The sequence below is a fragment of the Talpa europaea genome (genome assembly GCF_964194135.1).
Source record: "Talpa europaea genome assembly, chromosome: 10".
Lineage (NCBI taxonomy): Eukaryota > Metazoa > Chordata > Mammalia > Eulipotyphla > Talpidae > Talpa > Talpa europaea.
In genome coordinates this window covers 63174201-63229902 of record NC_140077.1, presented here as the reverse complement: position 1 = coordinate 63229902, position 55702 = coordinate 63174201, and the positions used below count along the sequence as shown (strand labels likewise).

General features: G+C 43.9%; 1 protein-coding gene across 1 annotated transcript; it reads right to left on the bottom strand.

The window, feature by feature from the left end:
* Positions 1–47660: 47660 nt before the first annotated feature.
* ADORA2A (adenosine A2a receptor) lies at positions 47661–55271 on the bottom strand (the record flags this gene model as incomplete). Its single annotated transcript, XM_084245808.1, has 2 exons — positions 47661–48742; positions 54940–55271. The coding sequence occupies 2 exons, from the start codon at positions 55269–55271 to the stop codon at positions 47842–47844; spliced, it is 1233 nt and encodes a 410-aa protein (XP_084101934.1). The 3' UTR covers positions 47661–47841.
* Positions 55272–55702: the final 431 nt, after the last annotated feature.

Genomic DNA, 55702 nt, shown 5'->3' with positions numbered 1-55702 from the left:
TGTTACCCAAACCTTAAAGTTTAATTCAAGTGTCTCCACTTTAACAAAGCCTTTCCTGGCAAAGATAAACAGCTGGGACTACATCAAATTAAAGAGCTTCTGCACAGCAAAAGAGACAATAACCAAAACAAAGAGAAACCCCACCAACTGGGAGAACATTTTTGCACCCAACACTAATGATAAAGGACTGATCACAAAAATCTGCAAAGAGCTGATGAGACTCAACAACAACAAAGAAAATAATCCAGTCAAAAAATGGGCAGAAGAGCTAAAAAGGAACTTCTCCAAAGAGGAAATGCAAATGGCCAACAGGCATATGAAAAAATGTTCAGCATCACTTGTAATCAGGGAAATGCAAATCAAAACTACCATGAGATACCATCTTACACCAGTGAGAATGGCACATATTAAAAAAACTAGCAACAACAAATGTTGGCGAAGGTGTGGAGAAAAAGGAACTCTCCTGCACTGCTGGTGGGAATGCAAAATGGTCCAGTCACTATGGAGAGCTGTGTGGAGATTCCTCAACCTACTAAAGATAGAGCTTCCATATGATCCAGCAATTCCACTCCTAGGTATTTACCCAAAGGACACAGAAGCATTAATTCCAAAGGGCACCTGCACCCCTATGTTTATAGCAGCACTATTCACAATAGCTAAGCAATGGAAACGACCCAAATGCCCAAAAATAGATGACTGGATCAAGAAGATGTGGGACATATACACCATGGAATATTACTCAGCAATCCAAAAAAGATAAACTCATGCCATTTGCAGCAACATGAATGGAGCTGGAAGGGATCATGCTCAGCGAAGTTAGCCAGAAAGAAATAGAAAAATACTGGATGGTCTCACTCATAGCAGGAATCTAGAAAACCTAAATAAGGGACCAGGAAAAAGACTAATTATAATAAAGTAAAAATCAAAATCAACAGGCAATTATAAATCAGAGACACACTACGGGGGAGGGGGAGAAAGGGAAGAGGGAGTAGGGTCAAAACAAGGGGGGTGAGAATTGTATGGGGAATATAACCAAGATGAAAATGCATACATGTGCAAAAAAGAAAAATGATGTAAAAAAGGTATAAAATGAAACAAAAAAGTAATAAAGCCTTTCCTGGCACCTTCAGGCTTGCATTGCCTTGTGTTGAATCTGTTAAGTTTTTCAGCATACAAGTATGACCTGTTTTTGAATCTACAATGCTTTGCATATGAATGGTGCAATAAGTTATTTATAAAACAAATTGAACACCATATCAGTATTTACAAATGTTTATATAGTCACTTACCAAGTCCTCTTTACATGTATTAACTCAGTAACTGCTTATTTGGCCTATTTTTTTAAAAAAAAACCACCCTAGTTGAGGCGGATTTAGAATCCTCTACTTTCAATAAGACTCTCAGCTATCTTTGCGCCCTGATTATAAGGGACCCTAGTCCTTGAATGACGCCAACAACAGTATTTATGAGGTGGGGAATCCACCCTCAGGGAGAGCTTCGTATGACACACACAATACATTTACTGAGAAGTTACAGGTTCAATATCTCATGGCTGATCCCTCTCTGATTAGTGTCTTGACCCATATTTCCTTGGATTAGAAGTAGGAGACTTTGACTTAAATTTCTTGAGTTATAGATAATATATCAGACCCTATTTTCAGAAATGTCCTAATTATAAGTAACAGCTGCCTACTTCAAGAAAGAGTGCAATAGAACAGAAAGTCATTGGATCATATTGGAAAGTACATAAATAGATTTTAATCCTGGTTTTAAATTAGGTATCTGCAGCTTTAAGTAAATTACTTGATAACTCTTCTTAGGTTTTTCTTTTGTTTTTTCGTTTAACCACAAGCCAATCTTATTTAATGAATCTTATTTGAAACATTCTATGGGGCCTCCCTGGTGATGCAAGGGGTTAAGATACAATAGATGATGCTGTCCGAGGCCTCTGCAGCATGAATTCGATCCCCCGGCCAGCCAGGGAGCTACCCACATGGCGCAGCAGACCTCTCCTAACTCGCCTGCTGCTCCCCTCAGCAGTGTACTTCAGTCAATCTGCCTGTTCTGTTCCCCCACTCTGTCCCTGGTGAATCTTCTCACCCCCCACACCTCTGGCCTGTACCCCAGTTCTTGTATGCATAAATAAATAAATCTTAAAAAAAAAGCACTCTATCTGCCATTCATGATCTGAATTTTTAAAAAGATTTATTTATTTATACATACAAGAACTGGGGTACAGGTCAAAGATGTGGGGGTGTAAGAGGATCCACCAGAGACAGAGTGGGGAACAGAAGAGGCAAATCAACTGAAATACACTGCTGAGGGGAGCAGCGGGTGAGACAGGAGAGGTCTGCTGCACCATGTGGGTAGCTCCCTGGCCAGGGATCGAACTTGTGCTGCAGTGGCTGTGGACAGCTTCATAGGTTGCGTCTTAACCCCATGTGCCACCACGGAGGCCCTAAGATACTATTTTTAATCAAAGAAAGGGTTTTTGGATATCACATAACATTCTTAATGTACCGGATATTTTCTTGAATTATTTTGCCAGTGATGCTAATGCCTTTATGCATTGAATCATTTGCACTCATTCCACCAGTTTTTCTATCAATAATTTTGAATGAATTTGAAGGCTACAATCTGAGGCTGTCAAATAAAGCACAGCTGACTAGCTTAAGCAGAAACCTAGCCCATGACTTACAACTAATTTGTCTAATCATTTGGGCTAGGAAAGTAAGCATAGACTTGGTATCATCAGGAATACAAAATTCCAGATTGAATTTTTGGGCCCCAAATTTCATGAAATATCAATATGTTAAATAAACCTTCATCTCTGCCTCCTTCCCCTAAAACAATTACATAAATCTGCAATGGACTTAGCAGTAATATATATGGCAGTGAGGGGTATTTAGTCGTTTGTAAGCTCAATGTGAGTCAACAGTGTGTTGTGGCTGCCACAAAAGCTGTTTTAGTCTTAGGTTGTATTATGAGATGTGTAGTATCCAGAACACAAGGGCGGTGACTGTCCCCATCTGCTCTATGCTGACAAACACATACCTGAAATTTATCTGGCTCTGGGGTAGATATAAGGCATATTGATCATCTTGAATATATCCAACAAAGCAAAGCAAACGAACTTAGGAAGGATACTATCACCTTATTTAGATATCAGAAGGGGGCTGCATATAAGAGGTTTATGTTTGTGTCACATGATCCTAAGGAGAGGAGCTGGAGTCACTGGATGGAAACTCATGGAGGCATATTTCAGCCCCAAACATTTCTTTTCAACAGGTGATTCAAAGGTGAATCCTCAGGAAGTGAGTCCTCAGTCATTCATGGTGTTCAAGGACAGTCTAGATGACCACTTGGTGGGAGTATTGCAGAAGAAACCAATCATTAGATAGGTAGTTGAACCAGGTAGTCCATTATCTGTGTATATTGATTTAACATGGACCAAGAAACCTTAGGAATATCAAATCCAAAGAACCATAAAGAGACCAAAGGTTAATACAGAAGAGGCAGTTTGTTATCTGAAGTGAAAGTCAAAAAGTGGGATTTTACTGGAGAACCAGGTAATGGGAAGATCATATTATTTTCAGTAGTAGTAGCAGCAGCAGCATTGTATGGGCTTTATTTGGATTGATTTGGTTGGTTTTAAAGTAATAGGACCCATTTTATTGCTAGTGTATATGGACCTAAATAATGGTGACTGTAATAGTCCCAGAACAGAGACTGAAACAACTGTCTTGTGGTTGTAAAGAGCAATTTCAATTTGGAAGTGGTTGTATTTGGTGCTCAATTAGGGGGAAAAATAAATCACTGTGTGGGGGGATGGAGAGACCCAGTTAGGACACAGATATATACAACCTGGGGGTGAAAGAAGTACAGAGAAATCATTAGATATTTGTTAAAAGGCCAAATAGATTTGTGTACTGTACTTACTGTCTTTAGATAATTAGCACCTCAAAATCCTTAACGCTGAAACAAAGTAGCTTTTGTACTCCAGGGTGCTCTCTGTGTGCTAATGATCCACCCTGGAGGGCTTGCAGTACTATAATAACCTAACAGATTTTCTGCCCCATTGCCAACAACCTTACCACTAGCAAGTCCTGTCCTTAGTCCCAGAATCAGGGTCCTGCTTCAGATATCAATCTTGCCGCAAACCCTCTCTAAAGCGGTGCCCTAAACTAATAATTTGCCTGCCATGTTTGAGGCATTAGCCTTCTTACACTCCAGTTTAGAAACTGGATATATATTTAATTTCCTTAAATACAAGCCTCTATCTGACACCCTAGTGTTCCATCCAATGCCATCAAATACTTTTCAACCCAATGCCATCAAATACTTGAATGTGAATTTTGAGTCTCACTTTGGTCTCTGGGCTCTGCTAGCTCTTGCCCAGATGCTAGCACAGACTACCTCCCAGACTGCCACTGCCAAATCCCAGGGCTCCAAAAACTCACCCTTGGGTCTCTGTGGGTGCTTCAGCTCTCTAAGAATCAGGCACCCCCTTCATCATTAAGAGCATTTTTTTTTAAGATTTATTTATTTTATACAAGCACTGGGTACAGTCAGAAGTGCAGGAGGGTAGAGAATCCACCAGAGCCAGAGCGGGGAGCAGAACAAGCAGACTGATGAAATACACTGCTGAGGGGAGCAGTGGGAGTGGCAGGAGAGGTCTGCGTGCCATGTGGGGCCCTTGACAGCCGGGGATTGAACAGGCGCTGCAGAAGCTGCGGACAGCTTCGCAGCCCAGCGCTCAACCGCTGCGCCACCGGCGAGGCCCAAGAGGCTTCTTTTAAGTACTAAATTTCTCTCTGACCCAAGGACGTTAGTCTGACCATGCTGTCTACATCTGGGGTGCTAAAGTGACATTGGCTTGTATCCAGAGCAATCTACAGAAAGCCTTCTTCTGCCTCAGACCCTATGGTCACTAGCCAACACTAGCTTCCTGGACTTGGTACTGCGCATTCTGCTGGACTTCCAGGCTGTGTTTCTGAGATCCTCAGCCCCATCTTTACTAACTTGACTGGGTGCTTTTGCTGTCCAGAAAACTCCTGCTGAAGAGTTAGTGTTAGGAGTCAGCACGCTGCACCACTTGTTTCAGAAGGTCTTCTAGCCATATAACATTTGTTCTCCACTGGTTAGTTGTATAAACATTTGTTGAATGAGCCTGACATTGTGTCAGGCACTGGGATTGAACATGAATAAGTCATATGGTCATATGGTGCTTGTTCTCATAATGATGATAATAATGGCTCCTTTTTTTTTTTTTTTTTTTGAGCACTTGCTATGTGCAAGGCCTTAAAGTGACCGACTTTACAGGGAATGGGAGGAGCATGGTGCAGGGGTAAAAAGACAAGCTAGGTAGTTTGTGTTATGTACATAAGGTTTCAGACATAGCACATGGCTAGTGCTTAATAAACAGTAGCTGTGTTTACAATGTTAGATGATAACATTACCAAAAGTGCCACACAGGTCCAGAGGTAGGAGAACAAACATCAGAGACAGAAGGATGTGTGGAGGACACAGGAAGGTCAGTCTAAGGAGAAGGAAAAGCAGGACTGCAAGCAGAAAAAGATGGTTGTTGCAGTGTAGCCAGTCTGTTTGGAACATCAGTGAAGGCTTACACTGCTCCAGTGTTAGGAAAGCATGTTTAAAGAGTTCTAGAGACACGTGTGCTAAAGAAAAACTCCAACCATGAAACCTTTCACCATATTCACAGGAGAAAATGATTGCATGAAATTGTAAAACCAAACAAAACCCGGAAGGATAAAGCAAGCTTGAAAATTATCCCATTAAAGGAAGGAAGATTGCACACTGCTTAGTCACCTAAAAAGAGAGAGTAGACCTTACAAAATGAGGGATGATTACATCACTTAAGTGAGCATTGATCAATGTGTTTGGCAGGACAAGTAGAAATGTTTTTCTCTTAAATAATTCAAGCCAACACACTCCCAACCCAGTTTCGGGTAGTATAAGTGTCTGCTATATATAAATGTATATGGTGGGCCGGTGGTGAATGAGTAGAATTTAAAAAAAAAAATGAGTAAAACTTGCTGTCTGTGTTAAACTGAGTGTGCAGGAATAAAGCCCTGATGGCAAATACATAATAGCCCTCAGTTAACGTGTTATGTAAGGAAAGGAAGTGTTATTTGCTTGTTGACCTGGATTATAACATTCTTAAATCATATAATACTATAATCAGAGAAAATCAGATCTGATGATTTAAAGACATTTCTAGTTCTAATATTCTGTACTTCTGTAAGGTAGACTTAAGTCCAAACCTATGACAAATTTCCATCACTGGTTGTTCTTATGTGCCTCAATATTTTGATGAATTAATTGGTTACAGAAAGTGGTGGGAAACAAAAATTAAAAAGTATTTAAGTTATGGTTATATGAGATAGGATTATTTAGTAGTCACACCATTTAATTAATAACTTCATCCATTGTGGAGCAGTGTTATTTTAGCAAAGGTACTGTGGCACAAACCCAAGGGACAGGAGCTGCCAAAAGTTAGTGACATAGGCATCTAAAGCACCTCCTGACACACAATGCTGACCTCACCTGTGCCCCTGCCTCACAGCCAGCAATGGAAGTGTGTCTTAAAAGGCCAGCACATGATGGGATGGAAAAACCATGCTAGGCAAAGAACTTGCAACAAGATCAGGACTGAGATACCTTCGTGGGTGATTAAGCTTGAGAAGGACAGTTTTGCGATGGCTGTGATGAACAGTATTGTCCCATTTTAGATGAAGATAGTTGATGAGTCAGAAAACCAGATGAAAGAAGCTGGAGTTATTGTTGATTACCATAGTTGTGCTTTTTTCTTTGAATACTGGTTTCATATGGTTTTTGTGCTAAAAAGAGGTAACAGTGGGTTGTAAAAAAGCCTTGAAATGAGTTATAACGAGAAGAAACTAAAAGACAATATTTAGTGAGAAATTTATTTCAAGTTCTTTATGAAGAACATAGCATCCTATAAGGAAGAAATACTGCATCAGCTGTCCAACAATGAACCAGACCTAGAGGATACTGTTAATCAGATCTGAAAATGGATTGAGCAATGGGTCAGAGACCGTAGTTCTTGACTTACAAGATGAATCACTTTATAATCACTCTTGATATTGTTCTACCATATCATAGGAATTATTAGTAAAATTTTTCTTTTTAAAATTGTGCTGTAGGACTAGTATGTAGATAATACAAACAAAGGTTTATGTCTGAGTTTTTACTTTCCACAAGAAATCTAAGCAACCTGAAATATTACATATTGAGAGTAAAAACTGTCATTTAATGCTTTAATTGCTAAAGAATAAATAAATCTGTCCTCCCTCAAAAGACAATATGGTGCAATCACAAAATCACAATTTTAAAGTCCCAACTCCACTATGTTTTAGTTTTATAACCCTGAGCAGGTTTCTTCACTTTTCTGAATCTTCTTTTACTTTTTGGTAGCTTAAGATGGTTATACTTGGGGCCTCCCCGGTGGCGCAGCGGTTGAGCGCTGGGTTGCGAAGCTGCCCGTGGCCTCTGCGGCGCCGGTTCGATCCCCGGCTGCTCCCCGGCCACTGGAGGAGGGTCCCACATGGCGCGCAGACCTCTCCTGCCGCCCGCTGCTCCCCTCAGCAGTGTACTTCGGTCCTTCTGCCTGCTCTGCTCCCCGCTCTGGCTCTGGTGAATTCTCTCACCCTCCCACGCTTCTGACTATATCCAGTGCATGTATAAATAAAAAACAAACAAATAAATAAATAAATAAACAAAACATGCCTCTATAAAAAAAAAAAAAAAAAAAAAAAAAAGATGGTTATACTTGATGGCTGATTTGAGGGGTAAATAAAAGCAGGCCTGTGAAATAATTGCGGTATAATGCCCAGCTCTTAGGAGGGGCACCCCTTCCTCACAGAATTGTGGCCATTTCTCAGAATATTTTGGAAAGCCTCTTTTGAAGCTGCTTACTGCATCTGTGGCATAACCTCTGGAATAACCTTAGTGTTGATTCTGAAAACAATGTTTTCTTCTTTTTGAGGGTAGCTTTTATTTTTGAAGAAATAAGAAAATCTAATTCAGAATTAAGTTAGCGGGTGATCATGTTGGCGATGTTAACAAATAAAGTGTGACTGTAAAGTTTGGATTATATTTTTAAATTTTATTTAAAATATTTTTAATTTATTTTTGCATAGAAGAACTGGGATGATGGCCAGAGATGCAGGGGTGAGAGGACTCACCACAGATAGGGTGGGGAGCAGAACAGGTGGAGCTACTGAAATACACTGCCGAGGGGAGCAGCAGGTAAGACAGGAGAGGTCTGCTGCGCCATATGTGGGTTAGCACCTGGGGGAGGATTGAAGTCAGGGACTAATGATAATAGCAGGCACAAAGACCCCTAGGCCACCAGAGAGGCCCCCAAGTTTGGATTATAGATGGACCCTGAATGTAACTCTGACAGAGAAGTTCCAGAAAAATGTTGAGCAAAACCCTAATTTTTGAGATCCATTTTGGGTAGTTCTTATATTTCAGACTTCAATATTGATACATAATAATCACATCTTATTTCTGTGGAAAGGATGATGCAAAATGGTATTGATAATAGTGATAAGCAGAATATGAAGAGAGAATAAAACTTGAAAATACATAGAAGCCATCCTACTGGCAGAGTTCATTCAACGCTGAAAATTTTTTTTATATACAGCTCAAACCTGGTGCTAACAATTTTAAGTTTCATTTTTGAATCTTATTATATTAAGGCTTTTTATTGATATATTCTCCAAGGTCTACTTTGTCTTCAACTCTGTATGCCTTCAAGTGAATTTATTTTTCTCTTATAAACATCCTTCTTTTAGTTTCCCAAACTTAAAAAACTAAATGTGATATTTTTCTTACATTAAACCTATTATAATCATTTCTGCTTTAGAAATATCTTACATTCTGTTCTTTTTTCCAGTCTTACTGTGTTCACCATTATCACTAGATCTTGACCGGATCATTGTAATATTAATAGGGAGATTGTATTATCTAGGAAATTAATTCTCCAATTCTAGTGTTTTTAGATTATTACTTTAAAATTAATTTTCCTAATATAACACTACCATATTGTATATGTATTTGTTACAATACCTAAAAAATTGATTTATAAATAATTGCCTACGAGATAATAATTTGTGTACTTGTCTTTTTTGTTAAATTTTGAGAACTGTAGAGGCAGAAATTATTTATCTGTACCATTAATGTTTAGTATAGGGTTTTGCACAAAGCTGTGTGGTCTCCAGACAGTTATTTAACAAACCTGTGCCTCAATATCCTTATTTGTAAAATTAGGATAATAGCATCTAAAAGGATTGTTGCAGTAAAAGAATTTATATAGGGGCCTCCTTGGTGGTGCAAGGGGTTAAGGCACAGCACTATGAAGCTAGCTGCAGCACTTCAGCACGAGTTCGATCCCTGGCCCGGGAGCCACCGATATGGTGCAACAGACCTTTCCAGACTCGCCCACTGCTCCCCTCAGCAGTGCATTTCAGTCAGTTTGCCTGTTCTTTTCCCCACTCTGTCTCTGGTGAATCCCTTTACCACTCACACCTCTGGCCTATACCACTGGCCTGTACCTCTGGCCTTATGCAAAATAAATAAATCTTAATAAATAAATAAATAAATAAATAAAAGAATTTATATGTATTGCCCCCTGCCCAGCTCTGGAAGCCACAATGCCCAGATCCCAGCCCTGCCCAGCCTTAGGATGAGCTACAGGGCTACTTCTGGCCAGGCCCCACATGCTGCCCAGCCAGGGACACTGTGACACCTGGCTGAACTCCCAGCACCACACCAAACCCCATAAGGCCATGACTGCTGTGCCCACCAACCAGTAAATGCCCAGAGTGGAAGAGGAGGATCCTCACACAACAAAACCCTTAACTGCAGCAGAACAAATTGAAAGCAAACCATGGAGAAAAAAATATACAAATAAATGGCCAAGCAAGTCCCCTGGGGAAGAATACACTACAAAGAGAAAACAAATCTTGAGAACCAAGTCACGAAGACATGGAAGAACTTTTCTTCCTATCAGATACAGAATTAATAACTACCATAATTAAGAAAATCAAAGAATTGGAACAATACCAAGAAAACGCAAACAGTTTAGCGATATGCAAGAAAACTCAGGAAAGCAAATGAATGTTATGAGAAACACAATCAATAACCAAAATATTGAAATTGAAATAAAAATTTCAAAAGAAAATAATAGAAATGCAAAGAGTAGAAAGATCAATGGAAGAGATGAAAAGTTCTGGCGAAAGCCAAAGAAGTAGAATAAACCAAATGGAAGAATGAATCAGTGAACTCAAAGATGCAAATGGGAAAAGATTCAAAATAGAAAAAGAAAAAGAGTCACAAAGAAAAATATGGAAGAAACACTTTGAGAGTTGTCTGACACCACGAGGAAAGGGAATATAAGAATCCTAGTTTCCCCAGGAGAAGAGGGAGAGAAGGGAACTGAAAAACTATTTAAAGAACGAATGGAAGGAAACTTTCCAAACTTTAAGAGGAAAGTGAACATGCAAATGCAGGAAGCCAAAAAACAACAATACCCAAACAATCCAAACAACCTAAACAAAAAGAATACTACAGCATGGCATGTAATAGTAAAACTTCCAAAAGTCCAAGGCAAAGGAAAAATAATGAAGCTGACAAGGGGGAGGAAACAACCTATAAAAGAACCCCATTTAGACTAATATCAGACTTCTCTGAAGAAACACTATGGGCAAAAAGAATGGAGGGACATACTAAAACTGAAGCAGGGCCCTTGAAGCAGGGCCCCAAATTATTAAACCAACTCTGCTGGGGCGGGCGGCATCAAGTGCCGTTTGCTTTCAGACAGGGCCCTTGGAACCCCCACCCTAGTTCTTGCCTCAATAAAATTGGTCCATTCTTGAGCCCATTCCCAGTATCCTGATATAAAAAGGAAAAGCCCAGCCCTTGCCTAGACAGGATCCTGTATTGAGGTCCAGGCAAACTCCTGGGCTGCAGGGCTCTGAGGAACCATAGCTGGGACTGTCATCAGTGGAGCTGGAGGCAAACTGCATCTGACACCCTTCATCAGGTCTGGGCTTAAAATTTAGGGGGGCCCTGCTTCAAGGGCCCTGCTTTAATTATACTCCAAAATAAAAAATTACAACCAAGAATACTCTATCCTGAAAAACTCTCCCTCAGATATGAGGGAGAAAAAAAGACCTCAGACAAACAGAATTTTAGGAAGTTTGTAACCATTAACCCCCCTCTAAGAAATATTAAAAGGATCTTTAGTATTTAAACCAAAGAGAAGAATAAACTGAACAAGCAATTAAATAGAATCATAAATCTAAGTACAAAATGTCAGTAGTGAGTTTTCATATATCAATAATTACTGAATGTAAATGGACTGAATTCACCAATAAAAAGATATAGAGTATCGAGTTGGGTCAGGAAATAGAACCCACCCTTCTGTGGTCTCCAGGGAACACACCTAAATTCCAAGAATAAATAGCCTGAAAGTAAAGGGGTGGAAAACAATTCTACAAGAAAACGGCACTCAAAGGAAATAGGGATAGCCATACTTATAGCAGATAAAATAGACTTTCAACTTAAAAAGGTAAAAAGAAACAGGAATAGACATTATATAATGATTAAGGGAACAATAAAACAGGAAGACATAGCACTCATCAATATATACTCATCAAATAAAGAAGCACCAAAATACATTAGGCAATTACTATTAAATCTGAAAACATTGGAGAAAATACATATATGGTTGGAGATATCACCTTAGTTTCACCAATGGACAGATCAATGAGACAGAAAATAATATATAGTTCCTTATCAAAGAATTAGATTGCATTTATTTAATAGACGTATATAGGGCACTCTACACATCAAAAGCTGAGTACATGCTTTTCTCAAGTGCACATGGGTCATTCTCCATGATTCACCACATATTGGGTAGCAAGATAAATATTAACAAATTTATGAATATTGATATCATACCAACTATCTTCTCTGATCATAAAAGTATTACCCTAGAAATCAACTACAAAAAGAAAATAAGGAAATTCTCTGATACATGGAGACTGAACAACACACTACTGAAAGATCATTGGCTTAATGAGGAAGTCAAAGAAGAAATTAAAAAAAAAACCGAAATGCCCAAAAATAGATGACTGGATCAAAAAGATATGGTACACATACACAATGGAATATTACTCATCAATCAAAAAAGAAACTCATGCAATTTGCATCAACATGGATGGAGCTGGAAGGAATCATGCTCAGCAAAGTAAGCAAGAAAGAAAAAGAAAATACTGGATGGTCTCACTCATAGCAGGAATTTAGAAAACCTAAATAAGGGACCAGGAAAAAAACCTAATTATAATAAAGTAAAAATCAAAATCAACAAGCAACTATAAACCAGAGACATACTACAGGGGCAGAGGAGGGAGTAGGATTAAAACAAGGGGGGAAGGTGGGAATTGTATGGGGACTATAACCAAGATGAAAATGCATACATTGTGCAAAAATGAAAAATGATGTAAAAAATATAGAAAATTACAAAAATAAAATTACAGCTGTATTTAAATTTTTTTTTAAATTTAAAAAAATCTTGAGACAAATGATTAACAAGGACATACTTTCCAAAACATATGGGACACAGCAGAAACAGTGCTAAGAGGGAAATACAGGCCCACATTAAGAAATAAGAAAGAGCTCAATTTAACAAACTTGTCTCTTGTTTCAAGGGAATTGAAAAGAGGAACAAAAAAGAATGCAAAAGTCAGTAGAAGGAAGGAAATAGTAAAAATCAATGCAGAAATAAATAAAATAGAAATTAAAAAGAATTAAAAGGATCATAAAAACAAAAGCTGGTTCTCTGAAAAAAATAAAATAGACAAACCTCTAGTTAGGCTCACTAAGAAAGGGAGAAAACTCAAATTAATAGGCTAAAAAATGAAAGAGGAGAAATTAAAACAGATTTCAGAAATGCAGATAATAATCAGAGATTACCACAAATATTTATATGAAAACAAGTTTGACAAGTGAGATGAGATAGGCAGATTCTTAGAATTATGCAGTCATCTATGACTGAATAGGGGAAAAACAGAAACCCTAAACAAACCAATTGCAAGCAAGGAAATTGAAATAGTAATCAAAACTCTACCCAAAACCAAAAATCCAGGACCTGATGGCTTCACAAGCAATTTCTAACAAATTTCAAAGATGAACTAATTCCTACCATGCACAGACTCTTTCAAAAAAAATTGAGAAAAAAGGGAATACTTCCAAGTACATTTTATGAGGCCAACATTACATTAATATTTAAATCAAACAAAACACAACAAAAGAAAACTACAGACCAATCTCCCTAATGAACATAGATGCAAAAACCCTCAATAAAATCTTAGCAAAACAAATCCAACAATGCATTAAAATGTTTATACATCCTGTGCCTCCCTGGTGGTGCAAGGGGTTAAGCACTGCACTATGAAGCAATCCACAGCCTCTGCAGCACGAGTTTGATCCTCGGCTAGGGAGCAACCCACATGGCACAGCAGACCTCTCCTGACTTGCCCGCAGCTCCCCTCAGCCGTGTACTTCAGTCAATCTGATTGTTCTGTTCCCCACTCTGTCTCCAGTGAATCCTCTCACCCCCCTCACCTCTGACCTGTACCCCAGCTCTTGTATGCCTAAATAAATAAATCCTTAAAAGAAAAAAAAGTGTATACATCCTGACCAAGTGCGATTTATACCAGGAACACAGGGATGGTTCAACATCTAAAACTCAATCAATGTAACTCATCACATCAACAAAAAGGAAAGTAAAAACCATATGATCATATCAATAGATGCTGAGAAAACATTTGATGAGATTCAGCATCCATTTATGAGGAAAACCATTGTAAAACTGGGGATAAATAGATTACATCTTAACATCATAAAAGCCATATATGATAAGCCCATAACTAGTATGATCCTCAGTGGTGAAAAACTGAAAGCCTTAGTAAGATCTAATACAAGACAAGGATGTCCACTCTCAGCATTTTATTTAACATAGTATTAGAAGTCCTAGTGAGAGCAATTAGAAAAGAGAAAGCCACAAAAGGAATCCAAATTGGGAAAGAAGATGTATTGCTATCATTATTTGCAGATGATATGATAATATACATAGAGAACCCAAAAGACTCCATAGAAAAACTAGTCAAAACGATAAACCAGTTCATCAAAGGGGCAGGATTCAAAATCAACACACAAAAGTCAGTTGCCTTCTAATATTTAAACAGTGAACTAGAAGAAGAGGAAATTAAGAAAACCATCCCACTTACAATCTCATGCACAAAAATTTGATAACTGGGAATAAATCTAACAAAGGAGGTGAAGAAACTATTTAAAGAAAACTATGAAACACTGTTAACAGGAATAGAAGAAGGCAAAGATGAAAAGATATTCCCTGCTCATGGATTGGAAAAGTCAACATTTTCAAAATGGCCATCCTACCCAAAGGAAATTACAGATTCAATGCAATCCCAATAAAAATCCTAATGCATTCGTCAATGAGGTGGAATGGAATTAATATTAACAAAATTCATATGGAGCCAAAAAATACCCTGAATAGCCAAAGCTCTCTTATCAAAAAAGGGGAAGGATGGTGGTATCACACTTCCAAACTTCAAACTGTACTATAAAACTATAATAAGGGCCTCCCCGGTGGTGCAGCAGTTGAGCGCTGGGTTGCGAAGCTCCCCCGCAGCCTCTGCAGCGCCAGTTCGATCCCCGGCTGCTCCCCGGCCACCAGAGGAGGGTCCCACATGGCGCGCAGACCTCTCCTGCCGCCCGCTGCTCCCCTCAGCAGTGTACTTCGGTCCTTCTGCCTGCTCTGCTCCCCGCTCTGGCTCTGGTGAATTCTCTCACCCTCCCGCGCTTCTGACTGTACCCAGTGCTTGTATAAATAAATAAATAAATCTTTAAAAAAAAAAACTATAATAATTAACATAGCATGGTACTGGGGAAAAAAAAAAAAAACAGACACATAGACCAATGGAAAAGATTTGAGAGCCCAGAAATAAAACTACATATTTATGGACAACTAACCTATGATAAAGGAGTGAAGCATCTATGCCAGAACAAGAAAAGTCTCTTCAATAAAGAGTGCTGGGAAAACTGGACTGTCACATGCAAAAGAATGAAACTAGACCACAACCTCATACCATACACTACAATCAACTCAAAATAGATAAAAAACTTGGATGTAAGACCTGAGACCATATCGTGTACAGAAGAAAACATAGGAAAAACACCCCATGACATAAACTTCAGAAACATCTTTGAGGACTCACCTTAGGCAGCAAGGGAAACAAGAGAACGTAAAAAAATGGGACTACATCAAACTAAAAAATTTCTGTACAGAAAAAGATAGTAACTAAAATGAAGAGACTCCCTACTAAATAGGAAAATATATCATACATGTGATAAGGGACTAATATAAAAAATCTATAAGGTGCTTATACAATTCAACAAAGACAAACTGAATAACCCCATAAAAAAATTGGCAGAACTAAGTAGGTTATTATCAAAGAACACATGCACATGACCAATGGGCATCTGAAAAAATGTTCATCATCACTCATGATCAGGGAAATGCAAATCAAACCCACAATGATAAACCATCTCATACCTATGAAAATGTCCCATATTAAAAACAAACAAACAAAAAAAAACCAAACAAGTGCTGGTGAGTGTGTGGAGAAAAAGGAACCCTCTTACACTGTTGGTGGGAATGTAGACTAGCCCAGCCCCTGTAGAAAGCTGTATGGAGATTCCTCAAAACACTAAAAATGGATCTGTCATATGACACAGCAATCTCACTCCTAGATACCTACTCTAAGAACCCCCAAATACTAATTCGAACAGTAACCTACATGCCTATGTTTATTGCAGCACTATCTACAACAGCCAAGATAAGGAAACAAATTAAATGATCCCAAGCAAATGAATGAATCAAGATGTGGTATAAATGCACAATGGAACACTACTCAGTGATCAAAAAAGATAAGCTCATGCCATTTGCAGCATCATAGATGGAGCTGATGCTAAGCAAAATAAGTCAAGGAGAAAGATTAATACTGGATGGTTTCACTTATATGTGAAATATAGAGAAACCAAACAAAAGGTTGGTCACCTTAAAAGCAGACCTTAGGTATGAAGCATCCGGAAGGGGAGGGAGAAGGGATGGGGGAGGGGAGAACAGGAGGGGAAAGAGCACAATGAACTTGACTGAAGCTACTAGAAGGGGAGGGTGGTGGGAGCAAAGGGAAGAAGGGGGTCCAGTGAGGCTTTGGTGGTGGGTGTGTTGAAATATACATTAGTAGAGGTGTAAAGCTGCACCCCTAAGACATATATTGTGATGTAAATCAACAGTACCGCAATAAACATTACTACAAAGAAAAAAAAAGAATGTGTATGTCTGTGTGCCAGAGTCGCTTTTCTATTATTCTAGTTTTGTTATGTGATTGCTTTTATATTTTTAGAACACTCAAAAAAGTTACGGCCTTCTTATTCTAGGGAAACTCCTTTTTTCCTGGCTTTTGAGGACCTCTGTTTCCTGGCCCACCTTACCTCTTCAGGTTAGTCTCATCATACCCCTATATAATCTCCCATTACACTTGGCCAGGCTTCCTTCTGCCTGGCAAAAATTTTGTATTTTCCGTGTGCCGTTTCTGTCCTGGAACATCCTGCTTCTTCCACCGAGCTGACAAAAACTCCACCCATCCTTCAAGATCCTGAGGCAGTCTCTGTGAGACTTCCACCTGCGTTCTAGCTTACACTGACCTGTCTTTTCTGAACACTGCTGGCATTTAGACTTTGTACCTCAGTTTAGGTACTAGTTTTTTGGGTTTATTTGTCTCTCCAAAAATAGTGTATTCTCCTAAAAGACAGGAACTGTGTTGTTTCTTTTCTATTCCCTGCTATCCATGGCACTGCTATGGAAGATTTTAGAGTAGATGATTAATATGCTTAGATTTATTAATTAGATAAATTATGGCTCTGGAGTAGGGGATGCATGAAGTGAATGACAAGAAGTAAGGACTTCCATTCTGAAGCATTAACCGAGACATGACAAAAGCCTGAATTAAGAAACTGGAAATCAATTCGGGAAATATTGTGAAAATAAAAATCAAAGGGATTTATGATCACTCAAGTACAGAGTATAGAAGACAGGCACATTCCAGAGGACTCTGGCATTTTGCTAGAACATTGGCTTTATGGTGAAACCATTTAGAAAATTGAAGCTATCAGAAAAAGAGTGGATTTGGAGATTTAGATGTTCATAGAAACGCCAAAGAGATTCCAATGAACAGTTGGAAATTCAGGTCTGGGACCTGTGTTGGAATTTAGATTAGAGATACTGAGAACTAGAAATCTAAGCAAATTGTGATTGTTGGATCAATGGGGACGGAAGTGGTCACACAGACACAGAATGTGAAAATGTGAGAGGGAGGAAGTGACCAAGACAGAAATATTCAGAGAAGTTAGAGGAGATGCAGAAATGAGCAGACCACCGAGGTCAGAGGGCTGGGCAGTAGTTAGGCGGCAGCATTCAGAGTTCAGCAGAGTATTGAAACGGACTAAGTGGGTTGCTAGCAAGAGTTTAATATATAGCCACTGAAGTGAATTGAATGGGGGGAAGGAAGGGCCAATAATGAGAGCACTTCGAATATACTTGAAAGAACAGGAAGGAGAAAGAACAGTTCACTGTTTGAGGATAAGAAAGAACTTTTTAACAAATGAATCTCTTTGGAACGCTTTTTCGTGAAGAAAAGGGAAGGAGCCAGGAGAGAAAGGAAGGCACTACATATCATGCCCCTTCACACATTCTCTCATTTCATTTTTTTTTTTTAATGGAAGAGGCACGTATATTTATTTATTTGTTTGTTTGTTTGTTTTGTTTATACAAGCACTGGGTACAGTCAGAAGCGCGGGAGGGTGAGAGAATTCACCAGAGCCAGAGCGGGGAGCAGAGCAGGCAGAAGGACCGAAGTACACTGCTGAGGGGAGCAGCGGGCGGCAGGAGGGGTCTCCGCGCCATGTGGGACCCTCCTCTGGTGGCCGGGGAGCAGCCGGGATCGAACCGGTGCCGGTGCCGCAGAAGCTGCGGGGAGCTTCGCAACCCAGCGCTCAACTGCTGCGCCACCGGGGAGGCCCACATTCTCTCATTTCGTTTTCATAATCCCCTTGAATAGAGTCTCTTCTCCATTTGACTTGAGACTTTGTGTGGTTAACTAATCTGTCCAGAGGGGCGAAGATTTGTTTGACTACAAGACTAAACTCTGCCATACGACTATATCAGATCATTTCTCATCTCTTTGTAATTTGTTGGTCCAGATAGAGAAAGGGGTGGGAAGGAATGAGTCCAGTGTCAGTGGGGAGCTTATGGGACACTCTCTCCAGGACGGGAGGCAGGATGTGAAGAGGAACCTGTGTGAGTAAGCCCTGGAGATGGACACGCTGGAGCTGAAGGAATACACTGAGCCTTTGTCCGTCATCTCCTGTGAGGAAGGGCAGAGGAGGGTAGCATGAGGAGATCAAAATAATTGCATGACTGACAAGTAGAAATCTTTACTGAATGATGGTGTTCAAAATCTTTGGTAAAAGGAGGGAATGTTAAAATGTTAAAATATTTCAAAGGTTTTTTTTTTTTTTTTTAAATATCCTATCTGAAACTGCTTTCGCTTTCTTGAGTTTTTTTTTTTTAAAAAAGAAGGCTTAAGGGCCTCCCTGGTGGCGCAAGGGATTAAGACACAACCTGTGAAGCTAGCTGCAGCCACTGCAGCATGAGTTTGATCCCCAGCCAGGGAGCAACCCACATGGTGCAGCAGACCTCTCCTGTCTCGCCCCCTGCTCCCCTCAGCAGTGTATTTCAGTTGATCTGCCTGTTTTGTTCCCTACTCTGTCTCTGATGAACCCTCTCACCGCCCCCCCCCCCCACAACTCTGGCCTGTACCCTGGTTCTTGTATGCATAAATAAATAAAAATATTTTAAAAAAACAAAAAACGAAGGCTTAAAAGGAAGCCAAAATTTTTTTAAGGCCCTGAAAAAGGAGAAGAGCAAATTGGGGGATCAGTATATTATAGAAAAACTATATGATGGTATTTTTACATTTATATAAATGTAGGTTCTAAGAACAAAGGAGAAGGTATCAACTCTGGATTCTTAAGATGATGCAGAGAACCTGAGGTCTGACACAGCAGAGAGCATTGAACCCTGGAGTGAAGAGACATGCCTTGAATTCTGGCTCTGTCACCAGGCAGTTCCCGTCTGCTCACTAGGTCTGTTTTCTCAGCTGCAAAACCTAGTGGCTGAAGTGCAATATCTGAAGTGCCTTTGAGTTCAGAATATCTGTCCTGGGTTTGGATACGGTATAACTTTATTTTCCATTCCCATTGATCCAACAAAGTTATAAAGACTCCATACCGTAGACTCCACAACGCTTATATTAAATCTCAGCTTCTCATGCCCTTGGTAGCTGTGTGCCCATGGGCAAGTTATTAGCCTCTCTGGACCTCTGTTTCCTCATTTGTAAACTTGGCGTTTGAATAGTAAACTCCTCTCTGGGTGGTTCTGAAGAGTCAATGATAAAAATCTATAAAAATTCCTAATAACAGAAAATATAAGATAAATATAAGCTCCTATAATTATAAGTTGTAGCTGCTATTATCCTGATACCCTTTTGCCACCACTGAGAGCATGCAACTCGCACCTTTATCCAGTTGCAAGGAACGGAAGGTAAATGGAATTACCAATCGCAGATTACCAGGTTATCCTTTTGGGAAAGGAATGAAAGGAATCTTCACAGATCTGAGTGGTCAGGACCTCTGGGTTATGATTCAGCTACAGTCAACTGTCAAATTTTCCCACAGCACAGTGGAAAGTCACTGAAGACTCAGTGAAAACAGCGCCACCCCAACTTGGCGTCTCTCTGCTAGAATGCACTGCAGGCGCGGGAGGTCTGCCTGTTGGCCGCCCAGCAGGGAGAGGATGTCTGTCTGAACGGGCTTGGTAGCTCTGTCGTCCAAAGTACTGAGTGTCTGCAAGGCTTCTGCTATACCAGTGACGCTGCAAGACACAAACTGGTGAGAGTTTGTTGTCAACCCAGCTGTGGGGCATCAAAGAAGAAAAGTTGGGGAACCGGATTGTTTTTCCAGGCAGGGGCGATGATGTAACGACTGTCGCCAGTTATGTCCGAATTCATAATCTCAAGACTCCATCCTTTATGCTGTTCTTTACCTTTCTATGTGGGTAAAGATTATGGATACACCTTGAAAGATAATATATGCTAATGATAGTCATGAAGATTTTTGTTTTCTCAAATTACCTCTGCAGAAGCTTCGTCTGTTCATGTGACTGGCTAAAGTATAAACAGAAGCGGAAACATCCTCACATTTGCTTGTAGTTCTAGCTTCTTTCAAATCTTCTTAGGTCACTTTCCTAAATTTGAGTTCAAGATCCCTTAGACTGATTGAATGTTTCTCACTCTTCCTCGTTTTATCCTTGCAGAGAACACTTGCAGTCAGCCCTGCTCCACGATGTTTCAGTACCAGTTGATGGTCTGAATCAAAGCTGTGTTTCCCCTTTAACAGCAGGCATGTATGACCCCAAGGTGGTCTGAATCCTGCCTCTTCCCCCTCACTGAGTTCTGCTGGATCTAAAAATAGACTTTGAAACCTAAGCCTGCTGTTTAGCTGTGAACACCCTTTTAGCTGACCCCACACCAGAATATTGGCTGGTGTTCACCAGACACTGGCCATCATGCCACACCTCCGAACAGTAGTCCCGGCACCTTCACTCTAACAAGGTTTGTTTGGACCTTACTCCTCTGTGTACTTTTTTTTTTTAAAGATTCATTTAATCATGCATACAAGAACCGGGGGTACAGGCCAGATATGCGGGAGGGTGAGAGGATTCACCAGAGACAGAGCAGGGAACAGAATAGGCAGACTGAAATACACTGCTGAGGGGAGCAGCGGGCGAGACAGGAGAGGTCTCTTGCGCCATGTGGGGATCTCCCTGGCCGGCCGGGATCGAACCCACGCTGCAGAGGCTGCGGACAGCTTCACAGCACTGCGCTCAACCGCCTGCACCAACAGGTGTACTTTTTTGTCTTTAGGTACATCATTGGGGTCTGTTACCTTTGCAGAATAACTTACTCCATGGTATTTGAATGCCATATAGTATACAACATTTTTTTTAGATAAAGAAATTGAAGCTCAGAAAAGCAAACTGGCTCACCCAAGTTCACACAAGCACTCATTAACAGAAATCAAGCCCAGAATGCTACCTTCCTCAAATTCTGCTAAATGTCAGCTGTTAAGCTTAACAAACTTCTTCTTTTCAAATACATATTCGGGCCTTCCTGGTGGCACAGGTGGTTGAGTGCAGCGCTGTGAAGCTGTCTGCAGTCTCTGTAGTGCCGGTTCAATCCCCGCCAGCCTCAGAGCAACCCACACAGCGAGCAGACCTCTTCTGTCTCACCCACTGCTCCCCTCAGCAGTGTATTTCCTCAATCTGCCTGTTCTGTTCCTTGCTCTGTCTCTGGTGAATCCTCTCGCCCTCCCACTCATCTGGCCTGTACCCTGGTTCTTGTATAAATAAAAATAAATCTTAAAAAAAAAAGTCACCTCTTAAAAAATAAAATAAAATAAAATACATATTCCCACAGGAGGGGTTAGGACAATTAGGAACAAAATGAAACTCTCGATGAAGAAAGGGCTGAAGGAAGGGTTAGAACCCAAGCAGGGAGGGGCTCTGTGTAGGCAGAAGGGCCAGGGCAGCAGTGGGTATGTGACTATGGCAGGGACGGAGGTGCCACAGGGTGAGAAAAGAGTGCAGTTGAGAGACCACCACCACACAGTTGACCTACTTTAACATCTCACCCAGCTAAACAGACACAAGTACTCCTCTAGAAATTATTTCTACAGCTGTCATTTAACTGCTGCTTATCTTTCCTCCAGGAGATTCCTTGGAATGAAACCAATGGGAGATCAGGGCTTGGGAGAGTCTCATCAGAGCAGATGGGCCAGCAGCAGCCAGAAAGCTTGTTGCCTTTGGCTGAGAGCAGCATCCTGGATCTGAATGTCTGTGAGCAAATCCCAGCCTTAGTCCCGAGTGATGTTGACCTGCTTCTCCTTAAAGAAGGACCTCATGTACTCCCATGTCATCCTTCCCCACTTGCTGATGTTAAAAATCACATTCTCAGAGAGCTCTTCGACTTAAATCATGTTACACACTAGCAACCAAAGAAGGACATCTTCTTCATACTTTTGGTACATTTGGAATTGAACTGCACGGATAGTCAAGAGTTGTAGGGAGAAAAAAAAGAGTTGTGTGTTCTGGTTCTTACCCAACTACTAATTTTCCTTGGGACTTTAGGCAAATTGTTCCTCCCAGGCCACAGTTTCCTCAGTTGTAAGGCTGTTTATAATAACGACAGCTGCCATTTATGAAATGTTTGCTACTATGTAAGGGACATAATCTCATTGACTTCTTTCAGTGGTCCTGTGAAATAGTTGTTATTATTGTCCCAATTTACAGGTAAGGAAACTGAGGCTTAGAATTCTCATGCCCTAACCATCCTATTTAAATGGCTAACACCCACCTCTGGCCAACACTCCTTTCCCCACTTTATTTCAGCCATGATATTTATTATTACCTGAAATACTCTATATTTTACATTTTGGTTTGCTCTCTTCTCCTATAAGACTAAACTCCATAAAGGTCTGGCTTTTGTCTTATATTTCATGTGCTGCATTCCCATGGTCTAGAATAGTACTTGGTATGTAAATATTGGTTGAATGAAAAAAATTAATGAACTGATCCTTGTTAGCAGTATAAATTGGGATAGATTCTAGAAAAGTCAATTTAACAATATTAGTATTTAACATGCATTAACCTTTTAAACCTGCAACACCAGAACTCAGGAATTTATCCAACAGACCACACATTCACCCACGGTCCTAAAGCTGTAAGTGCAAGGGTGTTTCCTGCAACACTGCCATAGAAAAAGACTAGAAACAAAATAGTTATCAATAAGGGAACTCATTAAATCAATTGTGAAGGATCCCCACAGTGGAATTCTATACAGGAGTGGAAGAGAATGAGGCCAAAAAACCTGCCTGTGCTGACATGCAACAATCCAAGATATATTATAAAGTAAAATAAATCCAGAACAAATATCACATCCTCCTTTATATATACATATAAAAAGATAGATTTTAAAATGTACTTGTTTATGATGGACTGTTTCTAAAAGCAGAGACAAAAAACCAATAGTTGCTTTTGGAGAGAGGACTTGAGGTTATGGGTTAAGATGGAGAATATATTTGTATAGTATACTGTTTTTCAAAGTTCTTTTTTTTTTTTGCAGTTTTATGAAGACGTTATTTACATCCTATATTATTCCCCCACCTAAAGTACACTGTTCGGTGGGTTTTGCTATATATTACATTAATTACTTACTTAATTTTTTTTTGCATGGAACAGGGGTATAGGACAAAGGTGCAGGGGGTGGGGTGTGTGTGAGAGGATTCACCAGAGAGAGTGAGGAGCAGAGCAGGTGGATCTACTGCAATGCACTACTGAGGGGGGCAGCGGGCGAGACAGGAGATGTCTGCTGTGCCATGGGTGTCAGCTCCCTGGCCGGGGATCAAACTCAGACCTCAGCAGTGATAGCTCTGAGACTTAACCCCTAGGCCACTAGGGAGGCCCCCATTATTAATTTTTAAAAATTCTGGTAAATATATATATAACAAACAACTTGCCATTTTAACCACACAATTTAGCAGCATTAATTACATTCACAATGTTGTGCAACCATCACCACTATTTCCAAACCAATATTTTTATTCCTTAAACAGAAACTCTGTAATACAGTATAGTCCTTTTATAATATTTGATTTTTTCTTCTATACTAATATATTACGTTCAAAATAAAGCATACATCATATGTTAATTTTTCCCCACCACCATCCATTATAGTACCTTTGAGCCTTTCTCCCACTCCCCTCTTAGCCTCAGAAACCTCACTTTTTTTATTACTGACTGCTAATTTTTATAAATACTTTACTTTCTCTAATTACCCTCTATGTAAATGTCTAATATTTGTCTTTGTCATTCTGATTTGCTTTACTATATACAATTCCCCTCAAGCTCCTTTCATTTTGCTGTAAATGGCAACGTTTCATCTTTCCTCATGACTAAATAGTACTCCATAGTGTGGAGACACCACATCATCATGATCCAGTCATCCATTGGTGGCCATTTAGGCTGCTTCCCTGTCCTCGCTATTGTAAACAGTGCTGCAATAAATATTGTAGAGCGCATTGTTTCTTGTTCATGGTTTTATGTTCTTTGGATAGATGTCCAGGAGTGGGATTGCTGGGCCATATGGCATTTCCACTTTCAGTTTTTTAGAATAGATTCAGATCTCTTTCCAAAATGGCTGCATCAGTTTTCATCCCCACCAATACTGTAATTGGGTTCTTCTTTCTCCAAATCCTCTCCAGCACTTTTTCTTTTTTCTTTCTTTTAAATACGTGCCTCGCCAACATTTGTTGTTGCTGTTTTTTTAATATGTGCCATTCTCACTGGTGTAAGATGGTATCTCATGGTAGTTTTGATTTGCATTTCCCTGATTACAAGTGATGTTGAACATTTTCTCATATGCCTGTTGGCCATTTGCATTTCCTCATTGGAGAAATTCTTTTTAGCTCTTCTGCCCATTATTTTTTTTTTTCTTCTGCCCATTTTTGGACTGGATTATTTTCTGTTTTTTGTTGAGTCTCATCAGTTCTTTGTAGATTTTTGTGATCAGTCCTTTATCATTAGTGTTGTGTGCAAGAATGTTCTCCCAGTCAAATGCGTGCCTCTCCTATGAGTGTGAGATGGTATCTCATTGTGGTTTTTACCTGCATCTCCCTTATTAAAAGTGATGATGGACATTTTTCTATGTATCTAATGATGGATATCCTTTTGGACATCCTCTTTGTGAATTGTCTGTTTAGACCTGCTGCCCATTTATTAACTGTGCTGCTTGTTTTTTTTTAATTGTTGAATTGCATAATATTTTTATACATCTTGGATAGTAACCCCTTTTCAGTTGTATAATATGTGAATATTTTCTCCCCTCACTAGGAAGTCTGCTTCATCTATATTTTCTTTCACTGTGCTAAAAGCTTTTTGACTTGAGGTAATCGTAATTATTTCTTTTTGCTTTCCCTTCCTATAAAGTTTGAGTCTCCAAAAACATCTTTATTATTGATATCATGGGACATATTACCATTGTTTTTTTCTATGTATTTTATTATTGCAAATCTTATATCTAAATCTTTACTTTATTTGGAATTTATTTTTGTGCATGGAATTAGAGAATGATCCAATTTCATTCTTTCACATGTGGCTATGGAGTTTCCCCAGCATCACTTATTAAAGATAATTTCTCTCTGCCCATTGCATGGTTGTGGCTGCTTTACCATAAATGAAGTATCAATATGTATGTGGATTTATTTTGATTCTGTTCCATTGCTCCATGTGTATATTTTTATGCCAATTTCATGTTGTTTTAATTACTATTTTTCTATAGTTTAAGAGCAAATAATGTGATGCCTCCATTTCTCCTCTTTTGTCCTCAGGTTGCTTTCAAGAAACTTCTATTCCATAGAAATTTCCATATTTTTTGTTCAATTTCTTTGAAGAGTATTATTGGTATTTTGATGGGGATTATATTTGATTTTGATTATATTGATTTTCTCCAACTATGAGCATGGAAAGTCTTCTATCTTCTTTTTTTTTTTTAAGATTTATTTATTTATGCATACAAGAGCTGGGGTACAGGCCAGAGGTGAGGGGGGGGGTGAGAGGATTCACCAGAGACAGAGTGGGAAACAGAATAGGCAGAATGACCGAAGTGCACTGCTGAGGGGAGCAGCAGGCAAGGCAGAAGAGGTCTGCTGCGCCATGTGGGTAGCTCCATGGCCGGGGATCAAACTCTTGCTGCAGAAGCTGTGGACAGCTTCATAGGTTGCGTCTTAACCCCTTGCACCACCAGGGAGGCCCAGTCTTCTATCTTCTAATGTCACTATCTAAATCCTTTAAAAACATCTTATAGTCCCTATTGTGCAGATTCTTCACCTCATTTGTTAGGTTAATTCCAAGATACTGGATTCTTTCTGAAACAATTGTAAACGGAATTTTTTTCTTAATTTCTTTTTTCTCATTCATTGTATATAAAAATGCAACTGATTTTTTATATTGATTTTATAACCTGGCACTTTGTTGTATCAAATTGTTTCTAATAGGTTTTTGGTGGAGCTTTTACGGTTTTGTATATATAACACCTGATTATCTGTAAATAGTGATAGTTTCACTTCTTTTCTGAATTGGATTCTGTTTATTTCCTGTTTTTGTCTGAGAGCTTTGGCCAAAACCTCTCATAGTAAATTGAAAAAAAATGGTGACTGTGAACATCCTTGTCTTGTTTCTGATCTTCAGGGGTAGACTTTAAGTTTTTTACCATTAAGTATTATATTGGCTGATGATTTGTAAAATATGGCCCTTATTATATTGAGGTAGCTCACTTCTGTTCCATCTTAGAGTTTTTATCATAAATGGGTGCTGAATCTATCAAATAAATGCCTTCTCTTTATTTCTGATAGTATCATGTGATTGTTTTTTACCATTAAAAAATTATTTATTTTCTTACATTGCTGTTAATATTTGGGCAGTATTTGATTTCTCTCTCAGGTGTAGTGCTTATAGTTTTCCCACCAATTCTTACAGTTCTCCCAGCACTATCATGTGATTTTTATCTTTGTGTTTTGTTGATATTATTAATGTATTACATTGATTGATATATGTATGTTAAATAATTCTTGTATCTCTGGGATAAATCCTGTGTGATCATGGTGTATAATACTTGTAATATACTATTGAATTCCTTTTGCTAGTATTTTGTGGAAAATCTTTGCTTGGAATATTGGTCTGTAATTTTCTGGTTTCAGTATTAAGGACATGTTGGCATCATAAAATATATTGGGGAGTATTCCCTCTTCTTGGATTTTAAGAAAAAATTTATGGCTGATGTGCATAAGTTCATTAAAGGTTATAGAATTTGTTTGTAAAGTCATCTGGCACCAAGTTTTTGTTTGAGGTGAGATATTTTACTGCTGCTTCAATTTCAGTGCTTGTGATTGATTTAGTCAAATCTTCTGTTTCTTCCAGCTTCAGTCTTGGTAAACTGTATTGATCTAGAAATTTGTTCATAATTACTCATATTATCTCCTATGATCCTTTGTATTTCTAGGCCATCTGTGGTAATTTCTCTTTCATTTTTTGATTCTATTCATTAATATTTTCTATGTTCTTTGTTAGTCTATCTAGAGGTTTATCTATTTTATCTTCTTGAAGAAACAACTCTTAGTTTCATTAATTTTTTGTATACTTTTCTTGATCTTTTGTTTATTTCCTCTCTTATTTTTATTATTTCCTTCCTTCTACTAACTTGGGTCTTGTTTATTCCTATTTCTAAGTTGTTTTAAGTGTAGTAATAAAAAAATTCAAGATTTTTTTTCTTGTTTCTTAATGTAGGCCTATATTGCAATTATCTTCTCTCTTAAGACAGCTTTTGCAAAATCCCATAGATTCTGCTAGCTTGTATCCTCATTTTCCTTAGTCTTGAAGAATATTTTGACTTTTTTTTAAAGATTTATTTATTTATACAAGAACTGGGGTACAGGTCAGAGGCTCAGAGGGTGAGAGAATTCACCAGAGACAGAGCAGGGAGCAGAACAGGCAGATGACCAAAGACACTGCTGAGGGGGGCAGCAGGTGAGGCAGGACAGGTCTGCCACACCATGTGGGTTTCTCCCTGGCTGTCCAGGAATCAAACCTGCGCTGCAGAGGCTGCGGACAGCTTCACAGTGTGGAGCTCAACCCGCTGCACCACTGGGAGGCCCAATTTGATAACTTTCTTATTTTTAATGTGAAAGATTTTATAGGTATAGCACTGTTTTGCTATGTTCTCTAAGTTTTAATATGTGGTATTTTAATTTTCATTTGCCTCTAATTTCCCTTGTGATTTCTTCATTGGTTGTCTAAGGTGATTAATTTTTTTATGTTAAACCAGCCTTGCACTCCTGGGACAAATTCCACTTGGTTATGATGTATTACCCTTTTTCTGTGTTACTGTATTCATTTGGTAAAACTTTATTTAGAATTTTTACATCTGGGGACCTCCCTAGTGGTGCAAGAGGTTAAGACACAGCACTATGAAGCTATCTGCAGCCATTGCAGCACGAGTTCGATCTCTGGCTGGGGAGATACCCACATGGCGCAACAGACCTCTCCTGCCTCACCCACTGCTCCCCTCAGCAGTGTATTTCAGTAGATCTGCCTGTTCTGCTCCCCACTCTGTCTCTGGTGAATTCTCTCACCCCCCACACCTCTGGTCTACACCTCAGTTCTTGTATGCATAAATAAAAATAAATCTTTAAAAAAAGAAAAGATGTTCCATATGCACTTGAAAAAAATGTGTGTACAGTGGATTTTTATTAGGTTGTTCTGTACATATCTGTTAAGCCTATTTGGTATAGCTACTCATTTAAGGCTATTGTTTATTTTATTTCTTGTTGATCTATCCATAGCTATATGTAGATATAAAATCCTGTAGTATCTTTTTTGACAATATCTCTCTTTAGTTCTATTAGTAATGGTCTTATGTGCCATCATCGATGCATATAATATTTATGAGTGTAATTTCTTCTAGTTGTATTGGGCCCTTCATCATTATGTAATGTCCATCTCTATCTCTTACTACCTTTTTAAATGAGAAGTCTATTTTATTTAATATAAGTTTTTTTTTCTGTAACTTTTTATTGAAATACCTTCTTGTTTCTGACTTTTTTTTTTGGTAACTGCCATTTGCTTGAATGACTGACATCCAGCTTTTGACTCTAAGTCTGTACTTTTCTTTGGTATTAACATGGTCTTCCTGTGAGCAAAAGGTTGGACTTTGCGTTGAAATCCATGTAACCACTCAATGTCTTGTAATTCAGACCATTCGCGCCGTTTACATTTAAGGTGATTATTGAGACATAAGTGCTCATTGCCAATTTTTTTTGCCATTTTTTTGCATTTTTATTTTTTGAGGTGTTCCCTTTTATGTTTTGTTTCGGTTCCATGTCTACTGTGTTATGTGTTACGGCTAATGATTTTTATTTGAAGTTTCTGGTGAGCTTCATATGCGATTGACTATGTGGCCCATTGGACAACCTGGACTCAAACTGGTTCTGATGGGCCACATTGTTATTCTGCTCCTCCATGTTGTGTAACTTAGGTATCTGTTGCCTAGATGTTTGTTAACCCATTAAGACTTCTTAGTATTGATAAATTTGTTTAGTTTTTGCTTTTCAGTGATGGTCCTTACTCTTCCTGTTGTCTTAAATGTTAATCTTGCTAGGTAAAAGATGGAAATATTTTTCTTTGAGTACCATAAAGATCTCTTGCTATTCCCTTCTTGCCTGTAAGATTTCTTTTGAAAAGTCTGCTGACAGTGTAATTGCTGTTCTTTTATGGGTTTCTCTTTTTTATCTCAGAGTTCTTAACATTGTGGCGTTGTCGTTGGCTTTCAACAGTTTTTTTATAATGTGTCTTGGAGTATATCGGTCTGGTATTATTTTATTTGGAACTCTTTGGTTCTCTTGGACCAAGATGTGTGGTCTGTTTTCCAGACTGAGAAGGCTCATAGCAATTTTTTATTTACATAAATTGTCTGTTCTTTTCTCTCTTATTCTGGAACCTCCATGATACACATGTTATTTCTCTTTAGGTTGTTCCAAAGAGTTTTTATACTACTTTCACTTTTTAAAATTCTTTATTTTTGGGCCTCTGTAGTGGTGCAAGGTGTTCAGTCTCAGCACTATGAAGCTATAAGCAGCCTCTGCAGCATGAATTCAATTCCTGGCCAGGGAGCTAACCCACATGGCACAGCAGACCTCTCCTGTTGTACCCGCTGCTCCCCTCAACAATGTATTTCAGCAGCCCAACTGTTCTGCTCCCTACTGTCTCTGATGAATCTCCTCACCACTTCCCCAAAACCTCTGGCCTACACCCCAGCTCTTGTATGTATAAATAAATAAAATAAAAATAAATAAAATTCTCTATTCTCTTTATTGTTCTACTTGTATATTATTTTATATTGTGCTTTCAAGCTCATTAATTCTTTTTTTAAAGATTTGTTTATCTATCTATCTATCTATCTATCTATCTATCTATCTATCTATCTATCTATTCATTCATTCACTCAAGCGCTGGGTACAGTCAGAAGCGCGGGAGGGTGAGAGAATTCACCAGAGCCAGAGCTGGGAACAGAATAGGCAGACTGACGAAATACACTGCTGAGGGGAGCAGTGGGTGTGGCAGGAGAGGTCTGCGCGCCATGTGGGACCCTCGCCGGCGGCCGAGGATTGAATCAGTGCTGCAGGGACTGCGGGCAGCTTCACAGCCCAGCGCTCAACTGCTGCGCCACCAGGAAGGCCCTCAAGGTCATTAATTCTTTCCATTACTTGCATTTGTGTGCTATTGAGGATCTCTATTATATTTTTTAATTTGGCTATAGTATTTTTCGATTCAGTTCTAACTGATTATTCAGTTCTAAATAATCTCATATTTTCTGTCTTTATTCTGTTCCTGTTTCCTTTTATTATTAATTTTTAATTCAGCCAACATTGTTAAAACTGTTACCTTAAACTCCTTTTCAGGCTTATTCTGTAGCTTTGCTAGATTGTGGCTGACTTGGGTTGTTCTTTTTTTTCTTTTCCTCAGCATTTGTGATATGCTCTCTGTCTCTTCATTTTACCTTTTATGCATCATAATAGGGATAAAATTTCAGACTTCTGATCATCAGAGAATTGGTACTGGTAAGCAATAACAGGTAGAGGAGTCGGGGCCATGGAATACCGAGAAGGGTTTCCTCCAGGGAACTTCAAGGATTTAAGCTTCCTACTGCACACTGGGTACCAGAGTTGTGTGGCGTGGATACAGTGTGATCCCTTCCCCTAGGCCAATTCCTTGGCCTAATGTCTCATATAGTTTCATGCCAGCCTCAACTAGGCTATGTTGGAGCGCTCATTTTAGCTCCAAGTGCAGATTATAGCAGAGAGTTGATTTCTTTGCTTTTAGTACAGAGCCTTACTCTGAGATGCTTGTTCCTGTGTTAATACCCTGATGCTTAACCTCTGGTTAGTGAAAGCCCTCAGTTACTTTCTTGGTTTTGGCTCTAGGGTGGGAGTAAGGCAAGTGTTCAGAATTTCACAGCTTCAGGCTGCAAATAATGGCTTCTTTTACGAGGAGACACAGGTGATCCATCCTAGCGTTCCCTACCAGTTCTGGTTCCAGCTGTTCTATATTGAGAGATCATCACTGCACCCCTACCCCAATAACATACCCTCTATCCCTGGTGCCAACTCTGTGCTTCCCCTTATACAGTGTAGTCCCAAGTCTCCAAAGTCCTTGATATGGGTATGCGACTCTGAGTTAACAACTGTAAGCCTATGGCATAATGAGTCATAATGCCCCAGAATTGCTGTAAATACAATTCAGTTACATTTTACCCACCTCTTTCTGCCAGACTGTTGTTCCTGATAGATGCTGTGGTCATCCATTTATCTTTCAGGGGTTATTGACTTTGCTCTACTGCAATTTAATTGTGAATATGTGGTATAAGTAATCCCAGCAGCTTCACTCTGTGACCATCTTTAGTATGTGATTTTTAAAAGGCACATGCATGGATTCTAAAATGAATTAATAAAAGGAAGGAAATCAGGTGTAGAAAACTTAGTAACTTATCTAAGATTCCACACCCTCATACTCCATGGCAGCAACTACTAGTTTCACTGTAAAATAGTAAAAATGCTTTACAAAGAATCAGATGTCAGTTCTATTTTTGGATGCTATCAAGGATATTGGATATCGTGTAATGCCTTTGTTTTCCAAGTGAGATTATAGACTCTCAGAGGTGAGGGGACCTCCTCCAGTCAGGAAGCCCTTCAGGAACAGGCCTCTCAATCCAAGGGAGAATATTCAGAGTAGGTCACAGAAGGGATCTCTCTACTCTTTGATAAAAAGTGGAGCTTGAATCCTTCCTGACGAAAAGGGCATTTAAGAACCTCCCACTTTAGATCTCTTTTGTGTGTTCCTGTTCCTGTACTGTCTAGTAATAGAGAATGGGGCCAGTACACCCTCATGTCAGCTTTTCTCTTTATCTAAACTATGCAGCAAACTTACAAATTCTGTCTTAATTTCTACTCATAAGAAAATGTCTCTGATCGCCATAGTGCATCCAAATTGATTCTTCCCCACCCCCGCCTTTATTGAGGTAACATTGGTTTCTAACCCTGAGCAAGAGCTAAGGAAATAGGTTCATAACTCATCAGATGTATGTTGCCACCCTACTCCCACCATCCAGGCACTCACAGTCCCTTACCACAGACCATTGTCCCACTTGACTCCTATATCTTATGAACATTATTATTTAAAACACAATATAGCAACCAAAGAATGGTGTGAGACATTTTACAACTATGTCAATTTATAAGTCCATTCTGCTAACTGGTGTCAGTTCCAGGAATACAGGAATTGGGGTGGTTGTTTTCTTGCAGTAGACACCCAGCTGTTTTGATGGGGCTAACTGAACTGGGAAAAAAAAAACAACCCTATGATATCAGATGTGAATTTTTTAAAGGGACCAGCAGAGATGACTACAGGATTACAGAACACTGGAACTGATGGAATTTGTGACTATCCTTCCAATTTACTGAGACAAAGTATGATCCTTCCTTTGTCTTATCTTGGCATTAATGGCACCTTCATTCATGTGATTCATTGCAATTCATCTTTGTTTTGGAAGGCAGCTGTGCTCACCCTATACCACCAACGCTCAACTTTCTTTTGTCCTCCAACTCAGCTAGGCTAGAATTTCCATCAGAACATAGACCATGTCTGTCTTGACTCACCTTTATATCACCAAGCCTGGCACGTAGTAGGTATTCAAGAAATATTCGATGGAGGAATGGATGAATGAATGTATCAATTGTTTCATAGATGAGGAAGCAGAGTCCCAAAGGGATTGGGCTTCTTAGTGACAAAACTGGGGTAAAAACTCATGTCTCCTGCTTTCCAGGCCAGTCAACAGTCTTCCTATTTCCCTTCGTGTTCTCTCAGTATTGGAGTTAGAAAGTCCTAGAGTCTAGCCCAATCTTTCATTTTACAAATGGGAAACTGAGGTCCAGAGAAAGGGAAGGACTCAGTCAAGTTCACAGAATAAAACTAGTAGCGTCAGGCCTAGAACCCTGGTCTCCTGACTCACAAGCTAGTGCTCTTTTCTTTGTTAAGATGTAGAAAAAACAAAGCCGATTAGGCTTATTGCCAAGCCCCTGCAAGAGGTCACATAGCCAAGCAGCTCTCAGAGTTCCTCGTCTATTCTTAGCCTGAACTTTTAGTGACTCTGGTCTTCAGCACCCTTTTCCCTCCTTTTTCCTTTGCAGTTTGCTCTTTGTGTATATGTGGTGTGTGTTTTAAATAAATGGTGCTACGTGTAGGAAGTGGGCTCCACCACAGTCATGCTACAGAGGCCCTGAAAAGAGTAAACGTGAGAAAAGGGCCCTGAGAAAACAATTGGCTTCCCTCCTCTGAAGTGACCCCAGTGCCCCAGAGCCGCCCTCTCTGTTCACTGTCACAACTGCCGGCACAAGAGTATGTCACTCACACAATGAGAAGGAAATTGCCAGAAAGAATTTACAAGGAGGACTGGCTATTGTATCGGCTGCTGATGCTTCACTTTGTTGAAGGCCAAAAATGAGCTCTTCTCAAGCTGTGGTTCCTCCTCAGACTTCACTTCGCCACCTGGAAGTCGTTCACCAATACGAAGTCAAAGTCCCTTGTGGATGCAAAATTTTAACCTCTCTAGGGCCTCTCTGGTGGTGCAGTGGGTTGAGCGCCATGCTGTGAAGCTGTCCGCAGCCTCTGCAGTGTGGGTTCGATTCCCAGCCCGCCAGGGAGAAACCCACATGGCATGGCAGACCTCTCCTGCCTCACCTGCTGCTCCCCTCAGCAGTGTATTTTGGTCTGTCTGCTTGTTCTGCTCCCTGCTCTCTCTGGTGAAGTCTCACCCTCCTGAGCCTCTGACCTGTACCCCAGTTCTTGTATAAATAAATAAATCTTTGGGAAAAAAATACTATGTTAATTCTTTAAAAAAAAAAATCTAAGCTCTAAAACCCTCTTTCTCAACTTTGCCAAATGCTTGCTCTGCAAAGGATAGAAAAATTGAGCAAATACTAACCTTGGGTTGCTTGGAAAGACCAGAATCATAGAGGACAGACAGTAACCAATATTGCAGAGGGACAAAATGACCAATGGGAGAACAGGTCAGCTTCAAGTTCAAAGGAAGCAGAGGTTGCCCTGGGCTAGGCTAGGTCAAAGAAAATTCAGGGGAGCAGCTTGAATTGGTATCTTTTGTGGTATAACAAATTAATCCACTCTGTTTATTGGCTTCTTTCACTGTCTAACAGATTACTTAAAACTTTAGTGGCTTAAAACAACAAACATTTATGGTCTTACAGTTTCTGTGGGTCAAGAATCCAGGTATAGCTTAGCTAGGTGCCTCGGGCTCAGGTCTCTCTCAGCGAGCTCCCGGCTTAAAGACTCAAGAGGGGCCTTAGGGGAATCCAATTCAAGCTCAGTGAAATAACCAGCCCGGAAGCACACAGGTAAGTAGCAAGGCAGGACTTGAACCAAATGCTTTGTGTTCCTTTTACTGTATCTCACTCCACGTCAAACTTTACCAGTGAGCTCAGAATAGCATTTTGTTACTCTGAAGTTCTCTCTAAATATTCAAAGGTGTGGCTGCTTCTGTCACCATCTATTCTGTCCTGACCTTCCAGTGTTGGGACTTGTGTCTCAGGCTCTATTCCTGCTTACCTGTGGTGATCACAAGCACATCTTTTCCCCCTTTCTCTAGGCTTTTCTTTCTTCATCTGTGATGAATTTCATTGACTGGGGTCATTTTACAATTTTTATCAGTCTAATAAAGTGATTTTCTTTATCTTCCATTTCATTCATTCAACAAACATTTATTGAACACCTACTATGTGGCAGGCACCGTGCCAGGTAATGGGTACAGGACAGTGAACAAGACAGATGCAGGACCTGACCTCAGAGAATTTGCTTTCTTTTTTAAAAAAAAAAAAATATTTTTTGGAGCCTCCCCGGTGGTACAGTGGTTGAGCGCTGGGTTACGAAGCTGCCCGCAGCTTCTGCAGTGCTGCTTTGATCCCCGGCTGCTCCCCGGCCACTGGAGGAGGGTCCCACATGGCGCGCAGACCTCTCCTGCCACCCGCTGCTCCCCTCAGCAGTGTACTTTGGTCCTTCTGCCTGCTCTGTTCCCTGCTCTGGCTCTGGTGAATTCTCTCACCCTCCCGTGCTTCTGACTGTACCCAGTGCTTGTATAAATAAATAAATAAATCTTTTAAAAAATTATTTATTTTTATACAAGAACGGGGTACAGGCCAGATGCACGAGAGGATGAGAGCATTCACTGGAGAAAGAGTGGGGAACAGAACAGGCAGACTGATGAAACACACTGCTGAGGGGAGCAGCGGGTGAGTCAGGAGAGGTCTGCTGCACCATGTGGGTAGCTCCCTGACCAGGGATTGAACGCATGCTGCAGTGGCTGCGGATACCTTCAAAGGTTGTGTCTAACCCCTTGCACCACCAGGGAGGCCCTCCTTCTTTTCCTGCTGCCAGTGACAGAGTTTATTGCTAGCAGATCAAATTTCACACATTTATGTTTCACACACAACACTTATACCCTTGCTCTTCTCCAAAATTAGGACCTGTAGCTGCTGACTGTAGTCCTAGGCTGTGCCCAGGGGTATTCTGTAGACAGTTTTTCACAAAACCTTCACCACTCCTGGGTCTGGTTTCTCAAGGTGTGACACTGAGATTAAGCTAAGTAACTTCCTGAGGTGGGAGTAAGCATAGGTGTGGGCTTGGCCTCCATGATACTTCCTAGGTGGAAGCGCCTTCATATGTGTGTTTTGCATGACTCAGCAGCAGCAACTCTTAGCCTGGCACTCGGCCCCAGCAGGTTAGCAACTTGTATGTGAACACCTATTGGTACTTGCAGACACTCGATAAAGTAATCCCAGCACCTCTTCACACACATTTGAAAATATATATATATATTTAAGATTTTTATTTATTTATACAAGAACTGGGGTACAGGTCAGAGGCATGGGAGGATGAGAGAATTCGTCAGAGAGAGCAGAGAGCAGAACAGGCAGATTTATTTTTAAGTGAAAAAATATTTTAAATTTTATCAAAGTTATACAGGCACACAGTTGTAAAAGTTAACTAGTTCTTCAAGGCTTATAAAGACAAAGAACAGGCCTCAGACTCCCTCCACCCACTCCACCCCTGTTTCCCTTCCCTAGAGGGACCATTTTCAACTTGTTTAACTAATTCTTTTACCTATCTATAAATAACATACTTGTATTGCTACTTCCTGGTTTTTCAGTGGAGGCAGTATCTATTGACATCCCACTGTGGGAGATGAGGATCCAGCTCCCTGTCCTGCACTCACCCCCTCTTCACATGTTCATGCTTCCCGTGCGCCCTGCTCGCAATATAGTTCTAGTGTGATATTTTACTAGATCAATAATTAGTTGCACTTGTTATTATAACAATGTACATGGCACTCACAGCTAAGCCATGTAGTCAGCTATGTTTGGGTTTCCTTCTCCACATACCTTTTTGTTTTGCTTGTCTTGTTTTTTCATATAATTAGGCTTTTATAATCTTATGGCTAATTAACCCTAAACTTTGTCAGTTATCCAGATCTCCTCTCAATGTGTTCTTGAAAAGTCTCCTGGATCCTTCTCTCCTGAAACTGCCCCTTACCATTGCTGGGGGGAACTACTATGCCTCTTTCCTGGGTTGGAGCACATGTTTCTGGATTCTGTGAACTTCTCAATTCTTGTTTTTCCCCCTTTATGATAACTTATATTAGCTAATATATTTCTGAGAGTGCATGAGAGGGAAACTTTTTGAAAACTTGCATGATTGAAAATGTCCAATATTTGATTAAGTGTAGAATTTGAGATAAGAAGTGGTCTTGACTTAGAACCTTTGATAGGGTGGCTCTATTGTCTTCTCCAGAACTGAGGTTGACGCCAAAGCCTTCTATGTATGTGAACTTGTAGAATTTCTTCGTCTCCAGGGTTAAGACTTTCACAATGACATACCTATTGTGTTGGCCACTTGGTGTTCCTTTCAATCTGAAAACTCATGTCCTTTGATTCTGAAGTAGTTTTTTTTTTTTTTTTTTTACTTATTTTATCTCCTTTATTGTGCTCCTAAAACTACTGTTATTCAACTGTTGGGATAAATTTCTCATCTGCTCTTTCTTAATTTCTATTTCTGACTTGATATTCTACTTTCTGGGAAATTTACTCAATCTGTTTTCTAATCCTTCCATTAAGTTTTTAGTTTCTGATATTACATTTTTTCCAAGCACTCCCATTGTTGCTGTACCCTTGGGGAAAATAATCCCTTTCAGTGGAGTTTAAGATGCAGTGAAATTAGATGCGCATATTTAATTCACTGTTTCTATCCAGCATCTCTATATGTAGTAATTATTGAATAATTCCTACCTTATATTTGTATCAAAGCCTTTAAGCTTTCACAAGCATTTCCTATCAGTGAACATATGTGACCCTCTCGGTCTACACGTTGATATCTAGGTAGAGCGTTGGATCTTCTAGTTCATACATTTCAACGTAGAGGGAGAAAACCTGATTCTCTGAGAGGTGAGCTTACCTCTCGGAAAACTCATTTCTGCCAGGACTTATCAGGGTGTGTGAGATGGGCCTTCGACCAGCTCACTCTATTCAGGTAGTGTTTTTGGTTTCTTTTTAACTCTTTTCCAATAAGGTGTTATTGAGTTACAACTGATGTAGAATAAACTACACATATTTAAAGTGTCTTATTTGATAAATTTTAACATATATACACTCCTGAAACTATTATCCTAATCAAGATATTGCTCACCCTCCCCAAAGTTCCCGCATACCCCTCTATCAGGCCTCCTTTCTGCCTCCCTCCAGCCCTGCCCAGGCAACCACTGATCCATTTTCCAGCATGACAGATTAGTAGTACATCTAGCATTTGCTAGATATAAATGGAATCACAGAGTGTGATCTATATTTTGTCTGGCTGTTTTACCCTTTGTTTTCCTGGGAGCTTCGGAGGTCATTCTTGACTATCTGTGTGGAAAGCCTTCACTAGCTCTGCCTCCCTCTGCATGCTTTCTCTTCCTGTTTACCCGCTTCCAGCCCCAGGGTTGCATTGTTTTAGTTTTCTCCTCTCCATCTGAGCCTGCTCTCAGTAAAGGACCTGTTTCTTCTGCTCAAACTGAGGAGACTAAAAACGATGTTATATGGGTGGTTTGTGTGATTGGACAGAAGACAAAACCCACACTTGGCTTGTTCCAAAGAAATAAGGCTCGAATGGATGAGTTTCCAAGCATGAGCTGATCAGTTGGGAGAGATTTTTGAACAAGGGCTTCCCTTTCTTTTCCCGAAGATCTGAAAGTACACCCTGCGGAGCGGAGTCCTCGTGTGAGCCGAGTCTGCCTACAGACAGGCAGAATGAATTGAAATCCCCTCTGGCCCCATTCAGAATTTGACTTCCTGAAATGTCAGCCACTTAGGAGCTAAGAAAAGAACCTATGTCTTGCTGGCCTTCCTTCCTTTTGGTCTATTTGGCAAAGAAAACAATCCTATGTAGATAAAAGGTCAGTTAAGAGGGCAAGGCCTCCCATGTGTTTGTCCTTACCCCGCCGGTCCCGGTGAGAGGAGGTGGTGGGGAGCAGCCAGGCCGACTTCCAAGCTGGCCGTGGCCTAAGGGTCGCAGGAAAGCCCGGTAGACCAGCCTGGCTCCAAAGATGGCTCGTCTTTTTCTTCTTATTCATTTTCACACTTAATCTTTAATTTTGCATTAGTTAACTCACATTTAATTCTTAATAGAACTAGGAAGCAGGAAAATGGGAAATATTTATCTATTTGTAAAATGGGCAAAGAGAAATAATATAATCTGCTCAACTTCAAAGCCTTTCTCAGCGCGAGCCCTGTCTCTGGCGACCTCAGGCCACCTGTCTTTTCAGGCCAGGAGACAGGGCAGTGTAAAACCTCTGGGCTGCAGCCGAGGAGTCAGGGCAGGGGGGGAGGTCCAGGGCATACTCCCAGCTGCTGTTCCTCCCTTCCCTGCCCTACATGTTTGAAGATACACAGAGCCTTTGAGGGGCAGGCTAAGGCAGGGGTTCCCAAAATCCTGTGGGAAGGGGCCTATCAGACATTTTCCTTGTGAGCAGAAGGACTGACTCAGCGCAAAGCTCTTGATAAGCAGGAAGACACACAGGCTGTCCCTTTGGCTCAGATCTGTGTTTGTTGAATACCGTCTCTGCCAAGATGGGCCAGGTACAGTTCCCAACCTTGCAGGGGTCCTTGTAGGTAGTAGGGGGAAACAGAACAGTGGTTGGTAGAGGGGGAGGAGATTGTACAGAACCCCTCCCTTGGTAATCCAAGAAAGATGCCATGATATCTACACCAGAAGGGGCACAGGGCAGAGATTTTGAAGACCAACTTGGCTAGCTTTAATCCTTAGTCAGGGCTGGCAGCCTCTGTCCAAGAGCCCAGCAACATTTTTATGGGCATGTCAAATAGATGGCTCACCTGCAGGGAAGTCTCAAGGAGCAAGGATGAGGGTGTCATAGTCTTTAAGGGTCACCTTGGTAGAGGGACATTTTTGAGGCCAGGATAAGTCCATAGTCTCCAAGAATGTTCCTAATACACAAATAGATTCAAGGCCCCTACATGGAATCTTTGTTACAGTGTCAGAGTCACCGGTCCCTAAGGGTCTGTCATCAACATCCCTACAGAAAGGGGTCTCGGTTTTCTTTCCCTACCCCCCCTCCCCTATATTTCTCAGCAAACTGCTTCCTGCACCAGCACCCTTGTTATGCTTGTACTATTTGTGTCTGCTTCTAACAGCTGGCCTTAGCCTGGCCGCCCCTAGCTCTGAGGATTATCCAATTATTCCATTAGCCCAGCATGTCCTTCCTTCCTCCAGAGCTAATAGCTCCCCTTTTTCTCTCTGTCTCCCTCTCCCTCAAAGTGTTGGTCCATAGTCTCCCTTGCTTCTTCCCTAGCCAGAGCTAGGGCTGGGTCAGTCCCCAGTCATGTTTCATCATTTTGCAGGGGAGGAAACTTGCCCATTATGCACAAAGCCACATGACCAGATTGTGGCAGCAGAGACTAAAAACCAGGTCTCTCTGACTTCACAACGACACTCTTACCACACCAAGTGCTCACTGCTCTTAGCTCTGAGTGGAGAGGATACCCTTCCCACTCCACTTCCTGGGAAGCTCTGGCTGACATATTTAGAATTTAGGATCCAAGTAGAGAGATATTCACACTGGTGAAAACCAACATGTTATTCTGAGGTAAGTCAGATCTTAGCAGAAGCAGAGATGTCACCAGCAGCAGGTCACACACTTGCGGTGTAGAACAGACGCGGCCTGCTTCAGGACTCTGAGAAGGGAGAAGAGGTTTGCAGAAGTCTCTCAGGGAAGAGATGGCTCTGCAGGCGCCTGCTGGAGCCTGGGAAGTGTTTCAAGTTGGGGAGATTGAGAGGAGTAGCATTCCAGGCAAAGAGGCCTCCTCAAGAGGGAAAGGCAGGGAAGGGGTTCAGAGGGAGGTAGCCTTCAGTTTGGCTTAGCCAGGGCAGTGGGGAGGTCAGGTGGGTGGATGGGGCAAGGCCAGAGTTTAGAGCTGTGGGCTTGAACACCATACAAGGTGAGGCTGGACCTGACTGAGAGGTATTTAGGATTTGCTAAGAGTTTTGGAGCAAGGAAGGGACATGACTAGAGGAGTGCCTCGGGCACGTCAGTCTGTGTGGGCTCAATCGATTAGGATAAAGAGAAAAATACAGAGGCAGAGCTGGAGCTTTTCCGGGTGGTTGAGAGATAATGAGGCCTCAGCTAACACTAAGACCTTGGGATAGTTACTGGCACCTAGCGTGGAGGAAGCAGATTTAATACCTTTGGCAATAATTAGCATAATGCAAGGGTTGAATTTGAGAAGATAAGAAGCTCCTAGTAATGGGACTAAGGAAGTTGGAAGTGGGAGTTACGGGGGAGAAAAGGAAGCAGCCCCTTTTGTGCTTCTCCTCTGACACTCATGGGGTGAGAGAACTTTATAATATTGGCGCTGCATGAAACCGTCTCTACCTTGTCCCAGCCCCTCCTGCCTCCCGCCTCCCACCAGACGGCTGTGTACTTTAGCTGGGGTGACACTGCTGTCGTGCAGGTGGCACTGGTGGAAAGGACTTCAGGCCTGGGCTATCTTCTGTTCCAGGATCCTGAAATGGCCAAGAAAGATGAGTCATCCTTATCTGGCCTTTTGCCCTAGTGGCTCAGGGTAAGCTCCTCAAGGCCCTACAAGTCCTCTTCTAGGCCAATGAGTGCCCCTCTCCTCTAAGCCTCAGTGCTCCTGGAGGGCACTGAATTACTGCTGCCTGATGGCCTCAAACATAAACTTATTCCACCAGAGCTTCCACTTATCAAGGCCCTGATAGGTGTTCCTATCAAGTCAAGCTTGAAGAGCACATGTAAATCAGTCCCTATACTGATTCACTTACCTGTCATTTCCAGCCTCACTTCCTTGGCTATTTTATTTTATTTTTTATAAAGGTTTATTTATTTATTTATATAAGCACTGGGTACAGTCAGAAGTGCGGGAGGGTGAGAGAATTCACCAGAACCAGAGCGGGGAGCAGAGCAGGCAGAAGGACCGAAGTACACTGCTGAGGGTTGCAGCGGGCGGCAGGAGAGGTCTGCGCGCCATGTGGGACCCTCCTGTGGTGGCCGGGGAGCAGCCGGGGATCGAACCGGCGCTGCAGAGGCCGCGGGCAGCTTCGCAACCCAGCGCTCAACCGCTGCGCCACCGGGGAGGCCCTCCTCAGCTATTTTAAATCTCCTATCTCCAGACCCTCCCTATCTTGATGACCTTCTGCTGACCACTTGTTAATTCTGCTGGGTGGCAGCATTTTCACGTGGCATTTCAGTTCACTGACGATGTGTTATGGTCCTGAAACCCAGGTGTGAATCTCCTGCTTTTGCCAAGACCCCAGGAGCACCTTCAGCCTGGGGCCTCTGCAACTATGGTGTGATGCGCCGATCATTTCCACACATTTAGGGAGCACTAAACTCAGCAACTGAAGTCTCCGTATTGTTTGAGATGAACTGATGATGGGAGCTGCTCTTTCTCTGCCCACCTGCCCCTACACATTTGCTCTTTCAAACTCAGAGCAGGGCTTTACACTCCTCTTTGCTCAGTTTTATCTGTTCAGCCCCTCAGGTCATGTGAGTCCTGATGGTCAGCCCAGATAGTCTCTATGTCCCTTCTTTGTTCACGTCTCTGATAAACCGCAACTGCTCTGGATTTGAAACTTTCATAAACATGAGACAGGACGGGATTGAAGACAGGAAATGATCCTCAGACCGTGCCGCTTGCCTCTGCCAGTTCTTACAACCATCTCCTGGCCCCCAGACACCAGAGGCTTCTAGGTTCCTGGATAAATTCACAATCTCCACATTCCTTTATCTGACAATGACTGGGCTGTGTCAGTGAGCAGGACGTAGACCCGAGTAAGCAGCCCTTTCCCCCTTCTGTCTCTCTTCCCTTAGTCCTCTTTCCTGCTCTCCGGAACATCGAGCTCTGACTGCTTGTCCTTCTTTTGTACCAATAATTGCTTTGGTATTGCAATAATAATAATCCTGGGCATTTATGTTACAAAATTTTCCAAAGTACTTTCACACTCATTATCCTGTCTCATCTAAAAGTGTGCGCGGCAGCTGAGAGAGTGCCTGGCCCACTGTGAGAGAAGGAGGCCTGAGTGCGAGCGTGCTGTTGGCTTCCCTTATTTAGAGATGAGTGAAGCAAGTGGTAGTTAGAAGGAGCAAGCAATGGGATTCTTTAGCATATCTGAGTTAGCAAATCTGGCCTGGACTCTTGTCCCCGCAACAGCTCAGCCAACGATGGAACAGTTGTGACTGGGCTGTGCCCCTGAATCTTCCTCAGTGAACACTAGAGACTTTTTAAAAGTCCTATCTAACTTTAAAGATTCCCAAAATCTCTGAATCTAAACCAGGCTCTATCCCCCTCTCTCCCCTTTCCATTCTAACTAGAAAATGTGGGTGGATTGAGAAAGAACAGAAAAGAAAGATCAAAACTCTGACAACCTTCTGACAACATTTTAACTTGAAAATTGCCTGCAAACGGATGGCATAATTCTGTGTGGGCAGATGTAAATCAGGTGCACATTTACTCAGCTCCTCATTCTCATCCCTTAACCTTGAAGAGAAGGGCCCTGGAGTTGGCCAATGACTAGCCTTTGAAAGGCTTAGTGGGCTTCAGGCCCCCAGGCTCGCCAGTAGGATGAGACCTAGTCCTCCTCTGCACACCCAGAGCTTCTGTCCTGCTCACGGCCTCACCTCCTGCTGCCCCAAAGGGCCTGACTTTCTTCAGTTGGTTGTTGGCTCCCTGTGCATCCTTCCTTCCAGCTCAGCACTCACCAGCAGGCACTAATAAGGTGCTGGAGGGAAGAAGAGAAAGCCAGGAGATGGGGCTCAAGTTCTAGCCTGCTCAGTTCTAATGGAGCCCTCTCTGACAGTGTAGCTGGTCGCTAGGTGCCAGAGCAGAAGGCTGATTCTGCAAAATCACACACACACACACACACACACACACACGCTTCCCTGGACAAAGAAGGGTGGGTGGTACCATATAAGCATTTCCTGGGCAGGAAAAAAATCCCTCCCTCAGAGCACAATGGGTCAGTAACAGCTGTTACTTAGCCAGCTTCATGCTGATGCCACCAGCTGGGCCTCTGCCCTCAAAGCCTGACCAGTGGGAGGGCAGGTGACTTGTCCGGGAAGGTCTGCTGAGCTGCTCTTTTTCTGCTGGTGAAAAGAGTAGAGCCAGAGCATCTAGAAAGATGCCTCTGGTGGCACATCAGGTTCTGTGTTCTGTCTGTCCCTCTCCTCTGAGGCTGAGTCCTCTCACATCCTCTGTCCCCTCCAGGGCTCTGCACCCAGGGGCTGTCCCACCAGTGACAGTCACTGCTGATGATGAGTGACTGCTGCAGTGAGGGGTGCTTCAGGACAGAGGAGGGGTAGGTGTGGGGAAGAGACAGGGGTGGTCATCTGACACTGGAACGGAGAGCGGTCTGCTTGTTCAGAGTGGGTAAGGAACTGGGAGAGAGACTTGCCTCACAGAACTGGAGTCTGGGATCTCTCCCGACAAGATCAGCAGAAGGGCGTTCGTTGCTCAGCGTGCACAGGCAGCACTTGGGCCCAGTCGGGGAACTCAAGTGGGGAGTGTCCACTACGGCAAGAGCTCACGCAAGCAGCAGCTCTGGGGCACTGAGTGGCAAGACAGTATAGGAAAGGCATTCCTGGCAGAGTGTCTTCCTGACATGCCTTTTCTTGGGCACAGAAACGGAGCCAGGCTGCACAGAACCATTCTTACACTGAGAAGTTGGCTCCCAAGAGCCCCCTGGGTACCTCTTTCCCTGCCACTGTTGAAAAAGCTTGTGTGACAACTCTGGGACACAGAGCCCCAGCCCAGGAGAGTCAGGTGGCATCGACACCTTATCCCTCTTTCTCCCCAGGATATCCCTTAGTCCTGCCCGCCATGATTTGTCTCCAGAGTTTGTCTAGTGCCCTGGTCAGCACACATGGAATTGAAGCTCTTCCCAGCTCCCCAAACAGGTTCCAGGAGCCCAGAACATTCTTGTGTAAGATGTCCCAGAGCAAAGGCTCGTCATACAGATGGGGAGAGTTGCAAAGGCAGGGGTGGTTAACGGAGCGGGGAGCATGGAACAGAGCTGATTTACAGAGGGCCTGTCTCACATGGCGTCCTGCGATGAGCCAGAACCCAGCCTGAGCCGGGCTCACAGGTCTCCCAGGGGGCCTGCCCTGGAGAGGAGCTAGGGTAACCACCAGGACATGTTCAGTAAGGCGGTCTTTGTGTTTGGGACAGGCCTGAATGAAGCAGGCCATCTACCCATAGCCCTTTGGGAAGAACAAGGAGTGGGCTGAGGGAGGGGCCCTTGGAAAGAGCTGCAGGGCTTGGAGCAGTCCAGGTGGTACCCCCAGTAGCCTGGCCCCTGGGCCCACAAGCACATGCATCCTGCAGGGCTAGGCTAGACTTCAAGTCTCCTTATGCCCCCACTGTGGGCATCTACCCCATTGAGGGGGGCTTTGTACGTTTCAAGCATACACTCGCGTGTTCTGTTGTCATGGAGTGACCCATGCATCTGTGTCTGCACAGGCACTGCCTCGCTGTGGGAGAGCGATGGGGTGGGTGTGGAGATGGGATGCCCTGAGGGACTGAGGGGGCCTAGTCATGTTGGCCTGGGCTCCAGGGCTGGGCCAGGGTGGGCTCTGGGATAACAGGCAGGTGGGGCATAGCTGTACCTAGAAGCCTTTCCTGAGTCCCTGTCCCTTGCAACCCCTAAACCTATACCTATATAGCCCAGCACCCAAAATTCTGTTCCAAGAGACCTCAGAAAAGGCTGAAGAGATGATATTTCTTCCTTTCCTACCTTTGTTTTTCTCTGTCTGGCCTCTCCTCACTAGTTGGCTGTGAGGACAGACAAACAGCATGTTCTTGCCTCGGGAGGTATAGCCTAGCCACCGCTCTGCCCTCAGCCACAGCCAGCACGGACCAACCCGTGGAAGAGGGAGGAGGAAGCTGGGGTGGACAGGGGTGGGCTGTGGGTTTACTCTGTGGTTCTTAGCCCGGCTTTCCACAAGCACTTCCAGGGAATCACTGCGGCCTGGCCAGGGGCTCAGGTTTCAGATTATCCTAGTGTTACTTCTGTTCCTTTGATTGCTGTCACAGTAAACAGAGCTAAAACAAATCGTGTTGGTTTGGGGACACTTATCTATGCATCTGTATAGTAAAAGAATAAAAGTACACAATAAGAGTAAACGAAATCCAGGAAAGGGGTCATTTCCAGATGCAGGAAGCAGGGCAAGAATGTGGGGCGGCTTCAGATGCTTCCACTGTGATCACAGTGTTTCATTTATTGAGTAGAGTGGTGGGGACACAGCATTATTTTATACTTTTTAGTGTGGTTGAAACAGTTTATGAGTGAGTGGAGGGAAAAGAACATATGAATTTTGCAGCCACACAGATCTGGGTCATAAGCACATTTCTGCCACTTGCTAGCTGTGTGATCCGGGACAGGACTTCGCCTCTCTGTGTAAGTCTGATGTTTGGTCATGTACAAAATGGGGCTCCCAGGGCTCCATGAGGATCACCTGCCAAGTTCTAACACTCCCTCCCAGTCCCTTCCGAAGTGTCTTTGAGAACACATTGGCCTGAAGGACGGGGCAGGTTGTTAAAATCCCCCTGGGCTCAAACCACCCCCACAGAAGGATGACACCACCTCCTTAAGGAGACCCCAGCCACGGGCGTCAGAGCAAGAGACACAGTTCCTTATAGGTTCCTTTATTGGAGGGTGAGGAAGGTGACTCCAGGGGAAGGCAACTGAGCCCCCATCCAGAGCTCTTTCCAGATGGCTTCTCAGCAGAGGGCAGTAGAGCAGGGCAGTGGGAGGTGGGGGCACAGCTCTGGAAGGGTAATGAGGGAAAAGCCTGGTTCCCACACTGTGGGGATGCCTCAGGCTAGAGGGGGAGCCCCCACCCCCTAGTAGACAGAGTGTCTGTCTTCATATATACACGCACACTCATATAGTTGCACACACCTATTTATGTGTGCCAGGCCTGGCAATGGAAGAAGAAAAGGAACTCAGACACCATTCTAATTGGACGGGCTTAAAACACAATGTGGCTCATTTTTATTGTATCTCAGAAAAAAACAACATTCCCTACAGAAGGCAAGGCAGTTTTACAGGGCCTCTGCCTGGGCAGCCCAGAGCCGCCCACGCACACCTCATGGTCAGTCAGTTCCGACCACCTCCTCTGAGCCCACGCTCCAGAGTCGCTCCGTTACAGCTCCCGCTCCTCACGCCCTCGCTGCCCTGAGAGTTGGCTCTGGGACCGACAGCGGGAGTGCGTGGCCGCTCATGGCAGTGGGAGAGGGCTGCTTAGGCCTCCCTGGGCCGACTCCTGGTGCCAGGTAGCAGCAAGACAACAGACCAGGAGGCCAGGGAGATAATAAAACAAAATACATTTTCTCCTGAAAAAAATATAGTCAAACTCCACCTCTGGGTACAGCTGTGCCCAAACTCCAGGAAGGTCAGTGGAGGGTGGTGTCTGTATGTGTATACGGGGGCTTGCTGGAGCCCCTCTTCAGTCTCAGGAACAGGCCAGCCTGCTCTGCCACAGCCTTCTCTGTGGCGACAAGGTGGTACTTCTAGGTGCTTCTGGAGTGGGGGACTGGGCCCTGCTCAGCCTGCTGGTGCTCTGGCTCTGGCTTGGTGCAGGGCTTCTCAGCATGAAACGTCCACTTTCTCAGACTCCAAACCCTTTTTGCTGGACCTCATGCTGCTCCAGCTGCGGTTTCCGCCTCTCAGTCCAAAGCAGGAACCGGCCACCAGAAGGGTCTCCTGGCAGACTCACTCTTTTAATGACTGGTTCCACCAACCAGAAGAAGAAAGATTTCCTTCCCTCAGGAAGGGACTAACTCAGTAGATCAAGACACTCCTGCTCCAGCCAGGGAGCCCTCAAGGCCAGGGGGCTCTGGACACTCGCCCTTGAGCTCATGGCTAAGGAGTTCCACATCCGGGAGGTTCATGTCCCCATGAGACTCACCAGCGCTCCCGCCACCCACCAGCCCCGGGGCATAGCCATTGGGCCTCCGCCCAGGGTGGGGGGCATTGCCATTGGCCCACACCCCGGGAGGGTGGCCGTTGAGACGGAGGCTGATCTGCTCTCCATCACTGCCGTGAGCAGCCAAGGCCCGGGCACTGGTGCCCCCGGCCTTGAAGAGCTCCTGCCGTCTCAGAATGTGGCTGCGGATGATCTTGCGGAAGGTCTGGCGGAACTCTCGGATGCGGTAGGCATAGATGAAGGGGTTCACAACGGAGTTGGTGTGGGAGAGGATGATGGCCAGATACATGAGCCAGGTCGGGGCGTGCTTGCACCTTGGGCAGAAGAAGGTGAAACAGTTGATGATGTGCAGGGGTAGCCAGCAGAGGGCAAAGAGCCCCACAATGATGGCCAGTGATTTGGCAGCATGGACCTCCTTTTGTAGTGTAGATCGAGTCCGCTCCCCTGGCAGAGGCTGGCTCTCCATTTGCTTCAGCTGTCGCCGGGCTGCCAGGAAGATCCGCAAGTATATGCCCAGCATGAGCAGCAGGGGCACCAGGACACAAGCAAAGAAGTTGTAGTACACCATGTAGTTCATGGGGACCACATACTCAAAGAGGCAGGCCACCCGGCCCTCTGGGCAGGTCTTCGAGCCATTTTTGTCCTCCTTCAGCGGACTGCAGTTGTTCCAGCCCAGCATGGGAGTCAGGCCGATGGCAAATGACAGCACCCAGCAGACTCCAATGATGCCCTTGGCCCTCGTGCCAGTCACCAAGCCATTGTACCTGTGGACAAGAGACCAGCGTCAGGTGGGGCCCAGAGTCAAGAAACCCAGAGCTGTGCCCTGGTCTGCCCTTCACTGGCTGAGTGGGCTGTCTGGACCAGTCACTTCCTGCCTCCTAGCCACATTATCTCCTGTGTTGAGCAGAGGTCCGAGCTCCGTGTTTTCTCACAGGAGGTGAAAAAGGGAACCCGCTGGCTGCACAGATGGTCAGGTGGTTATTGATTAGCATTTTGCAGAGTCCTGGCACTTAGTTTGGTTTGAGAGGATTAATAAGTGATTGGGGGGAGGGAGAGAAGTCAGAGCCTTCATGCTGATCTTGGTTGATGCTAGAAGACATTTCCCTTTAGAGCGGGAACAGGGTAGGAGGGTGGGCTCGCTAGCGGGGGCAGAGCCTGCCAGATCAAACCTGTTGGGGATTCACAGGTCTTCCACTCTGCTCCTCTTTCCCCATTTGACTTAGGACTTAGGGGCCCCAGAAGCTCCCAAGGAGAGGTGGCACAGGAGGGAAAAGAGGGGGTGGAGATACCAGGTCACCTCCAAGTCCATCCATAACCCTCTGGTGAGAAATGAGATGGCCATCTTAGCATGCACGAGGAAAGGACTGCGTGAGCTACTGACTGCAGGGAGGAAAAGTAAGCCGCCTGCAGTCACGCAGTCATCTAGTCAGGCTTCGTCCCCGGCTCTGGGAGTGGCCTGATCTGACAGTCAGGGAGTTGACCTTAGTCCTGTTAGAAAGGAAGCAGAGCTTTTCTTAAAAGAACAGCAATCAAAAAACATCTCCTGATTGAACAAGGAGACCTCTGTGATCTCTGAGGGGTCACCTTCTGTTTTTGAATCGGGCAAAACCAAAGTGCCTTCCCCTCTACCTGTTAAAGCCTACCTGCCCTTCAAGTCCAGCCTAGATATCTTCTCAGAGAACTTTCCTATTTAAGCGTGGCTAACTCTACCCCAGCTGAGCCCCATGGCTAGGAGCCCCCTGGGGACAGGGCTTTCCTGCCTCCATCTCTGTATGGCCACCAGTGGGACAAAGCACAAAGTAGGTGCTTTAGTTAGTGCCAGAATTAAGCATCTATAGAAACAATCTAGTGCATGGATGGCAAACTCAGGGGCCCTAGATGAGAAATGTGCCACGCAGGCTGGTGGGGCATATAGCAGCTGATGCCACTCAGCCCCTGTCACCGTGGGAAAAGTGTGCCCAGTGTTGCCAGCTCTCGGGAGGGACTGGGGAGCTGATTTTCTGGGTAAACTCTTCCGTGGTTTAAATGTTGCCAATGAATTTAAATTAAGGATAAAACAACCTAGTGGCCTCTGACCTCCTACTAGCTTAATCCCCTCATTATAAAGACGGGGAAACTGAGCTCCTCGGAGAGGAATGAACTTGCTGTGGACATTGAGGAGCTGAGAAGGAGAGAAGAGGATGGATGAAGAAGGATGGATGAAGAAGAGGATGGCAACTTGGATCAGGATAAGTTTGTCTGTTCTGACGTTAAGCCGTAATCAGGCAGGGCCATCTCAGCCACTCCGTGCCCCACTCAGCAGGGAGCTGGGTGCCTGTGGAAGGACCATGGCAGGAAGAAGGTCATGGATTTGCCCATTTCTACCAAGCCACAGAAAGCCTGCACTGCCATTACTTATTCTAGAACCTCAAACATGGAATCACAGACTTTCATTTGTTCCATTTTTAAGTTACATAGCACTTGCTCTGTGCCAAGCATTGTTTTTAGTATTTTTCAAATAGTCATTTATATAATCTCACTGAACTGGAGGCTGTTTTAATTTTGATAGTTTTCTTGAGAAAAGCACATCCCTCTCTGAGCTCCAGCCCTGCTGCATTCCTTGTTAGCCGCGTTCTGTCACTCTGCCCATCTGAGCCTCAGTTTCCTCATTTACAATGACACTGAGCATCTGGCACTGTGGGCACTGCTCCGTGAGGGCAGCATGTAGGCTACTGGGTGGGATTTATAGGGGGGCAAGTTGTGGTTCATCTAAGTACAAGCTTTTTAGCTGAGCTATCTGCAGGAGAAATGGGCTGCCTCAAGCAACAGTGAGCTTCCTGCCATGTGAGGAAATCAAGCAAACGCAAGCAGTTATAGGGATGACGTGGAGGATCCTGAGACCAGTTGCTCTGGGGCCTTTGAAATTGTTCTCCAGCAGCAGACCTTCATGCACACATTCCCCGGTGATTTTAGAGGTGAAACTATCAGGGAGGAGAGGGGTTCAATATATATTTACTGAGTAAATGAGCTGATGGGGACACCAGGGTGTGGCCCAAAGGCTTCTGGGGACATGGCATGAAAATCCCTGGTTCATGGAGATTAATATTGTTATTTAAGAAGAAGCCCCTTATACAGGTTGAGAGCCTTGGTTCCAGCCCCTGTGGGGCTGGAAGATCATCAGGGCCCAAATGGAACCACAGCCAGAACAGCCTGGCCCCTGGGCTGTGTCTAACAGTCATCTCTTGGTCTCCTGGGCTTCAGATGTACCCCATCCAGCACCAGACTCTACTGCTGCAGGGAATTGGGTGTTAGAGCAGTTGCCCACTGCATCGGAGGTACCTCTGCCACTCTGCATGAGCCAGCTCATAGAATGCCCCTTCTTGGAGTTCCCCCTGTTGTCCAAGAATCCCCCCAACTCCCATGATTTTAGGAAGGGCTGCCTGTGCATTTGCCTTATACTGAGAGGGAGGAGCTTTCTTAAACGGCTCAAAGGAGACAGTTATCCAAGACTTGAGGAGCTACTGGCCCACAGAGGAAATCCAAACTCCTTCCTGGGTCCAGGCAGGCTTGAGTCAGCTGCACCCCTCACCGCCATCCTCTTCTCTCCCTGTCACCTCTTCACGGCCTACCATGCACATGCTCATTCCTTTCTTGAGGCCTTTGTCCAGGCTTGACCCTCTTCTCATACACCCCCCATTCTGCCTGACCCACCAGTGTCACTTCCTCCAGGGAGCCGTCTGTCCTGACCCTGGCCTCCTCAGAAGCCAGAGCACTCAGGGTTCGTCCATGCAGGGTGATTCACCATGAATGATTCTGGCCTCAGCGCCCGCTGCTGCCCGGTATGCAGCCCGTTTCTCCAGGAGAGAGAGCATTAATGTGAGAGACAGGAGACAATGGATGCAAAAGTCCTCTGGGGAAAGCCCCATTTTCTGGGGACATGGACAGCTCCCATCTCTGCTTCTGGCCATTGACATCCTGCCTAGGCTCTGTCCTAGAACACACAGCTTTTTTTCTGAAATGGAATTCTTTAAAAATGAAAAAAAGGGCCTCCCTGGTGGCGCAAGGGGTTGAGACACAACCTATGAAGCTATCTGCAGCCTCTGCAGCACTGAGTTCAATCCCCGGCCAGGGAGATACCCAAACGGTGTAGCAGACCTCTCCTGTCTTGCCCATTGCTCCCCTCAGCAGTGTATTTCAGTCAATCTGCCTCATCTGCTCCTCACTCTCTCTCTGGTGAATCCTCTCACCACCCCACACCTCTGGCCTGTACCCCAGTTCTTGAATGCATAAATAAATAAATATTTAAAAAAAATAAAAATGAAAAAAAGAACTCAATCCTGAGAGGTACAGGTCTGGGGCCAGCCATCCAGGGTATCAGTCAGAGGGTGGAGTTCAGAGTAGCCACACAAACCTACCGAGGAGAGTGAGAACCGGAACACAGAAAAGGCTGATTCCAGCTGTGGAGGGGCCAAAGGAAGAAGGTAGGAACAGGCAGCTTCGGCCAGGGCGTGGCTCCGAGCTGCCAGGAGCTTTGGGTTTCCATTTACCTCCATCAACTTCCCCTCTATGCCCAGCTTGTTCTCAGGAGCTCCCACGCAGGCATCTTTATATGCCTTACCCTCCCTGGCTCTTGCCAGCCCAGGGGCTTTTGCAGAACAGGAATGTGGAGGGACCCAAAGGAACTGGAGGAACTCGAAGGGCCCTGTAGCCTATCTATGTCAGGAGACACTTTTCTTTCTCTGGCCCTGGCCTCCCCATATAATATGAGGGTCATAACTTCTGTCCTGGCCACAGTGCCAGGTTGTGAGGATCAAAGGAAGTGCTGTGTTAACATCCTGGGCAACTGCAAAGCTCTTTGTCCGGGGCAGGGTCATCACCGTCAACCCCATCAGCTCCCAGAGCAAGAGATCCAGCCCAAGTCTTCCAAAGCCTTAGGCAGTGGAGCTCGAGTGATCATGGTCTGGATGGAACTAGGTCTCATTTCAGAAGATCCTGGAAGTCAGGGATACGCATGGGGGTGTGAGGGTGGGTCCATGACTTGACTCCATGCGGGGACCCTGGCCCTGAATCTCCAGCTGCTCAAGAAAAAGTGGAATTTCCACCTGCCCGACCCCACCCTACCAACCCCCCTCAGGGGCAGTCCCTCTCATCTACTCTCATCTTAATACCTTTATGAGTTCAGAGGGTCAGAGGCACATTCCCTTTCATAGATGAAGCAATGTCTCCAGAGACGGGCAGCTGGCTTTCTGTGGTTACACAGCACATCCCATCCTACTTTAGGGAGTCATTTTTGACTCTCAGAAAACAGAGAGGGAAGATAAGAAAGGCAAGTTTCTTTTGATTGGGACGAGCAGCCCTGTTCTTTCCCTAGATGCATTTACCTTTGAGTGGAGGAAAAAAGTGAAAGTAAAGTCTCTGCTTCCCCCTGGATAGTCCCATCAGAGCTGGTGGAGCCCAAGTGTGCTCAGCCTAAAGTAGTAGCCTCCGACCTGGGCACCCAGGTCCCCCTGGAAATCCCCAGACGGATTCCCTCCTAGACCTCTGTGTTCTGAACTGGACAAGCTTGGACTTCGGGGCCTCCTCTGTTCAGTTAGGCTCATCCTCTGTTGGGGCTGGCCTGAGTCCCCTTCTCTTGTGATAGGTGTCTGAGGCTCTCCCAACATGCAGAGTACCGTACGGGCCACACAGGGCCGGGACTCCTTTGTGATGAGGGGCCTGCTTCCCCCTAAGAGGGCAGGTGACGGGAGTAGCCATCTGTTGCAGGCTCTGGGAGACTGGGGTTCCTGGTGATTCAGCTCCCCAAAGGCTGAAGTCGCAGTGGGTGGCAGGCCACATTTCTTCCTAGGCACAGGTCCAGCTCTGCTACCAACTCTTTGTGTGGCCCTGAGGACTGACTCCTCTCTCTGAGCCTCATTTTTCCATTCAGACTATGAGAGGAAATGACCGCTCAGGGCCCCTTTTGGGTTTGACACTCTAAATTTCCATTTGCTCATTGAGCCTGCTTCTCCTCCAGGGTGGGGTGCCCTCAGCCTTCAGTGGGGCTGCTGGGGCCCATTACATAGGTGGGTGTCCTACCTATTTGAGAGAATTCCCGCAGGGATGGGTTACCCTGACCCTCTGAGGGTCAGGCCCGCAGCTACCCAGGCTGTCGACCCCGGGGTGGGAAAATAAGTGTGGCAGAAAGTTCCCAGGGCTCCCCAACAGAAGGGACACACACCCTAGCCTCATAGCCTTATTGACGGCCTGGGAATGTGCAGAGGCCATGCTGAGTAAGCTCCGCCTGGGGAAAGTCTTCATTTACACAACACATGGCTGAAGTCACTTTCACAGAAGAGTCACCATTAAAAACCCCTCCACTAGTCCCCTCCTCCAGCCCCACGCAGTGTACAGGCGCTAAAACCATGAGTACTTAGTGACCTGAGGAGCGTATCATTTGCATATAGGTCCCAGTGACTCACTGTGGCATTTAACCAAGTCACTTCCCCTCTTTGGGTCATCTTCCTAATGTGCAAGCTGCGAGGAGGGGCCGAGGGAAGCAGGCAGGCAGGCTTTTAGCTCTGAGGTCTGTGGTTTCCCGTGGTGCCTTGCCCAGCCCCAGCATCATGCTGTGTGGAGAAGAGCTGACTTACCCACCCAGTCCTGGGCTACCTATGTCTGTCAATAATCTCGACCACATGAACCTGGGGGGCCCCCGGGGAGGAGCGGGGTGCTTCACGCTCAAAGGGATTAGCTAGATGGGCACGGTTGCTAGATCTATGCCAAGCCCTGAGTAGCCCCCAGACTAAGTCCATGGCCGTGTCCCGGCTCAACATGCCAACACCACAGACCAAACTCTGACCCTGGGTTCACCTGACCCCAGGTTCATCCTGACGCTGGGCACGGACCAGACCCTGGCACAGGCAGCCTTTCATAGACACGATCATCAGCAGAAGGCGCGCCAGGACAGAGGCTGCGGGGCCGCCCGCCCCAGCTCCCGGCTCACCTGAGTGGGATGCGGATGGCAATATAGCGGTCAATGGCGATGGCCAGGAGGCTGAAGATGGAGCTCTGCGTGAGGACCAGGACAAAGCAGGCGATGAAAAGACAGCCGTGGCAGGCGGCGCAGAACCCTGTGCTGATGGTGATGGCGAAGGGGATGGCAAGGACCCCCACAGCGATGTCGGCCGCTGCCAGTGACACCACGAAGTAGTTGGTGACGTTCTGCAGGTTGCTGTTGAGCCACACGGCCCAGCACACTAGCACATTGCCCAGCACGGCCAGCACGGCGATGGCCAGCTCCACTGAGATGTACACCAAGGAGCCCATAGTAAGCATGGCTGCAGTTGGGCAGGGTCAGCAAGGACGCCGGCTGGGCCAGCTCACGGTCCATAGCTGCAGCGCAGCTGGTCCTGCCCAGGCTCCTGAGCCTCTTCCTCACAGGAGCCAAGAGGGTCCGTGTGTGTGTGGGGAGACGGTGTGGCTCCCCAAGCGCTTTGTCACAGCCAACTCTGAGTGTCCAGAAACCAGGCCCTCTCAGGGGGTCCCAGTGGCGGCATCTTGACTGAGGTCCACTTGCGTTCCTGAGACTCCTGCCAAGGGAGAAACCTCATGAGGAGCTGGACCACTGGCATGGGGGTACAGCTGCAGGTTCCCAGGAGCTGTGCTCAGTTCCGGAATCACCCATGCCCTTCTTGGGGGCTCCACCCCTGTGCAAGCCAGGCCTGGGCCTGAGGAGAGTCCACCACGCCTTGCCCCTCCCATCCCAA